Here is a 72,089-nt window from a genome sequence, read left to right as displayed (position 1 = left end):
AGCTTTCTAATAAATTCAGCATTGCACTATTTACCCCCTGTTGTTCATACAGAACGGATGCATAATTCTTAATTATTATTAATAAGTTGTTCCCTGGTGGTCTTCAACGGCAAACAATGCAACAATGAAAGGCACGTACAGGATATCAGACGTTTTAAAACACCGTACAATTACGATTATCACGATGGGAAACAATCAAACTTGTCGAGAGCTTTTAATACCCCGTTCTTTGTTGACGCTTCCTGCTGGTCACCCAGTCCCATTGCTGGGACACGTTTGCACAGAGCGCCACCCTTATCGCGGCCTATCTACCAAAGCCGGCCGAGCCCGGCGAGTGACAGCAGGAGCACGTACAGTGGAGGGCAGATAAAGGCGGTGCTGTTTAAATAAAGAACGGCGGCAGTAAAGTGGGCTCGGAGGAAGGCCGCATTCTACCTCTAGTACAATGGAATCATTCTTCAGACCTGGGGACAGAATAATATTGCCCTTCTGAAGCGGGTGGCACAGGAAAAGAGGGAGCCTCGAGGGAGTTACCCAAAACTCTCTGGCTTTATTTACAGCCGTCCGGTCACTGACGTACCGCTGGCACCCATGGGAGGGCTGCAGAATCAAAAGCGCTGCACGACAAAACACCCTGGCTTCGGATAATGGGCCTTGACTCTGGAATTCGTTTCTCAAGGCTGCCTCCACCGAGGAATTGTTGTGCTGCAACAGGAACCTTTGATGGATTTACGGCTATGTGACTTGTGTTAGCTTAAAGATTGATTTAGAGTTTTATCGAGGAGCACAATGGCTGAGCTGAAGATGTCCTTGCATGCTTGTGTTTGTGCTTCTGAATTCATTTTAACACAATAAATCTTGGTTTTTAGGGGTGAAGATGGCAGTTCAGGACTCTGACCAATGGATGGCGCTTATCCCTCAGAAAGTTGCAGACTTAGCACATCACTAGCTGAAAAGTAAGTACCTGTGTGATTAATTTCTTCCCGTAGAGGCGTAGGCGTAATACATATTAGTGTGCATGAGTGTGTGCCGTATGTGATTAACAGTTTACTGTAAGACCATCTGTGACTAATCAATTTGCACTAAATGTTGATGCACAAACGTACAGGAAGAGATAACCAGCAAATAAACAATGTATTTGTCATAATTTTCACCAGATCGTAACCTCCCTTTCTTGTTCCAAAATAGACAAACCTTATCTTTCAATCTTTCTAAGTCTCTCAGTTTTGTCTATTATGGAGATTGTATTTTTTTTTACCACCTCAGGTGTCTTGCTCTCTCCGAGCCAGAGGTGAAAATGAATGCTGTTGGTTCAGTAGGGGTGTGAAACTGTTTCTTCACACTGATAATGAATTCTGCCCCACAGTGATTAAAAGAGCTTCTGAATACCCAGATGATTTCTGCATGTGTTTTACACTCGGTTTCGATAATGAATGTGATAATCTAAGTAAGGCTGCCATCCTAAAGCTTTTTTCCCCCTAGAACAGGGTTCATAATATCTGAGTACTGCTGTATCTATCTACTTTTCTGCTCTACTTTTCATTTTAGCATCAGGTGATTCTAGGCTCTGATTTTGGATTATATTAAACCTTGAGGCAACATTTTACAATAAAGTTCTGTTCATCAGTGTTAATTATTAGGTAGTCTCACGTAGCCAGACCTTCAGACTGACGGCTGAAGGTCTGGAACTCATGGCAGCTTTCATTGGCCAAGCCCCGCCCATAAGACCTTTGATCGACATTTCAAACAACCAATCACAGTTCGTTTCGTTCAGCGTCACGTTTCGGGGTGTAGAAATGCCCCCACAACAACAGACTGGCGTGCAACAAGTCAGTCATTGAAATAACCAGCATTGAAAGATAACGAAGAAGAGGGAGAACAAGCAGTAAGTCAGTAATTTGTTCGCGAACGTCGCATATGTGTATAACAACAATGGCGTCTGCATAAGCACATTTTAGCAAAACGCCGAGTAAATCAGTCTGCGCTTTGTTTCCCGGCGGACCGAAAATAAACGTGACACTCGCGTCTACCGGAAATCCGGTCAAATTCAACTAATCAGATGACGACTTCGACATTCCTGAAGTGTTTCCAGTTAAGCGTACCATATGCATCAGACGTTTAGCCAACGTTCCGTGGGCGTGACTAATTATAAGGTATCACCTAGCATCAACAATTAAATGTATAGATCATACAAAAATGAAAAATTCGGTCATTAATTACTCACCCTCATGTCCTTCCAACCCCATAAGACCTCCGTTCATCTTCAGAAGACAAATTAAGATATTTTTGATGAAATCTGAGAGCTCTCTGGTCCTGCATAGACACGGAAGACAGACACAAATAAGAATTTGTTGAATGAAGTAGGGTGTGCGATATATGCGTAATTGTTTTTGTTAACGATGTGCGATTTGACATTTTCTAGTATTTAATAAAAAACAAACAAAACTCATCTACAGAGAGCATGCATCAATTGATAAAGTCTAGTATGTTAAACTAGTGCACTTGTGCATTTAGAGTGCCATCTCTCATTGCATGATTCAGTCTATTATAATGCATTTAGAATGATAACATAATTCACTAAAAATGTATATATTTATATCATAAGTTAATCAAATCACACAAAGAATGCCTTTTTTTTCTCCAAAAGTCAGCATGATTACAAATGTGAAAAGTTAAATAATAAAGAAGTTAATATTAAAGGAGTAGCTCATTTTCAGAATAATTTACAGATAATGTACTCATCCCCTTGTCATCCAAGATGTTCATGTCTTTCTTTCTCCAGTCATAAGGAAATTGTTTTTTGAAAAAAACATTTCAGGATTTCTCTCCATATAATGGACTTCTATGGTGCTCCGAGTTTAAACTTCCAAATTGCAGCTTCAAAGGGCTCTAAAACGATCACAGCCGAGGAAAGAAGGGCTTTATCTAGCAAAACGATCTTCTAAAAATGAACGATTTTCTGCAAAGATCAATTTTGTTGATACTGATCTCATTTGTATTTTTATGATAATTGACTGATTACATGTAAGAATTTCACTCAAAAGATGATGCACATTTTAAAAAAAATGGCTTTATAAAGGTAAAAATGCCCATAAAAGGTAAAAATCAATTTAAACATAGGCTATTGGAAAATAATAATTTATACCACTGCTGTGAACTGAGCACACAAAGTATGAAGAATATCAAAAAACTTTAGGAGTCAACTGTCCACGTGCTTAAAATATGCACAATAACACACTCAGCAAAATATTGTCTAATTATCGTTATCGATAAAATCCCAGAAAATATCTAAATATTATTTTTTGTCAATATCGCACACCCCAGATGTAGCAATAAAGCATGTTAGCCATATCAAATGTGAAAGAGGCAGACTATTCCTGGTAGTAACCAGGCTCTAGTTTTGTTTAGGGGCTGTTAATCACCTCCTGTATGTTTTTTTTAGCCATGCTTCCTTGAGGCAACATCATGCGCAGTTGATGTTTACTGTATGGCCGCAGTGCCGCTGCAGACCCGCTCCATGCATACAGTTCTGCAGTGACTATAGCGCAACATGTTATTAACATACCACTGCGCAACAAAAGCACTAATTATTATTCTTAGACTGCAGTTAATGAACCCAGCTGCAACCCATAGCACCTAACCCACCAAACCATCCACCACTATGACCAGCACCAATCTTCCCCTCAACGTTATGGGGCACATAATGGTCTGTGGAATTAGAGACAATATTGCGTTTGCACAGTTGGTTTAGTGTGTCACACTGTGTTTCTCTCCGGTCACCTTTTCCACTACAGCCCCCCGCCGCCGCTGCCGCCGCCCTCCGTAACCCCTCGCTCCATATACAGGCTGCACCTTCTGTGGAGCGTCTCAGGTTTTTGAGATCAGGTTACGTGTCATTAACAGTGTCTCTGTGGGCCAATTCAAGCAAGTAATTAGCAAGGGAACGTGCATTCCCATGGTGATGAGAGGCACAAGCCATCTCGCAAACACACTCGGGCCGGAGTCCTGCAGCTGAGGCCGAGCTCGAGTGTGTGCAAGCCTCACATAAAAACAATAGGAATTGAATTTTGAGGCATTTAAAATAGTCCCCCTGCAGGAGAGGGGGTGCTCAGCTGTTCCTTAGTAAATTGAGAGAGGGAAAGAGAGAGAGAGAGAGAGAGATCAAGGTTCAGTCGGCTTGTCAGGCCTGTGGCCCTGTAATCCCCAAAGACGACTGCCACTTTTGTCCACTTCTATAAATACCTCCTCAGGCGCCCCTTTTATCACTTTACCATCACCTTTCTCAACACATCAGAATCACAAACAGCCTCTTTCACCATCTCTGTATTATTTGCGCCTCTTGGTTTGTTGGTCCGAGTATGCCGTTCATCATTTTTGCGCAAAACGAAGAGCAGGACGCGGCAATTCTGTCTGGGTAACACATCCGGAGCCGAGAACAATAATAGCCCTGCCTGAAAATACAAGAGGCAAAATAACAGCAGTGGTTTCCATTACAAAGGCCTTGGATGGAAGAGAGGCCTGCTGCTTTGAAGGACTATTCAGGAGAGGCGAGTTCCACACAGATCAGGTTGCCTTAATTTAGGCCCTACCTGGAAAGGGAGGAGGGCCGAAGTCTCGTTTGATGTGACAGGCAATGGCCATTCTTGTCCCGCCCAAAGCCGCACACATCACACCTGCCCACATGGCATCATGTACGACCCCTTTATTTTTTAGCCTGACTTTCTGACTTGTGATGGTCACGGTGCATTCATTGCATTGCTGTAGTGGATGCAACTTCAGCATCACTTTTTCTATTTTGAGTAATATTCTAATTGTATATTTAGAATTTTTTTTTTACAAGTTTTTAATAGCGGAATGGAAAGGAAATACCAGGAGGACTATGGGTCAATGACTCTCTCGTTTTTAACTTATCTTTAACCTTTTCTATAATAAACATGTTATGATTAAGATTGGTACACTTACATTACAGCTATATATACTATGTAAGCCCGTTTCCGCCACTGAACAATAAAAAAATAAAAAAAGGGTAAATGTGACTTTTTATCTCACAATTCAGAATTTTTTCCCTTAGAATTGCGTGGTACAAACTTGCAATTCTGACATTTTTTCTCAGAAATGTGAGGTATACATTGCCGCTCAAGAGTTTGGGATCAGAAAGACTTATGTTTTTAAAGAAGTCTCTTACACTCATCAAAACGTGCATTTATTTGATCAAAAATACAGAAAAAAAAAACAGTAATACTGCAAAATGTTATTGCAATATAAAATAATGGTTTCTATTTCAATACATTAATATATATATATATTATTTTTTTATTATTATTATTATTTTTTTTTTTTTAGGATTCTTTTTTGAATAAAAAGTTAAATAGAGCAGCATTTATTTCAAAATATAATTATTTTCTAACTCAACTATCACTTTTTATCAATTTAACACAGCTGTGCTGAATAAAAGTAATAATTTCTTTTAAAAAAAATTAAAGAACAAAAAATTACTGACCCCAAAACTTTGAACACTATTGCTATTTTAAATAAATGCTGTTCTTTTAAACTTTTTATGCATCAAATAATCACAGGTTCCAAAAATATATTAAGCAACTGTTTCCAGCACTGATAATAAATCAGCATATTAGAATGATTTCTGAAGAATCATGTGACACTGAAGACTGGAGTAATGATGCTTAATAATTCAGCTTTGATCACAGAAATAAATTAGAATTTAAATGTATATTAAAACAGAAGGACGTTATACATCGCAATAATATTTGTTACATCGCAATAATATTTCACAATATAAAAAATTTTCTGTATTTTTGATCAAATAAACACAGCCTTGATGAGCATTAGAAACTACATTCAAAATCGTACTGATCCCAAACTTTTGACCAGCAGTGTAAACTTGCAAATGCAATGCTGACTTTTTTCACAGTTTTTTCACTTCTTTACTGTTGCTAACGGTGCGTTCACACTACAGCGTCAAATTTGCGCTCAGTGCCGCTGGCAACGCTACAACGCCACTGCTTTGGGGAGTGTCAAATTTAGAGCAGAGCACGCCTCTGAAAAACAATGTTTACACCCTGTTTCCGCTTCATTTGTCTTTTTTAATGGCGGTTCACAAAATAAACTGTAGCATATAATGAAAACATGCAAAGTACTTTTACTTTTCAATACTATGTGATTTCAGCTCAGTAATCCACCAGTTTCGGTAATACGCGTCATAGTTGCCTTGCCTACTTCTCACAGCGATTGGTTGTCGCCCAGCGTTTTGCGCTCGAGATTTGCATAAAGTTGAGGAATGCCCAACCTTTTGACGCTCTCAGCTGCTCTCAACGCTTTCTCCGCGCCGTTTCCAATCCCAAAATTCACCACGCGACCGTTTACGCGCAACTTCCATGTGAATGAATTGAAAGCGCTCGCTTCGCCCCGCTCGCTACGTGCCAGTGTGAACGCACCGTGACAAGCCATGCCGCTATAAAGCCACACATCATCTCACGCAGGTGACGAATACATTGCGGAGTAATGAGGAAACTGACAACGCGGCGACAGACAAGGATACTTTTGGAATGAAACAAAGTCTCCGCTTTCAAATTTTGGCATTTAAGAAATTAAAACAATAAATACCGTTTTGTGTCTCTTTAATGTGTCTTGACAGAAAGCTATAGCACCTCTTCCTCTTTACTACTTATAGTGTGAAATAAACATCAGAAGGTATCTTGTTTAAACTGCTGAAAGACGTCAATACACACCATTTTTCAAGTTCTCTCCGGTATGGTTTGTTTGTCAGACAAAAATGGCGGTTTCAGCATTATGATTGGTCAGATCGCCTGTCAATCAAACTCCCTGCAAATGGTCAGTTAAGAGAAAAAAAGATGTGAGTTCATATCTTGCACTTCTGACATTATAACACACAATTGCGAGTTATTAGATCAAAATTGTGAGATATGAACTAGCAATTCTGAGAACATATCAGTCCTTTTTCCCCCTAAGAATTGGACTTCATAACTCACAATTGCGATTTTATAGGCTATCCTACAATTCTGAGAAAAAAAGTCAGGATTGTGAGATATAAACTCAGAAATGTGATAAAAAAAAGTCTGAATTGCAAGATACAAACTCACAATTTCTCACAATTGCAACTATATGTCGCAATTCTGACTTTATAATTCACAATTGTAAGTTTATATTACAGTTTTGAGAAAAAAAGTCAGAATTGCGAGTTTGTGTTATGCAATTCTGAGAAAAAAAGAATTGAGATGTAAACTCACAATTGCGAGAAAAAAGTCAGAAGTGTGAGTTTGCATTATGCAGTTCTGAGAAAAAAAGTCTGAATTGCGAGATACAAACTCACATTTGAGAGAAAAGAGTCTGAATTGTAAGTTTTTGTCTCGCAATTGTGGCTTTATAACTTGCAATTGTGAGCTTATATCAAGCAATTCTGGGTTTATTTCTCACAATTGCGCAGGGCTTAAAAACGGAAAAAAAAATCCATTCGGTTCACTCCGAGCAGAATCGATATTATAACGTTTCTGTTCTTGCGTTCCTCATTAAACAATACGTTCCGAAAACGGTTTTCTAGAAAAAAATACCGGTTAATAAACGTTATTTTATTACACGCCGTGATAGATAGATAGATAGATAGATTAGATAGATAGATAGATAGATAGATAGATAGATAGATAGATAGATAGATAGATAGATAGATAGATAGATAGATAGATAGATAGATAGATAGATAGATAGATAGATAGATAGATAGATAGATAGATAGATAGATAGATAGATAGATAGAGTGAATTTAAATTTACATAATTATTCAGTAAACTGATATGTTATTGATAATATTATTCATATATATCATTGTGTCAATGTTTTATTCGTAATAACAACATGACAAACGTGACGAAATGCGTTCTGTAGAGCAGTTACAGAAGACTTTCATGTTAGGGCACCCGCGGTGTATGTACATAGAAATGGATGATTCTAAAATAATAAAAACATAACAGTTCACGGTCTGTATACACCTCTGAAAACATTGGTGTGTATTATAGTATTGAATTTCTGTCATGGATCCTAAATATTACACACTGCACCTTTAAACCCCTTTGAAACCGATATGAATACTAAAAATACATTTCTAAGAACTCTCCATGTTTTGAAAAGATTGTTTTCCTTTATAGTGGACACTCTTATATGTCATTGACCCATATGCAACTGACCTTCAAGACCACAATCTATACGGGATGTCGTGTCTGGCCTGACACCCTGTGAATGCTAACAGAAGGGTAGCAGGCACCTCAGTTAAGTGCATTCCCAGAAGTCTGACCTTTGTCATCTCCGGCAACAACAAATCCCAGCTTGACCCTTGCTGATAAACCGACTGTGCCTAGACTACAAGAGGAGACAGAGAGAAAGCTAGAAATATGAAAAGGAGTGTGTGAGGCTCCATGACCCTGTGTTCCGTGGAGCCAACAGTGGCCTGGCTTGTGTTGCAGCACCAAAGAGTGTAATTCAGAGTGAAGGGACGGTCCAAACCACAGCGATGCCCTGAGGTGCACACAGGGGTCCGGGATTAGCACTCTGTTGGGGCTCCCGAGCCAAAACGATGGTCTGATAAGATACAGTGGGTCTTGCAGGGGGCCTCACGTTGACTGAAAGGAAGACCGGGCGATCCAGTATCCGTTTTCCATTCAGCTTTAAGAGATAGACTGTGTAATGAGCCATGTCTCATCTTGAGTTATCTTGTGTTCTCAGACTGTCACTACTTCAGCTACTTATTTGGATACAGTGCACAGTTCAAAACAAGGGCAGTTCACACAAAAGCTCTGCCGCAGAACACAGGGCTATATTTACAATGCCTCGTATAAATAGCTTCTAAATCTTGTGGATGTTTAATCTCTTTTGGTATAAAGCATCTTACTTTGTGCTAGAAATAGAACTTGGGAAATAAGACATAAATGAGGGAAAAGATATAACTGAGTCATGAATCTGAGTTATAAGATGGATCTTTTTAGTAATTCAAAAACACAGAGTGAATTAAAGGATTAGTTTAATCCCAGAATAAAAATTTCCTGATAATTTACTCACCCCAATTTCATCAAAGATCTTCAAGTCTTTCTTCAATCCCACATTTTTGTTTTGCTTTTTTTTTTTTTTTTTGTACAGGGCGTTTGACTTTCTTTGCATGTTGTAAGGAAGGCCCCGAAGCAGGAGTAGAATCCATTTGCGGATGTTTATTAGAGCTGTAGACAGATAGCAAAAACGTAATACAGGCAATGAGGTCCAAACCAGTAAGCAGTCCAAATCAGCAAACATACAAAGGGACAATCCAAACAGAGAAGTCAGGAGGCAGGCAGAAGGTTCGTACACAAGTATCAGTCCAATCTGGCAAACTAGGCAAAGGGTAAATCCAAGAGACGTAAATGAAATTGAACAGGCAGAATCAAACACAGGCAGGCAGACAGGAATAGTGATCAGAAACGCTTGGTAAGGCAGATGAACTAGCAATACTTCGCAGTGTGTAAGCACATGGTCACAGCTTAAATGGTCACAAACAGGAAGTGAATGCAGAAGCAGCAGAGGGAGCATCAACAGTCAGTGAGAGAAAGGACTCCCCCTGCTGGCCTGGCGTTACAGATCCCCCCCTCTAGGAGCGACTCCTGGCACTCAAAACAAAAACACCAGTTCAATAAGTTCAGGAGGGTGGTAGAGCAGGGGGTGGGACGGCGGGCCAGGTCCATGCAAGGGAACAGGTTCTGAGTCAGGGCCTGGAACTTGGAGCAGAGGCAGACAGTGGAGCACTGGAGGACCTGGGTCGTGAAGTAGTGGCAGACAGTGGAAACCCGGAGGACCTGGGCCATGGAGCAATAGCAGACCTGGATTATCAGGCAGAGGTGGGCCTGGGCCGTGAAGCAATGGCAGGCTGTGGAGTAGTGGAAGCCATGGTGGGGCCGGCAGAACAGGAAGCCTTAGCGTTGCAGGCCGAGCAGGAAGCCTTGGCGGAGCAGGCAGAGCAGGAGCCCTCCAGGGTGGAGCAGGCAGCCGCGTCATGGACTGGGACCTGGGGAGAGCAGGGACAGAGGAGGCAGACAGAACAAAGAGAGAAGCAGAGAGTTCATTGGGGAACGCCGCCTCCATGGGAGGTTCTACAGCAGGTGCTGACACCTCTGGAGGCAATGGCGCAGCTTCTCGAAGCGGTGAGATCTCTGGAAGGCTGAGCGGAACCAGCGGAGACTCTGGAAGGCTGGGCGGAACCAGCGGAGACTCTTGACCTGCCTCGGACTGTAAAGCCGGGTCCTGGCTTGACTCAGAAAGTGCTGCTGCTTGACTTGACTCAGAAAGTGCTGCTGCTTGACTTGACCCAGGAAGTGAAGTTGTGTCTTGACTTGATTCAGGAAGTGAAGTTGTGTCTTGACTTGGTTCAGGAAGTGAAGTTGTGTCTTGACTTGGTTCAGGAAGTGAAGTTGTGTCTTGACTTGGTTCAGGAAGTGAAGTTGTGTCTTGACTTGGTTCAGGAAGTGAAGTTGTGTCTTGACTTGGTTCAGGATGTGAAGTTGTGTCTTGACTTGGTTCAGGATGTGAAGTTGTGTCTTGACTTGGTTCAGGAAGTGAAGTTGTGTCTTGACTTGGTTCAGGATGTGAAGTTGTGTCTTGACTTGGTTCAGGGTGTGAAGTTGTGTCTTGACTTGGTTCCGGAAGTGAAGTTGTGTCTTGACTTGGTTCAAGAAGTGAAGTTGTGTCTTGACTTGGTTCAAGAAGTGAAGTTGTGTCTTGACTTGGTTCTGGAAGTTCAGCTGTATCGTGACTTGGCTCTGGAAGTTCAGATGTAGCGTGACTTGGCTCTAGAATAACAGTAGTAACTTGGCTTGGCTCATGACGATTTGCTGTAACTTGATTTGGCTCATGAAGATCAACTGTGGCTTGGTTTAATATAGACAACCCAGTTGTAATTTTGCTTGACTCAGGAACAACATGGCTTGACTCAGGAACAACAGCTGCGACTTGGCTTGAATCATGGGGAACAACTGTGACTTGGCTTGACTCGTGGGGCTCAGAAAGTATAGCCCTAACTTGACTTGACACCGGAGGATCAGGCTTCACTTGACTTGATGTCAGGGGAACGGTTGTGACTTGACTTGGCTTCGGAAGGGTGGTTGTGACTGGGCTTAATGTTGGACGAGCAGCTGTGGTTTGGATTGGCTTAGAGTGAGCAGCTGTGACTTGACTTGTCTTTGAGGAAACCGTTATGACTTGACTTGGCTTTGGTGAAACAGCTATGACTTGACTTGGTTTTGGGGAAACAGCTGCAGCTTGGTTTGACTGTGCTGGAGCATCTGCGGCTTGATTTGACTTTACAGGAATAGCAGTTGTTAGGTGACTGGATATTGTAGGAACAGCATTTGTAATGCGACTTAACTTTGCAGGAACAGAAGCTGTGACGTGATTTGATTTTGCAGGAACGACAGCGGTGTCTGTGCTTGCCTCAGGATGCAAAGCTGTGTCTTTTATTGATTCAGGGAGTGTTACGGTGTCTTGATTCGGTTTGACTGAAACATCTGTGACTTGATTTGGTTCTGCTGAATTAGTTTTGATATGCTTGAACTTGGCCTTATTGGTACAGCTGTGGGTTGATTTTATTTGAGCAGATGTGGCTTGGCTTGACTTAGCAATTGAAGTTGTGTCTCGACTTGACTCAGGAAATGCAATTGTGATGTGATCTGCCCTTGTTGAAACGGTAGTTTTGATGTGATCTGACCTTGTGGGAACATCAGCTGGTGCAGGTTCAGGAGAAGCAGACATGACGTTAACAGGCTGTGGCCTAGCTGACGTGGTGTTAGCGGGCGCTGACTTGGCTGATGTGGTTTTTGGGAGACCAGCTGCACGTGCAGATATCAGTGGCGTATCTCTCACGCTGGATATTAGACTGGGTATGTTCATTGTGATGTTAACAGGAGCTGGCTTGGCAAGTCCTGAAGCAGCAGAATTGATGTGGAATGGTTCTAGCGTAACGGCCGTCTTGGGTGCAGACTCTGGCATGGCAGCCATCTTGGCGACAGGTTCTGGTGCGGCGGCCATTTTGTGAACAGGCGCTGGCGTGGCGACCATCTTGTGAGCAGACGCTGGCGTTGCGGCCATCTTGTGAACAGGCATCAAAGCAGCAGGCTTTGAGTAAGGAGGTTGTGGCTTGACAGATGTGACTTTAGCAGTTTGATGTGTGAGGGGTACTGTGGGATTGTGCGGCTTCTCATCCACAATCCCCACAGTAAAATTTGAGCCAGCCAGGAACAGAGCAAAGTCAATATATTGTTCAAGGGTTGAAGGGCCCTTGCTGTTAGGCATCAAATCACTGAAATCATCATTTAGTCCTTGACGAAATATGTCTTTTAGGGTAACATCATTAAAACTCACCAGATAACACAAATTACAGAAATCCTCCACATATTCTTCCATGGGCCTGTCTCCTTGGCGAAGAAGTAGGAGGGCAACTGCTGGGTTTTGATATCCCTTGAAGTGATCGTTTTGGTAATTGAACGTTGCTTGTAGGTTTGAAACGTCCGCTGGATTCATGGTAGGCGAAGTAGTCTGTAAGGAAGGCCCCGAAGCAGGAGTAGAATCCATTTGCGGATGTTTATTAGAGCTGTAGGCAGATAGCATAAACGTAATACAGGCAATGAGGTCCAAACCAGTAAGCAGTCCAAATCAGCAAACATACAAAGGGACAATCCAAACAGAGAAGTCAGGAGGCAGGCAGAAAGTTCGTACACAAGTATCAGTCCAATCTGGCAAACTAGGCAAAGGGTAAATCCAAGAGACGTAAACGAAATTGAACAGGCAGAATCAAACACAGGCAGGCAGACAGGAATAGTGATCAGAAACGCTTGGTAAGGCAGATGAACTAGCAATACTTCGCAGTGTGTAAGCACATGGTCACAGCTTAAATAGTCACAAACAGGAAGTGAATGCAGAAGCAGCAGAGGGAGCAGCAACAGTCAATGAGAGAAAGGACTCCCCCTGCTGGCCTGGCGTTACACATGTTCACAAAGCTAGTGTAAGACGAGACGATTTCTTTTTTTTAATTCTTCAGCTGTGATTGTGTAGAGCCCTTAGAGGCTGCATTAAAAATTTTATTTGGACCTTCAACCCTTTGATCCACCATTGAAGTCACCATTGAATCCTGGAATGTTTTCCTCAAAAACCTTAATTTTTTCGGCTGAAGAAAGAAAGACATGATCATCTTGGATGACATGGGGGTGAGTAAATTATCAGGACATTTTTATTCTGGAAGTTGACTAATCCTTTAATGACTCTTATGAGTTGGAACTCAAATGATTCAAAACCACAAGTTAGTGAAATCAATCTGACAAATCCAACCCACCTACTGAACTGAATGTTATCATTATTTTCAGTGCTGTGTAGGAGTGTGATATGAAGTCCATGATACAATATTTATTGCGATATTTTAAAAAAAAGACATGAAAAAAGAAAATTTTTGTACATTTTGAGGTTAAAATCTTCTATCTAATGCACTGAAAGTTAAAAATTAAGAGCTCCAACCCATGCTCCTAAGACTTAAGTCAGAAAAAAAGTCAGTGAATTGACTTGTATTGTCAATGAAGTGAATTGCACTGGGCTTTTCTAGGTATATTGTTTTTACTTTACACAGCAGCAGGGAAATTACAATGCTTCTTTCCTAATTTCTACACTTAAAAGAGATATTTTGAATTTGGACTGCAGTAACGTTACTCATTGAAACCGCTAGCTGTCAAAGTGAAAATAGACTTACAAAAATGCATCTCACTACAAATATAGTGAAATGCTGTAATCCTCTGCCACAAAAATAAAGCATAACTGGTGGCCGTTGCATTCCCAAAGACGCGCTAAACTCATAGCACATGCAATAAACGAGTTCACTGCATTCATTCACTGTGAACTGAGCCAATCTAAGGCACGAAAAACACAGGATCATGAGTTGATTGCCTGAACAAAGTGCGTGCTATTCTTTGAAACGTGCAGCGAAAACAGACTTGATAAAGGGATTAAACCATATTGTGCTTTCAGTTTTAGTTCGTTTGACAAACTGTGGCAAAGCATAATGGCCCAAAACACAACTTTGAAGACCTTTTATGTTAGAATATTTTAAAAAATATTGTTTCATATCGTCATATGACCATGATAAAATCACAATACAACGACACTGACAGCACTGGGGACGTAACAATATTTCCAATCAAAAAGAACAAAGTTGTGTATAAACGTTGTTGGTAATAAATGAAATGTTAATATCAATATTTATGCATACACATATTCAAATCCCATAAAAGGTCCCTTAAACTCTCTGTGAACCACTTCATTAATTCTGAAAGCCACGACTTCTTATCATAAACTGCAGCCTTGTTCAATCGGCTCATATCAATTGGCTGGGTGGAGAAAAAAGGGCTGCGTTTCCATTCCAGTCACACATTGTTTTGTCTGGCAATGTTTATTTAGATGTAAATCAGCCAGCAAAAGTGTTACATCCTGCCAGTGTATGGAGGGTGGGACTTCTGGCCCTCCAAGGAGGAAACTGGCTTGAAGAGATTGGGACCCTCGGAATGTCCGAGACGGAGTGCCATATTGCAGTCTGAGTGACATCACTCTTTCTCCCTGAGTTTAGCATCAAAGTCAAGGCATCCTGGGTGTTACACGGCTTCAGCTCCTCTCAACACCTCCTGCCCCGGGCCTGTATGGTGCTTTTGTGATTGCGCTGATTATTGTATTATTGTAAGCAACCACAATCACTGTACCACACAGTATTGCGTCCAAAGATGTTTGGAAAGGTGCACACCCCGGGGTCCATAAGGAACACGCTGAATTTCCTTGCCGCCTTATCGACTGACTTCCACCCAGCCTTCATCAAAAGATCTAATTTAGATCAAATTAGAACTTGTATTTTTCCAGTCAAACTCAGAAGATTGGAAGGGCGGGAAAGAGGAACCAAGGGGCGGAAACTGCTCGTGTGGGAGAGTTCTGAGAACTATGATTAGAGGTATGAGAAATATGATTGAAAGAACAGGGTGTGGAGTATATTGTGGATTGAACTGCCATCACATTAATCACTGTGGTTGTACAGAGAAACCCATGACCACATGAGAAATAAAACACTCGGGGCTTTGTTTTTGGTGTGTTTGTTTATAATATTTCTTTGATTTCTTACAAGAGAAAACAACAAGCTTATATTGCTGAAGATATGGGGAGAAGAGGAATGTCTAAGCAATGAAAATGCATTCAATGTTAATCGGTAACACTTGTCATTTGGTAACATTAGTTAATGTACAGTGGGGAAAATCATTATTTGATCCTATGCTGATTTTGCGCACTGACAAAGAATTGATCAGTCAATAATTTTATTGGTAGGCTTATTTGAACACTGAGAGACAGAATAACAACAAAAAAATCCAAAAGAAATTTTCAAAACAAATTGACAATTTATATACTTTTTAACCTCAAATGCTTGTCTTGTCTCATCTCTGCGCAGCACATGCAAAGTGTGTGTGATTCAGGTAAATACAGTTAGGGTAAATAACTGTAGGGTAAATAACAGGTAAATACAGTTAGGGTACGTCTAAAAACTCCCATCTCGTTTATGTCTTCAGTGTCAAAATCGTCTTATAATGCTGTTTTTTACTTTTTTTGTTGTAAAAGGAGTTTGAGTTTCTTTGTATGTTCACTTTGTAAACACTATGTTGGTACTTTTGCAGCGATCTAAGGCGATTTTGAAGTTAGGGAAGAAAACGAGATGGGAGTTTTTAGACGTACCCTAACTGTATTTACCTGAATCACACAGAGTTCGCATGAGCTGCGCAGAGATGAGACAAGACGAGCATTTGAGGTTAAAAAGTATATAAATTGTCAATTTGTTTAGAAAATAACCGATCGTTTCGCTAGATAAGACCCTTCCTCCTCGACTGGGATAGTTTAGAGCATTTTGAAGCTGCATTTAAACTGCATTTCGGAAGTTCAAACTTCGGGGCGCCATCCATATCCATTATAAAGAGAGAAATCCTGAAATGTTTTCCTCAAAAAAACATAATTTCTTTACGACTGAGGAAAGAAAGACATGAACATCTTGGATGACAAGGGGGTGAGTAGTACATTATCTGGGCGTTGTTGTTATGAAAGTGAACTAATCCTTTAAGAGAGTGCTCCTAATCTCAGCTTGTTACTTGTAATAAAGACAACTAGAAGACATCTTGCTGATTGATAGGGGAGCAAATACTTATTTCACTCATTTATATGCAAATCAATTTATAACTTTTTTGAAATGCATTTTTCTGGATTTTTTTTATTGTTGTTGTTCGGTCTCTGAAACTATAGACTGATCATTTCTTTGTCAGCGGGCAAATGTACAAAATCAGCAGGGGATCAAATAATTATTTTCTATTTTCTATAACTAACTACTATAATTATTAACTTACATGAACAAACAATGAACAACACATTTATTACACTATTTATTAATCTTTGATGATGTTAGTTAATAAAAATACAGTTCATTGTTAGTTTATGTTAGTTCTTAGTGCATCAACTAAAGTAACAAACACAACTTGTGATTTTAATAATGCATTGTAAATGCTGAAATTAATATTAAGATTAATAAATGCTGTATAAGTATTGTTCATTCTTAGTTCATGTTAACTAATGTACTTAACTAATGTTAACTAATCAGCCTTATTGTAAAGTGTTACCAATATATCTGATTCATGACAATTAATCAATTAAAGATGTGATAAGATGTATTTCACTCCAACTGCTTGTATTTTGGATTTTAAAAAAATGTTTAATTTAAAGCCATATAGATCCAGGAAAGTGGCAAATAATGTATAATTAAGGAACTGCAAGCTAATTTCACGTTCTTTATGTCTGTAACCTTGACCTGACAGTTATATAGGTCCCTGGGTGATTTCCTCAGTGTAATTAGCAATTCGCTCCACTTCTGCTGTCGCTGAAATCATTTCAAGCCAACAGTAGACGCATTCTCTGCCTGTTTATGAGAAACTGACTAGATGATGTCATTTCTATATGTGACCCTGGACCACAAAACCAGTCATAAGGTTAAATTTGACAAAACTGAGATTTATACATCATATGAAAGCTCAATAAATAAGCTTTCTATTGATGTATGGTTTGTTAGGATAGGACAATATTTGACTGAGATACATCTATTTGAAATCAGAAATCTGAGGATGCAAAAAAATCAAAAAGACTGAGAAAATCACCTTTAAAGTTGTCCAAATTAGGTTCTTAACAATGCATATTACAAATCAAAAATTACATTTTGATATGTTTACAGTAGGAATTTTACAAAAAATCTTCATGGAACATGAACTTTACTTAATTTCTTAATGATTTTTGGCATAAAAGAAAAATCTAAAATTTTGACCCATGCAATGTATTTTTGGCTATTGCTACAAATATACCCCAGCGACTTAAGACTGGTTTTGTGGTCCAGGGTCACATATGTAAGAGCTGTGATCACAGACATCTAAAGCAGACAAAAAAAATTTGTCACCCTGCATATAGAAAAAAAAAGACGGTGACAAACAAGCATCCTCCTCTCTCACCTCATCACTGATTCGAACATTTACATTATATCATTATTGCAAATGTATCATTTTGAGTCTACTTTCAATGTTCCACAGAGAGTCGGAAACAGTGTGTCATTACTTCAGGACTCAACCATTGAAGAAAAAGAAAGATAAGTAAAGATGTTTCAAGGAAGAGAGGTTAAGCTTCTTCATCTGGTTTTGATGAGGTTTTAGCAGACGAAAAAGGTCAGATAAGAAACCTGCACCCATCATGATACACACAGCTTACCTCTGTCGTTCTTAAGACATCCATGTCAAATGCAGTATTCTGTTTCCTCAAACTACATCAAAACCACATGTTTAGATGTTCCATTTTAGATTACTGATATATTAAGGCCATCAGATAAGATTTACTTTGCAATAGTAGATGTTTTAGTGTTTTTCAGGGGGTAAAAGACAAAAAGAAGGATGAAATACTATAGATATAAGATGAAAGACAGAAAGGCTGTGTCTAGAATGGAATACTGCTGCTATAAAAGTATGAAAGAATGTTATTGTCACAAGACCTCATTACTCCACGTAATTCATATATGTGATCTAGGACCACAAAACCAGTCTTAAGTAGCATAAACAGTGCCTTGCAAAAGTATTAATACCCCTTCATTTTTTTCACATTTTGTTTTGTTGCAGCATTATGTTAAACTGCTTTAAATTAGTTTTTCCCCCACATCAATTTACACTCCATAATAATGACAAAGCAAAAACCAGATTTGCAATTTAAAAAAAAAATAAAACACTGAAATAAGTACATTGCATAAGTATTCATACCCCTAACTCCGTACATAGTTGAAGCACCTTTACAGCCTCAAGTTTTTTGGGGTATAATGTGACAAGCTTTGCACATCTGCATTTGGCAATTATCTGCCATTCTTTGCCTCACCTTTTCACCTCTCAAGCTTTGTCAGGTGTCAGACATTTTCTAGAGTCCTAGTTGTTCCAATCGTCTTCCATTATGGACAATGGAGGCTACATGCGTCTGTGAACCTTCAGTTTTTTTCTGAACTCTTCCGTAGATCACTGCCTTAACGCAAGTCTGTCACTGAGCTCTACCGGCAGTTATCTTGACCTCAGCACTTGGTTTTTTCTCTGATATGCATTTTCAGCTTTTCTGGGAGGTGTGTGCCTTTCTAAATCACACTCATTCAAATGAATTTGCCACAGTTTAACTCCACTCGATGTGTAGTAACACCTAGAAGCAATATGAATGCTCCTGAGCTACATTTCGAGTGTCCCAGAAAAGGGTATGAATACTTATGCAACTTATGCAAAATACTTATTCTTTTCAGTTTTTTTTATTTTTAATAAATTTGCACAAATGTTAAAAACCAATTTTTTGCTTTGCCTTTATGGAATAGGGAGTGTAGATTGATGTGGGGAAAAAGTAATTTAAAGTAGTTTAACATAAGGCAGCAACATAACAAAATGTGAAAAAAATGAAGAGGTATGAATACTTTTGCAAGGCACTGTAGGTATATTTGTAGCAATAGCCAAAAATACATAGTTTGGGTCAAATTTATCGATTTTATGCCATAAAATCATTAGGATATTAAGCAAAGATCATGTTCCAAGAAGATATTTTGTACATTTCCTTCCGAAAATGTTTGATTAGTAATATGCATTGCTAAGAACTTAATTTGGGCAACTTTAAAGGTGATTTTCTCTGTATTTTCATTTTTTTGGACCATCAGATTCCAGATTTTCAAATAGCTGTATCTTGGCCAAATATTGTTCTATCCTAACAAACTACATCAATGGAAAGCTTATTCAGCTTTTAGATGATGTATAAACCTCAATTTCACAAAATTGACCCTTGTGGTCCAGGGTCACATTTATTCATCTTAATAATGCATTATTAAAATCACAAGTAGTATTTGTTAACATTAGATAATGCACTGTGAACTAACATGAACAAATAATGAACGACTGTATTTTTATTAACTATTGTAAAAATGACTGGTTTTATTATAATTGTCCTATCCTTACAAACCATACATCAATGGAAAGCCTATTTATTCAGATTTTAGATTATGTATAAATCCTAATTCCAATAAATGGACCCTTATGACTGGTTTTGTGGTCCAGGGTCACATACACTATACCGTTCAAAAGTTTGGGGTCAGTACATTTTTATTGTTTCTTTTTTTTAAAGAAATTAATTCTTTTATTCACCAAGGATGTATTAAGTTAATAATTAAAAGTGTATTAAAAGTTAATAATAAATAATTACATTGTTATAAAAATGTATATTTTGAATAAACGCTGTACTTTTTAAACTTGTTATTCATGAAAGAATCCAAAAAAAAAAAAAAAAAAAAATCACAGGTTCCAAAAAATATTTGGCAGCACAACTGTTAATATTATCCGACATTGATCATTCTAATAATAAGTCAGCATATTAGAATGATTTCTGAAGGATCATGTGACACTTAAGACTGGAGTAACAGCTGATAAAAATTCAGCTTTTAAAGTATGTTAAAATAAAAAAACATTATTTTATATTGTAAAGACATTTTGCAATATTACTGTTTTTTTTCTGTATTTTTAATCAAATAAATGCAGCCTTGATGAGCATAAGAGACTTCTTTAAAGACTATTACAAGTCTTACTGACCCCAAACTTTTGAACGGTAGTGTATAAAACTGATTAATATAAAGTTTTTAATTTTTAAATTCAATTTTGTGTTAAACAAATCCTATCATTTGACAGGAGAACATCATAAATGGGTAAAGAAATTGTTTTTACAGTTGTGACCCTGGACCACAAAACCAGTCATAAGGGTCAATATTTTGAAATTTAGATTTATACATCATCTAATAGCTAAATAAATAGGCTTTCCATTGATGTATGGTTTGTTAGGATAGGACAAATATTTGGCTGAGATACAACTATGAGGGTGCAAAAAAATAAAAACATTGAGAAAATCGCCTTTAAAGTTCTTAGCAATGCGTATAACTAATCAAAAGTTAAGTTTTGATATATTTATGGTAGGAAATTTATACAATATCTTCATGGAGCATGATCTTTACTTAATATCCAAATGAATTTTGGCATTAAATCGATCATTTTGACCCATACAATGTATTTTTGACTATTGCTACAAATGCTACTTAAGACTACTTAAGGTTTTGTGGTCCAGGGTCACAATTATACTACTACTACACCCTTCCATGTTAATTTCCCAAAAGCTAATATGATGTTTGAATACCTTCTTTGTCCTGTCGAGGAAGCTGAGGGGTCAAATGATAAGGCATTTTGGGCATTGTACGTTTCTTGAAAGATTTACATAGTGTTTAAGTATAGTTTTGGCGGTTTATTCAGCGAATCACGCGCTTCCTGAAGTTGGCGCTAAGTGTGAGGTAATGCATGCACGAGCCAAGCACACCTGCATTCGCGCGTCAGGCGCGCGCGCGGCAAAGGTGAAAGAGGAAGTGCTGACTGCTGAGGCGACAGAGTCCGTAGTTTAACCTTTTAGAAAAATAACTAAATGACTGAATGACATCATCCTCCTCCCGCAACTATCGCTGACAGGCAGTTTTCTGCACCGCATCGAACGAGCATTACCACAACGCAAAGACCAACAGCGTTCTTATTCTGCCCTTCGCAGGCTTCCGTAGACATTTCCCCCTATTCTCCAGTAGTCTGCGGCTCTGCCATCTGTGGTGAGAAGTACCCGTGGGCAGCTATATCAAAGCCATGGAGCAGATCAATAACATTCAGGTGGTTCCGTGCACCAGCTCGAACTATCTGAGACCGTTTAGGGTGCATTATAACCAGGTGAGTCGCTATAGTTTAATCGCACGTTATCTTCTGTCAGTGATGCGGTCACACCTCATCATTTTGCTGTCAGCAGCCCAACCCCCATTCATTCTGTCATTGCTTTTATCGACCAACATTGCGTCTAACGTTTCACTATGAGCTTAACATACATTGCGTCAGTCAGGATAACAAACGATGTATTTTAGAGAAAATGCTTATTTCGTGTATTGTCATCTTAGCTTGACTAGCAAGACGCTAGTATCAAGCTATAGACAGGAAAGCAGCCACTTTCCCTCGAGCACATGCTTTACATTACAAGCAGCACAGCTGGCTTAGGAAGGCTTTATTAAAAGCCTGATGCACACAATATTATACAGCTAGTACAGAGAGAAAACGCGATCTTGGACTAAACATAATGGAAACGTGCTAGCTGTGTCTATCTATCTATCTATCTATCTATCTATCTATCTATCTATCTATCTATCTATCTATCTGTCTGTCTGTCTGTCTGTCTGTCTGTGAAAACATTTATTTTAATGCCATACATATGTATGTATCTCTCTCTCTCTCTCTCTCTGTGTGTGTGTGTGTGTGTGTGTGTGTGTGTGTGTGTGTGTGTGTGTGTGTGTGTGTGTGTGTGTGTGTGTGAATATAAAATTACATAAATATAAAAATGTAAATATTTTATAATGTTTTGCTAATAAAGTTGATTGATATATATATATACAGAGAGAGAGCAAGGCACTCTCATCTGTTTTTTTTTTAATGTATTTATTATAAATTATAAAGGAAATATTTTTTAATGTAAATATATATATATATATATATATATATATATATATATATATATAACATTGAATAAAAATCTAAAAAAAATTCAAGCTATTTTATTAAGTGGCATCCTTCAACTCACTAGAATATATTTTTTGGCATAGCAGAATGTTGATAGCAAAACAGTCCTCTGTGGTAGCTGTGCAGACGGGTGGTGAACAGGTGTTTTGTATCATAGCTGTTACTCTCTATTTCTTTGTTGATTGTTGCATAGCTAGAATGCTATAGTATCATCCAATCAGGTTGGAACAATCTTTTTTTTCTGGAGAGAGAGTGATTTTTATCAGTCCTTTTTTTTGTTTTGTTTTTTACATTAGCTAGAAGCTAAACATTCAGAAACACTCACCATCACAACACATCAGTAAAAGAAATACAAAAACACTGTAGGACATCAATACAAGGTAATTTTTTTTGTGCATAAACTTTGTGACCCTGACCCTGAGTTTTATCTTTCTAACTTGTTTTGGCGTTGCATTTCTTTTTTTATTTCGGTAACACTTTGCAATAAGGTGTCATTTGTTAACATTAGTTCATGTATTAACTAACATGAACAAACAGCGAATTTGTTACACTTTTTGTTAATCCTTTTTAATGTTAAAAAAAAAATACAATTCATTGTTTGTTCATGTTAGTTCACAGAGCATTATCTAATGTTAACAAACACAACTGATTGAAATAATGCATTAGTGAATGCTGAAATTAACATTAATTAAGATGAATAAATGTGACCCTGGACTAAAAAACAGTCATAAGGATCAATTTTGTGAAATTGAGATTTATACATCATCTAAAAGCTTTCCATTAATGTGTGGTTTGTTAGGATAGGACAATATTTGGCTGAGATACAACTATTTAAAAATCTGGAATCTGAGGGTGCAAAAAAAAAATCAAAATATTGACAAAATCGCCATTAAAGTTGTCCAAATGATTACTAATCAAAAATTAAGTTTTGATACATTTACAATAGGAAATATACAAAGTATTATCATTGAACATGATCTTTGCCTAATATCCTAATGATTTTTGGCATAAAAAAAAGAAAAATCAATCAGTTTTGAGTTGTTAACTAATTAACTAATGAACCTTATTGTAAAGTGTTACCCTTATTTGAACAAAGTGATCGCAAAAAACCCTTGAAAACACATCTGTAGACCTTGCAATTATATTCATATAGCCTACGGGTATGGTTTAATCTTTTAACCTGTTGGCACTGACTTTTTTGGCTTTTATCCCCATCCTTTTCTGTGGAACTGTGGTAGCAAATATGTCAACACATCCATAGTGTTTTCCTGAGTTGACGTCATTTTTCCTGCTGTTGTATTGGCATGCATTTAAATCCTTTGTGTGTTTTTTTGCAGGGCACCTGTGGGTGTTTCCTATTTGATTGTTCTCTTCAAGCTGTGTGTTGCATTTTTCAGAGTATAGTAATACTTCCTCCTGCTATAGTTTGACAAGCAGACCCTGGGTCCACCTCATACACAAGGTGTCTTAGTCATCCACATCCGCTGCTCTGTGCGGGCATGGATGGAATGTGCGGAACTTTCTGTCCAGATTCTTTTGCAATTAGATTAAGTCTTGTAATATAAAAGTAAGGTAAAGCAGAACCAATTCATTGTGAGGCCCTGCTCAGCAGTTCATTTCATTTAGCATTAATTAATTCTAAGTTGGTGTGATACTGGCATATTTTCGTTATCTAAATCTGGTCTTCGTCTAGATTTTGAATTAACCCTTTTCCAGTCTCTGTTTTAAAAATAAAAATTCCAGAAGGAGGGTTTCAGGCAATGCCATAAAGATACAATTCAGGCTTCTCCAAAGAACCTTTCAAAGAACAATTCTAAAGAACCATTTAGATCTTATTGAAAGAACATTTTCATAATCTAATGATGTTTTTTTTCCATTACCATTACAACAATGATGGCAATAAAAAGACTTCACGTCTCAGCTTGTACTTGGACTCAGCTGAGCTGGTCTTGACATCAACACTGTTTACCACCCTGAAGTAATGTTGTACATGTTTTTCTGGTTAAATAATTTCTGTGCAAGTTTAACTTCTAAATAATAATTATAAAAATTATGTTTGTGTTAATGTTACGTAATATAATTTGCAGTAGATTAAGGTATCCATTTGACAATAGTTTTGACATGTTATTATTATTATTATTTTTTTAGTGTCAAAAAAATAAAACCAATTTGGATTCATTTCTATTTACAAGCACATGTGTATTCCTAAAATACATAGTGGAATTACTGAGGAGTACACTACCCTGGAAAAAAGGTAATATTTAGCAGGCTCTCATTTTTGGCATTTGCATTTAAAGGCTTTTATTTACAAAGTGTTGATTAAACACTTAATCTAGTCAGGATTCCACTATAAAAACTGATGCTATGGTGGGTCATAGTAATGCTAGCCATTTGAATAGAGGTGCTTTGTGCTGGAAATACTGCACAGGTCCATTAGAGTGAACAAAAAATGTTTGAGGCAGTCAGTTCATAGATATAATTTATGTTAATAATTAGAAAGTGTTGCCAGAATTGCAAGTGTATGAATTCAGGCTAGTAGAAAAGAATAATTAGGCCCTAATTGTCCCGCTTTTCCATTATGGATGATCGTAGGAGGTCTTAAATGCATTAAAAGTGAGCATTTTAAAGTGCAGGTCAGAAAATAGCAGGGACTTTTTCAGGTGCAACTGAATATAAGTGCAATCTATGCACCCACACCTCCAGCCTTTGCCTCTGTGAAGGAAGTTGAGTTTTTTCAGCACCAGCCGCATCACTGAGTCACAGCGCTTTGCCACCCACACAGCCCTGCTGCCATGTAGCAGTAGACGCTTGCTGCCAATCCATTCCGCCACCTGTACTTTCAAATATTGCCACCGCCCAGCACACATCTCACCTTGGCACCACCCCTTTTACTCAATTTTCAGTCTGTCAGAAAATGTTTTTGTACAGAAGACCACTTTCCATCCTGCAAAGTTCATTCTGTTAAACAAATTTGCTCTTTGACTTAAAAGGTTAGTTCACCCAAAAATGAAACTTCTGTCATTAATTACTCACCCTCATGTCGTTCCAAACCCGTGAGACCTTTTTTATCTTTGAATCACAAATTAAGATATTTTTATTAAATCCGAGGGCTTTCTGAGCCTGCATAGAGAATAATGCAACTGAAACATTCAAGGCCCAGAAAGGTAGTAAGGACATAAAATTGACATGTGACATAAGAGGTTCATCCGTAATTTTATGAAGCTACAAGAATACTTTTTTGGTGCAAAGAAAGCAAAAATGTAGGGTTGCCCCTAGGGCTGTGCAATAAATCGCATGCGATTGTCATGCGTATCTCATCAGTAAAGCCGGTTCTGTGATTAGTAGTAAATCTCTGTCACCTGCGTTCAGATGGCACGGTATTTAAAACACTGAGCCGTGGATCACTGAAAAGCTACGCAATATCGCGTTCAAAATCGAATGCGATTCATCCGCGATTTTGAACGCAATATTGCGTAGCTTTTCAGTGATCTACGGCTCAGTGTTTTAAATACCGCGCCATCTGAACGCAGGTGATGGAGATCTACTACTAATCACAGAACCGGCTTTACTGATGACAATCGCATGCGATTTATTGCACAGCCTGCCCCCTAATAGTCAACTAACCGCTAGTTGATGAGAAAAGGCTTGGTTAACCAAAATTTTATTAGTCGCTTAGTTGCAGAAAACAAAAAATTCTTCTCAAAGTGGCAAAGTCACGCAGTCCGTGACAGACAGATTATTAACGGCTGGTCTTTGTGGTAATATACAGTTGTACATCAGGCAGGACATCCAAATGCTCGCCTATCATTCATTGACCTAAAATATGGCTTTTCATCTGAATGTTAACCTAGAAAAATGTGCGCAATTGAAGTGTCTGTGCGGAGTGTGGAAGCTGAATAGTAGCACGCTCACTGCATGACAGATGAAGGCGTCGGTGCAGTCACTTGCACTTAAAATACTCCATCATTAAAGAATAACAAAGAAACATTGCGCTTTTGTAAATAAAGCAAACAGGATGCACTTTCTGCCGTTTCAGTTTCTGTGAACTTAAGTGCGAAACTCGAAAACTCTGTAAACTTGCATTACAGACATGCAAAAAATATCTGTAGAGAGTGAAATGTCTACTTTCAAATGAACCAATTTAAATGGAAAACAAATATTCTCAGATTATGTAATCTGTATGAAACATGCAGAAAGTGAAATGCAGAAATTGCAGAAATGACGAGTCAGTGTCGACGACTTGATCTCTTAAGATGAAAACAAAGAAAGCACTGGTTTATCAACAAATTATTAAAATGTTAATGCAGTCTCTTTACTGTTTTTCCCTAACTCATTCGTAATTATTATATCTGTCAGTGCACTTTTTTTACTTGCGCTTGAGCACTTATTAGGCTATGTAGGCAATTAAAGGCTCATTATAGGTTTATTACTAAACATGACTAATAGTCGACTAATGCTTAAAATGAACGACTACTACTCAACCAAAAAAAAATCTTTAGTCAAGGGCAGCCCTAAAAAATGATGACTTTTTTCAACAATTTCTTCTCTTCTGTGTTAGTCTTCAATGCACATTGAAGACACAGAAAAGAAGAAATTGTTGAATAAAGTCTTTATTTTTGTTTTCTTTGCATCCCAAAAAGTAGCTCTCGTAGAACCAATGATGTTACGTGAACTGTTTATATAATATAACAACGTCCTTAGCGGCATTACTGTATATGCAGGGCCTAAAAGCTTTCAGATTTCATCAAAAATATCTTAATTTGTGTTCTGAAGATGAACGAAGGCTTTACAGGTTTGGAACAACATAAGGTTGCGTATTTAATGACAGGATGTTCTTTTTTTAATTGAACTATCTCTCTCTAATATATTGATATCAGTGGTTCCATGAAGAAGCTAAAAGAGTAGTTTACAAGCAGAACAAAAATGTACAGATAATTTACTCACCCCCTTGTCATCCAAGATGTTTTTGTTTTTGTTTTGTTTTGTTTTATTTGAGGAAAACATTTCAGGATTTCTCTCCATATAGTGGACTTCTATGGTGCGGAGTTTGAACTTCCAAAATGCAGTTTAAATGCCATTTCAAAGGGCTCTAAACAATCCCAGCCAAGAAAGAAGGTTCTTATCTAGTAAAACGCTGGTTATTTAAAAAAAAAAAAAAAAAAAAAAACTCAAACGCTTGTCTTGTCTAGGTCTGCGTGAACTATGTATTCGTGTTCATGACAGTTGGGGTATGTAGGCGATGTAGGGTGATTTCAAAGTTGGAGGAGAAAATTTGGGGAGTTGGGGATACTTTCGGCATACTCTAACTGTCATGAACCGGAATACACAGAGTTCACACAGAGCTAGACAGGATGAGCGTTGAAGGTTAAAAAGTATATAAATTGTAATTTTTTTTTTGTAGAAGATAACAGATCGTTTCGCTAGATAAGACCCTTTCTTCCTCGTTTAGAGCCCTCTGAAGCTACATTTAAACTATATTTCGGAAGTTCAAACTCAGGGGCGCAATAGAAGTCCAATATCTGGAGAGAAATCCTAAAATGTTTTCCTCAGAAAACAATTTCTTTATGACTGAAGAAAGAAAGACATGGACATCTTGGATGACAAGGGGGTGAGTATATTGTCTGTAAATTTTTGTTCTGGAAGTGAACTACTCCTTTAACATCCATGTGACCTTTCTTTATAGTGGAAAAGAGTTCTTTAGATTATTCAAATGTTCTTTACACTAAGAAAATTGTTTTAGTTGTTTTTGAGTCAAAACAGAAGAGGGTTAAGTCCGAGACGAGATCAATACCAAAAGAGGGTCTAACCGAGTCTAAATGCTCCCGAGCCCATGACAAAACCAAAACCATGAAAATGTGATCTGGTCTCAAGTACTACGACACTGGTGCCAAAGGATTTTTCTACTGTCCCTTATACATAATCTGTTATGGCAGGTTCGTGTATCTCAGGTACATTAGTCATCCATTGCTCTTCCATTAGATCCGCCTCCAGCAGATTAAGACTTAATTAATTAGTAGAGTGGTTGGATAATGAAATTTAGCCTGAGCCGGTTTCCAGTGTTGTTCTCGTGCAGAGCCCAGAGTCACTCGGGTCCCGAGAACCAGCAGCTGAGCCAACATGGTCAACTGCTCCAGCTGCCAGGCTACTGCTTTAGCAGCAGGGGTCTTGGCTTGGAAAGGGGGTATCAAAGGAGAGTGTATTGGGGAGAGGAGGGGTGTTGGATTAAAGCAGGGGTTGGTGGGCAGACAACAGTGTGCACTGGGTGGGGAAGAACAGATGAGGAACAATAGGGGCAGGGACGCTGGAGTGAGCAGAAGGGTGAGGAGGCCATGGGAAACGTGTGGCGGCCATCGCCCCAGCACCAGGCCACTGGGCGCGCTCAATAGACACAGGAAATGGGATTTACGTGAGGCAGATGTGCGCAAGAGAGGTAATGAATGCATTAGAGCCCAATGAGCAAGAAAAAGGTGAGAGCGACCAATGTGCGCTTCCCATGAAAGCCGTTAACCCTAACCTCTGTGTAGACCACCTCTCTTTAGACAGCTTTGCAGAAACACTCTAAAACAATGAGAGCCCAAGCAGATGAAAAGTGAAAGAAAGGCTCTTGAGCCGTAAGTGCTCTTTGTCGCCCAAGGCTGGCCTGTCATCTTGCATTGCGTGGTAAGTGTGTCGCAGTGTAACTTACTACTTATCGACTGTTTCCAAACCCATAACACGACTGATGACAGGACACTGTCACTTTCCCAAGACTGCGGCCCTTATATCACCATTGACATCCTCTCTCTTACAGAGGTTGGTTTTGTATGGTGAGAATCTGGAAGCCACTGCACCCAAGAACATTTTCCCACTGCATGGCACAGCCACAATGGTTTGTGGCTAGAGGTTTGCAGCCGCGATTCAGGGCATTGTATTTATGTCCTGTATATCACTTCCCTGTGAGATTGTGGATTGTTCATAGGAACAATGATGTGTGGTGCTTTGAAAAGTTCATAAATCACTCGCATAGTAGAGGATATAATGTACGTTGCTGTCTTTACTTACATGTTGTTTTCTGATGCTCGATTTTCCCTAGTGAAAGCTATGGAAGCCTGTTTCCACCACTGAATAAAAAATAAAAAAGGTTATTGCGACTCACAATTCAGACATTTTTTTCTCAGAATTGCATAGTACAAACTTTCAATTCTGACTTTTTTCTCAGAATTGTGAGTTTATATCTCGCAGTTCTGACTATAACTTGCAATTGTGAGTTGAGCAATTGAAAGCAGAAATAAAGTTTCACTTCTGTGATATAAACATGCAATTGCGAGTTATAAAGTCAGAATTCGGAGATATCGAATATCGAATCGCAATTCTGAGAAATGAAGTCAGAATTGTGACATAAACTCATATATATATATACATAACTCAACATATCAGTTTTTTTTCTCCTCAGAGCTAGACTTTATAACTTGCAATTGCAAGTTTCAAGTAGTTCACTTTTGAAAAAAAGTCTAGTTTAGATGACGCAAAAAAAGGCAGAATTGCGAGATGTAAAATTGTCAAGTCTTTTGGCATAGTCTTTTTTTGTAATGTTTGAAGAAAAAAAGTAAAAATAAAAAATAAATCATATGCAGGGGGAAAAACAACATAAAACAGGAAATTACATTATAGAGAGGCTCTTTGCAGGTCTTAAAGTGATAGTTCACCCAAAAATGACAATTCTGTCATTAATTACTCCCCCTCATGTCATTCCAAACCCACAAGACCTTGTTCATCTTCAGAACATTAAGATATTTTTGATGAAATCCAAGCTCTCTGACCCTCCATATACAGCAAGCCTCCCACCACAGTCAAAGCACAGAAACGTAGTAAGGCTCTTAAAATATTGGATAATTTAACTTTTTTATGACAAGGCAGGTTAATTCCGGTTGTGAAACACTCCCCCAGAACTTAATAGTAATTACTAATAATTGGTGCTATTCGATTAATAAATACATTGAAAAATATATTATAATGTAATCATAATCTGAAAACTGTGTACTCACATTTGTTTTTGTATTTTTGGACGTATAAATTAAGTGTTTTTTTTTTCTGTTTTCTATTACACTATATTATGTTAAACTATATAAATCCAACATGAGTACATTTCTAAGATTTTAACCTTTTTTTCATTTTACTTTTTGTGAACATGCTTATTTTTCACTGACAGATTAAATTTTAAAAAGCCTGTCATATATCGTAAAAACCAAACAATTTTACCCTCCATCACCTGGCGGTGTAATCGAGGACCTTTATTTGCCTCGCCAACAGTAGGCATTTGTAATGTAATGGTTGCAGGAACTTGTAGCCCCAGGCTCAGAGACATGAGCGCTACTTAAGCCCAGCATGGGGCTTGAAGGGGGGCGGGGGTACATGGAGGGGGCAATTTGGGGAGGTAAGCTCACACCTGTGGGATGGAGGGGCAGAAGGAGAGTGGGGTCGATGAGGGGTGGAGGGTGCGGAGAAAGCAGATGGAGACACAGAGGTTGAGCTCCCTCTGTTCTCCCCTCTCTTTCATCCCTACCCCTGTGCTCTGAAGCGCAAGAGCTAGAAAAAGAAGCAGCGACACAAAGCCTTTTCAATTGGGTAAAACACTTCTGCATTTGCTCTTACTTTTTCAAAATGTAAGTTAAAAAGATGACAGGCGAAGATGAGCATAGAGAAAAAGAGGCTGGAGAAAAGAAACCCTTTATACAATCTTTAATGCTTTGTTTGTTTTTTGTAATAATTTATGGTCGTCCCAGTGAGCTGTGAGGGCAGTCAGCATGTGTCCATGTCAGAGGGAGGGGTTTTGTTGTTTACTCAAGTGTTTTGTTTTGGTGGGTTTGGTTACATTGTTTGTTTCGCTGTAGTGACGTCTTAGTGTTTACCTTTGAGATCTGAAGTATGGTTGAGGACTCAATTAACCTTTGTACCCTTTGCGTGCTGGTAGCGCATAATTGCTTTCCCAAAGACACGTAGTTTTCATTTTAAGCAGCAGTATATCGAATCATGTTTGGCTGATGCTCAGGTTCTAGAAGAAAATGAATGGGTAAGTGCAGTAAACAAGCACGTGATTTAAAAATAATGACTCCTTTTGCTCATTATCCCTTGTATTTCACACCAACACACCCTACCGGATCCAGACAGCATCTTTCTTACTATGAATATCAGCAGGGCTTGGCACATGATATCCTGGTGGGAATAATGCGTGCGGAGGGCTTTAAATCTTGGGAAGTTGAGCAGCACATGGTGGGAATTAAAGGCCTTGATTGTAAATGGCAGCGTGACGGCAATTGAATTCTCAGCAGCTGTCGGGGTCACAGCATTATAAACTGCAAGCTGATGATAATTAGACTTTAAGCATGCAAAAGAACAAGACCCGTCGCTCCTCCCTATTCAACTCATAAGCCTTTATTGCGAGTAGGACCGAGGGGGCACAATAATTTCAAGGCCCTGCATCTCCTTCCACTCCCTGTAATCTGTGTTGTAATCCATGTCGCTTGTGATTCCCAGGGTCCCAAAAGGCTTTTCTTGTTGACCTAGAGAGTGGCCCTGATAATGAGGGACTCCCACCATCTGCGTGCAAGACCGGGGACCCTAAACACGCTCTGCCACACAGAATAGACCTGTAGGGGGCAAACCATAAAAGCAGCAAGAACCTCACCAGGGCTTCTGGAGGCAATAAAATTGAATGATGGATTAAAAATATTTCTAGTTGACACTTGGGTTTTCTCTTCACTTTTGGCTATCACTTAGGATTGGTTCACTTCCAGAATAAAAATTTCCTGTTCATTTATTCACCTGCATGTTATCCAAGATGTTTTCTTTCAACACGTATTTCTTTCTTTAGTAGAAAAGAAATGAAGATTTTTGAGGAAAACATTCCAGGATTTTTCTCCATATAATGGACTTCAATGGGGATCAGTGGGGTTGAAGGTCCAAATTGCAGTTTCAATGCTGCTTCAAAGGGCTCTATACGATCCCAGCTGTGGAATAAGGGTCTTATCTACGGAAATGATTGGTCATTTTGTAAAAAAAATAAAATTATATGTGAAGTAGGCGGAAGTACCGACCCAGTGTTTACAAAGTTACTTTACAAAAAAAGTAAAACGATGTCAGGCGATTTCGAAGTTGGAAGAGAAACTAAGATACCCTACCTTTTTGAACCAGAGTACACAGACGATGAAATAACCACGTGTGACCTTTCCAGTAGGGCTGGGCGATTTGGCCTAAAATCAAAATCTCGATTAATTGAACATTTTAACCCGATTACGATTAATGAACGATTATTTTATTCATTAATAAAATTATATTTAATTATATTTAAATAATAATTTTTTTTTTTGCCCTCATAGTTCACTGACAAGTTTTGTACAGTAAATGTGTGCACATATTACAAGTGAGAGATTTTTGAATGAAGGGTGCACACACTATCTACTATCTATGATTATTTGTTAAACATCAGTCTTGAACAACTGAAATTAAAGCACACATTGCTTAAAACGAAAAGTCACATTTTTCTTAAATTAGTGAAAATAAATAACTTGCACTTTTGGAAACAAAATAAATTATTTATAAAATAATAATAAATATTAAAAGTAGAAAATAAGCAGTATCTCTTCTAAATAAAATTACTCTTGTATATCCTGTAAATACTTTTTACTGTATAAATACTGCTTAAGCTCTCCATCGACATGTCGGAGGAATAATGTAACGTAACGGGGTCACATGACTCCACACGCGGCAGTGTTTTTAAAGGGAAAGTAATTGAAATAATTGACCTGGAAAAATTTGATTGATTATAGGTTCTGAATGTCGATTTCGATTACTTTTCGATTAATCACCCAGCCCTACTTTCCAGCATGATTACATAATGCGTAGTAGATGTGCATCGCAGAGCTAGTGCAAGATGTGCATTTGTGGTTAAAAAGTATACTTTTTTTTTTTCTAGAAAATGACTGCTCGTTTCGCTATTCCTTTGCAATTGGGACCTTTAACACCTTGTTTTAATCCTATATGACCTTCTGTCTTTTTCATAGCACAAAAGGAGAAAAAACAAACAAACAAAAAAAAGTCCTGTTCACACTTGTCCGTATAATGGCAGTGAATACTGTCCAGCTTCAAGCTTTGAAGAAAATGATCGTTGATTCAAATTCTGGCTAGAATCCAGACAGATGTTGACTTAATGTTGTACGTTATGATGTACTTACTTGTACTATAACATGCTGTACCATAAAAACCAAGTGGTGCTGCCAAACATGTACCACATTTCTCTAGTGAAGTGAAGCCTATATCCCTCCACTAAACCAGAATTTCTTGTACCTCACAATCATTTATTCAGCTTAGTCATTTGACCTTAGGTTCACATACGTTATGAGCCAGGAGCCTTATCTCTTTATGTACCTGGATTGAACTCCAAGATATATAACATACTAGTATATGCTATTAAATGTTATATGCAAATATAAAAATTAGATTACTAATTGTTAGTTCATAGCTAATATGGTCGATAATTTTATGGTCGATAACCTCCTACAAAGTGGTTGATTTAAAAACAACTGTCTTTAATGTTTTTAACAGCCATACGTTTATTAATTCTTGAGTTTTTGAGGACGTTGTCTGGTTTTGCAGGATTCATACCTGCAGAGCAACTCTCTGAAATCTCTGATTTAGGGGTGGGCGATTTGGTAAAAATATCATATCACGATTTTTTCAAGAAATATCACGATTCACGATTTTATCACGATTCTTTGTCATGTTGGTTTTACTTTTTTACAAATGGTCTGAGTAGTACAGCCAAATTAATTTTTCTATTTTAAAACCAAAACCTTACAAGGTAACAAAATATAAAATAAAAAGAATGGCAGATATTTAAGCCAAAGTGGGCGAAGACAAAAAAATCTTTGTCATTATTTTCTTTGTTTTTAAAAAATAAGAACAAAGATAAGCTACATGTTACAAATACACATACTATACAAATAAAACAAACAGTGCTTTAATTTTCAGGTACAGTCGGTGTATTTATCAGTAGCATTCAAGAAATTTAATTAACAAATATAAAAATAAAACACTATATACATTATATACATAAATTATACATAGAAGCAACATTTAAAGCAACTGTATTGAAGTTCTTCAGTCAAGAGCAGTGAATGATTTTCCTTTGTGTTTTGTTTTATTAGCGTATCTTCACCCAAAAATGACAATTCTGTCATCATTTACTCACTCTCGCATTTTTTTAAGCATAAAACATGCTGAACATAAAACTTATTTTGAATAATGTGGGTAACCAAACAGTTGCTGGGTCCCCAGTTACTTCCATATATTTTATTTATTTATTTTAAGTCAGTGGGGACCAGCTACTGTTACCCACATTCTTCAAAATATCTTCTTTTGTGTTAAGCACAAGAAAAAAATAAATAGAGATTTAGGACATGTGAGTGACAACATTTTTGGGTGTACTGTCCCTTTAATGACAATCGACAGCATGTTTAGCTCTGTCGCAGAGCTGCACGCATCTATTCAGGCGCGCATCCGTTTTTCTCTTAACTGTTTACTTTCACTTTAGACAACCAACTGTGCTTATATGTAATCCTTGCGTGTTTTTGATAGTATACGCAAATTAAACGCCAAAGATAGCTCAGTTTAGTAATCAGGTGCTGTTTGACAGGCTTTTAGCGCACGTGCTTCAGGTTTACGCGCTCATGAAGCGCATGCCAGAACAGCGCGCGGACCAAATGGCGTTATTTTACCGGCAAGACTTTGAAGCACATTCAAATAATGTACTTTTGTGATCGCGAATATGAATAAGTGCAGTGTCCCGTGAGTGAATGTACAGTATATTAAGACGGAGGCACACTGTAGCACGATACTACGATATTTATTCAAAAGCAGATCGTGGAGACATTTTAATCGTCCACGATCAAAAATCGTCATATCGCACACCCCTACTCTGATTTCACTTCCTCTGTTTAGATTAGATTTTAGCAGAATACCAGAAAAGCAAAATCAAGAACGTATAGTCATAAATAAATTAAATTACTCTTCAGAGAGTTTTATTGCGAAATATTGTACTTTCCCATTCTAATGGCATATTCCTCCTGGTTGCCTGTGTGTTTACATTAAATGCATTTTCTCAACAGATGTTGGCATCTGTGTACCTGCCTCAATCTGTTGCTTGTATCTCACATGGTATGTAAAGCTTTGTGGTGTTTACATGCTATTTATTCAACTGCAAAGTTTATCTACAGATGAGATTGTGAGTGTTTGATTCACCACTTTGGAATCAAGGCCATTTCTAGTATCACTTACATACAGTGTGGTGGCATTCATTTTAGAAACTATTGAAATTGATATAGATTTTATAAATCAATTAGTCCAATTCAGATTTCTTCTTTCTTCTTTTGTAGACTCTTATTCACATCTCACACATGTGATCTCACTGTTTTTGTTAATGTTTTTACTTGAATTGAATTGAATCGATTTGTGAAATCGGTAGCCAGCCATTGAAATAGTGTCATCTAGTAGAAACAAGCCCTCATAAAACTGTTTGTGAAGATGCAGGATGTTGGCTCCATGTGACTAGTCACGTTTACCGTTGACCGTTGGCTGGTCCAACAGGCTTATCCCTAATGTTAAGTTTATCTCAGAAATACTTAGCATTCCCTATGACAGCACTAGCATTACAAAGAGGCTAAAATCCCTGCTTAATTTTTTTTATACATTAGGATATTATGCCAGTGATTCCGTAGACAATATTCCCGGTGTCTGTGGTATGGGAATGTGCATCGTCGTCTGTTGAGCAACAAACATCTTAAAGTCCCTACTCTTTGCTCTTGTGTCTTTTTCCAGCCCTGAAATATCTAATGCTCAATTTGAAGCACTTTCGCTTTTTGGGCTTGTCTTTGAGGTGCATGAACTTGCATAGCCTCTCCCTTTCTGTTCTCTCTCGAGTTGCTGATGGTTGGGTTAATACTGGTGTTCAGACAAACACTAAGGATTTGCGTTCATGGAATGTAAATGTTGAAGCTTCTCAGTAAACTGCGGGTCGCTTCTTCAGAAACTGTAGTTGGCATCATCCCTTATGACCCAAAGAAATGCTCAGTTAATAGTAGCGTAAAGACTTTCGTTTTACAATCAGAAACTCAGCATGTTACATCCCCCTACGCTCATTAACATACCCACTTTCGCCTCCACAAGTATGTACTCAAGTATACACTTGCCATGAAAAGGCACTTTTTATCCCCACTTGTCTGACCCTGCGGCAAAGATTGAAGAATTTAGCACCTACACAAAAATGTTTGGATCCCTGTGACGTGATTAGGGAAGCGGGTACACACCTCTTTCCTGACCCAGGTGTTTTTACAACACTTTTTGAAAGGTGAACGCCATTTCTTCCGCAGTGCATCAGTCCAAAGTTTTCAAATATTGTTTTAATATTAAAGGATTAGTTCACTTCCAGTACAAAAATTTCCTAGAAATGTACTCACCCTTGTGTCATCCAAGATGTTCATGTCTTTCTTCAGTCGAAAAAAAAAAAAGGTTAAGGAAAACATTTCAGGATTTTTCTCCATATAGTGGACTTAAATAGAAGCCAACGGGTTGAAGGTCCAAATTATAGTTTCAGTACAGCTTCAAAAGGCTCTATTCAATCCCAGCCGAGGAATAACGATTAGCCTTTTCCTTAATTTTTTTTTATAGTTTTTACCCACAAATGCTCATTTTGCACTAGCTTGACTTCACACATTACGTAATCACCTTGGAAAGGTCACACAAGCAACCGTGCAAAGAAAGTCAAACGCCCTTTACAAAAAAAGGGTAAAACAATGATTTATGAATTTAGTTTTTCACCCTACCCTACCATTTTGAATTGGAGTATATAGACAAAGAACTAACCACGCATGACCTTTCCAACGTGACTGCGTAATGTGTGAAGTCAAGCTAGTGCAAGATGAGCATTTGTGGTTAAATATATATACATTCTTCTTTTATTTATTTTTTTAGAAAATGACTAATGGTTTCGATACACTCTTAAAAATAAAGGTGCTTCATGATGCCATAGAAAAACGCTTTTTGTCGAAATGGTTCCATAATAAGCCCTTTAACTTCTGAAGAACCTTTCTGTTTCACAAAAGGTTCTTTGTGGCAAAAGATTATAAAAAGGTAAGCAAGAGATGGTTCTTTAAAGAAACTTTGACTGAATGGTTCTTTGTGAAACCAAAAAGGCTTTTTCTATGGCATCGCGGTGAAGAACCTTTATTTTTAAGAGTGTAGATCGTGTAGAGCCCTTTAAAGCTGAATTGAAATTGCAATTTGGACCTTCAACCCATTGATCCCCATTGAAAATCCTGGAAGGTTTTGCTCAGATATTTCGACTAGATATCTTGCTTGCAAATGAATCAGTAAAATAATTAAACCATATCACAGATCAGTCTAAATGATTCATTATAGCACATCTCAATTACTTTTTTAAATTATTTTTTTAATCTTTAAACATAATCACAAGTGACTAGAAATTCATTAGTGAAAAGGATGCAATCTGACTGACACTGACATTTCTTGTCACGGAGTAGCAGATGCTTGAGTATGAAGATGAAGGGCCCTTTCAAGCATTTAACTAACTGCTCTCAGATTAATGGTGCAGCTCTGACACCATACCGAGCTACAAGTCTGAAGTTTGTTCCGCTCTCTCAGTCTTCCCTCCAAAACAGCCACGTTTTGGAGCCAAAAGATACAGGTCATTAGCACGAAAAGCGGCATTGCCCAAAGCAAACATGACCCCGTCGGATCCACTGACCGTGCTTGGTATGCAGGTTCACTTTCCACACTCTCGTTTTACACTGGTGCCTCAGGTAACCGATGACTGTTTCCATTAATGGAGCTTTGCTTCTTATTAACAGATCAGACCTGCAACCATGATTAGGTAGGTCACGCTTAAGCTGTTCAACTGGAAAAAGGTGCTGCATTTTTTAAATAGCACAGTGTCTGTTCATTGAGAGGTGTAATGAAGCCTTTGATGATTTCTGGCTTTGTGCTTGTGACCGTACATCGAGTTTACACAACAACCAGGCAGACAGCGCTTAGATATTGAATAAGGAGCATATTAAAGAGAGAGTTCACACAAAAATTAAAATTCTGTCATTAATTAAACTCTGTAAGAGCTTTGTTCATCTTAGGAACACAAATTAAGATATCGAGAGTTTCGAGAGTTTTGCCTCAGTTTTCTGACCTTGCATAGACAGCAACACAACTGACATGTTCAAGACCCAGAAAGGTAGTAAGGACATTGTTAAAATAGTTTCTATTTTATGTCAGTCGCAAAACTAACACAGAAGAGAAGAAATTGTTAAACAAAGTCTTCATTTTTGGGTTTTTTTGTGCACAAAAAGCATTCTTGTGGCATAATAAAATTATGGTTGAACCACTGATGTCACATGGACTATTTTAAAGATGTTCTTACAACATTTCTGGGTCTTGAACGTGTCAGTTGTGCTACTGTCTATTTAGAGTCAGAGAGCTTTTAAGTAATTTGTGTTCTGAAGATGAACGAAGGTCTTATGGGTTTTCATTTTTTGAGTGAACTGTCTCTTTAAAAACTGTCAATTTCACATCACGTAGGGTTAACTAGGCCACAGTGAAATTCTGCATGAAAGTAAACTACAACAACATATGATTTTAAAATCTGACCCTGGAGTCATAAGTATATTGCACAGGTATATTTGTAGCAATAGCCAAAAATGCATTGTATAGGTCAAAATTATTGATTTTTCTTTTAGGCCAAAAATCATTAGGATATTAAGTAAAGATCATGTTCCATTAAGATATTTTGTAACTTTCCTACCATAAATATATCAAAGCTTATTTTTGGATTAGTAATATGCATTGTATATTAACTTTAAAGGTGATTTTCTCCATTTAGATGTTTTTTGCACCCTTAGATTTCAGATTTTCAAATAGTTTGAATCTTGGCAAAATATTGCCCTATCATAACAAACCATAAATCAATAGAAAGCTTATTTATTCAGCTTTCAGATCTTAATTTTGTATTTCCATATGCATACATTTCATCTGTTCAATTATTTAATAAAAACCGCTTTGTGTATAATGAACAAGTCTTACGATTCTGCCTGTTATCATGATCCTTTAGCTGTTGAAGGATCTTATAACAGCCCTATAAGATGCCGCTTATGCTGAGCTATGCTTAATTTTTCAAAGTTCGAGTGATGTGCTAATTCACCCTTTATGGCGAATGAATAGTTACTGTGGGTGTAAGCATAAAGAGAGGCCATGAAAAGAAAATTACTCATTTCCAAAATCTACTCCTTATTATAAAGGCTGTAGGCTACTTGTTCACAACTATGACACATGATCTAGTATGTGTTGAGACAAATATCGGCGGTAAAGTCCCGGAGTTAAGCATATTGTGAATATCATCTGAGTTGTTCTGTTTGGGAAAATATGATACAGGATCTGCAGAGAACACAACATCTTACAGGACGCATAATATTAGATCACCAATGTTCAGTCAGTTTTCATCCCAAATTACAAGCTGAATGTACGGTATAAAGAAAAGACAATATGTTTTACAAGTCATAGATTAAACATGAGGTGATGCCCGTTCAAATAAAGTACAAGCCACACATTAGACCCGGTCCCCCATCGTCTTGAGCAACACCAACAACCTTTTTCAGAAACATGTTCGTTCTTGTGAAATTCATGTCTCACAAAATCCCTGTCTTCAGGCACTGTGGTGATCAAAAGTGCTAGAGGTTTATATAAAAGGGTGAGTGAGACACTTAGTACTGTAATGCACTGTACACAAAACATAAGCCTGGGCTGTTACTACTAACCTTTTAAGAGCTACACACCCTATCCCATTATTGCTGTGGTGTTTTGACAACTCAAATACACAAACCTACTTGTCTAGCTTGAGTCCAATAGTTGAGGTTTAAGATTAAATGGCATCTCATTAACCCTGGTATATTTTATTAAATTACCATGAGATCTTCAATGTCAACATGTTCTTTGTTATAGCAGTCAGCATGTGTTTTTTCTTTGGCTTAAAACTACGACATCAGTGATTATTAGTATAATTATTATTATTGAACAACTTTTTATCTTTTTCACAAAACTGCATGCATGAGAGATCTGTAGCTAATTGCTTTTTATATAATTTTGGGATGGATGACATATCTGGTTGCCTAGCAACTACTCTTGCAATTACATTTGCACTGTTCAAAACAAAAATCTAATTCAAACTTTTACATGATTGAAGTTACATCATGAAAAGAAATCAGGGTTTTAAATTTTATTTGCAACCTTCAAAAATCATCTCATGAGCCAGTTTTCCAATGTACCAAATACTTTGAACATGGATTTTAAAAGTTTACAATAGTTAGACTCCTTAAAGGCAATGATTAAGGCTGGAAAGAGCACTCTAAAGTCTTGAATATTCAGCTTGTCTGTGTTTGTTTGTTTTACATATGTACCTGAATTATATGATATGATATGATATATGATATGATATTTTAATTATTTTTATTTTTTGCAGAATGGAACAAAGAAGTCCTGGGACTTTATGCAAACCCATGATAGGTGAGGATGTCTTACTGATTTTTAAAACTGTATAATTTTTAGAAGTAAATCCTCTCTGATTATTTTGAATATGGTTCACTTGGTTACTGTCTTTGACTGTATCTCTTTCCTTTTGGAGAACCTAATTGGTACATTCTGTCTTTTGAGAAATGAATATTGGTTTTCCTGTTAGTCTGTCTAACCATATTCTCAGAAAGATGTCCACTGAATTTTATTTTAACATATGTGACCCAAAAAAATAATTATGTTGGGAAAAATCAGTTGGAATGAGCAAATTTTCAAAAATTAGTTATTTTTATTTTCATATTATACATTAACATACTTTCAAAATGATGTATGATTTGTTGGAATCGGGCAAAAAATGACAGCTACAACTGTTTGAATGTGAGTCAGCAGAGTTGATTTTGAGAAAAATCGAGTTAAAGTTTCTCCAAAGCAAAATCACCAAGCAGCATTGCATATTTTCCTCCAATTTTTTTCTTAGTATTAATTAATATAGCTATGTTTTATGTTTTATTAACATTGTTAAAAATAAGAACAAAGATGCAAATAAACAGTAGTTTAATCAAGAGCAGCAAGTGATTCCGTCATTTAATGTTTGATTAACATTGAGACAGTGTGATCATTTTTGTTTTTATCAGCATGGATTTAAAAGTCATATTTCACTGTTTTGGACTCATGTCATTAAGAATTCGATGTGAATATACAGTGGTGTGAAAAAGTGTTGGCCCCCTTCCTGATTTTTTTTATTGTTTTGCATGTTTGTCACACTTTAATGTTTCAGATCATCAAGCAAATTTAAATATTAATCAAAGATAACAAGTAAATACAACATGCAGTTTTTAAATGAAGGGTTTTTTTTATGAAGGGAAAAATTACCCCAAGAGCGCAGCGACGGCTCATCCAAGAGGTCACAAAAGACCCCACAACAACATATAAAGAACTGCAGGCCTCGCTTGCCTCAGTTAAGGTCAGTGTTCAGAGTTCCAAGACGAAAACCGCTGCTGAGCAAAAAGAACATAAAGGCTCGTCTCAGTTTTGCCAGAACACATCTTGATGATCCCCAAGACTTTTGGGAAAATACTCTGTGGACTGACGAGACAAAAGTTGAACATTTTGGAAGGTGTGTGTCCCATTACATCTGGCGTAAAAGTAACACAGCATTTCAGAAAAAGAACATCATACCAACAGTAAAATCTGGTGGTGGTAGTGTGATGGTCTGGGGCTGTTTTGCTGCTTCTGGACCTGGAAGACTTGCTGTGATAAATGGAACCATGAATTCTGCTGCCTACCAAAAAATCCTGAAGGACAATGTCTGACCATCTGTTCGTGACCTCAAGCTGAAGACTTTGTGAAGCTAAATGAAGACTTTGGAGTGGCCTAGTCAAAATCCTGACCTGAATCCTATTGAGATGCTGTGGCATGATCTTAAAAAGGCAGTTCATGCTCAAAAACCCTCCAATGTGGCTGAATTACAACAATTCTGACAAGATGAGTGGGCCAAAATTCCTGCACAGCGCTGTAACAGATTTATTACAAATTATTGCAAACGCTTGATTGCAGTTGTTGCTGCTAAGGGTAGCCCAACCAGTTATTAAGTTAAGGGGGCAAACACTTTTTCACACAGGGCCATGTGGGTTTGGATTTTGTTTTCCCTTCATGATAAAAAAAACTTCATTCAAAAACTGCATGTTTTGTTTACTTGTGTTATTTTTTTATTAATATTTAAATTTGTTTGATGATCTGAAAGTGTGACAAACATGCAAAAAAAAGGGGCCAACACCTTCACACCACTGTATGCAAAGATGGAAAGCTGCGCTTTGCAACAATAGACATATGATTGGTCTATTGTTTAATTACTTTAAATATTCTAGAATGTTCTAGAATTTAATTAAACATTCTAGAATGTTTAATTACTATTTGGAGCATTGGGATCGCTAGACAAGGGCTTAATGAACTAATTTTTGTGAAATCCCAAATTCAACCAAAACTGACTTTTTTTTCACTTCTTTTGCCTGTAGCTCAAAATTGCACTGTGCGCATTCTGACTCATTTTGCCAGCAGTGGTCACGCATTACTTCAAGGTGACTGTAAACCTGCAAGGATTAGAAGCTTTTAGAGTTGCAACAATAGGAAGTTGTCCCCTGCCCCAAAAGTCTTTGTGTGCACATCTTGATCTCTCTTCAGTTCTGTTTTCAGTCGGTTCAGGTAGGCGTTTGCAACCCTCCACCTGTCTTCAGTGCACTCGCTGATCCCTGACCAGGTTTGAAGTGTCCAAAAGAGAGGCAGAAGCAGTTAAACTTCAGATCTGTTTCCCACACAACCCCTTCCCACCGACCCAAAGCGGTTTTTGGGTCATTACACCCCTAAGAGCAGCCTCTTTGTACCTCTCCAGTTGTCAGCTGCTGCCCTGAGATCACGGCTGACCTTTCATACAGGGTTCATTAAAGCTATCTGTGAGGATTGAGTACCTCTGTGGACCGTGTGTCAATATTGCCAGACGCTTTTATTTTCTCATGGAGATGTATGGAGATTCAATCACGCTTAGCAAGAAGAACAAAGCGGCTAGAAATGCTCTGGCCAATAATATAGAAAGAGTTACAGCACATACCTATATTAGGTTTCTAAAGGGTCTTTGTTCTTCGATGAGAAGAGTCTGGACCATGTCTGTGAGAAAATGGTCTATGAACCAAAACATATTCTAACCATTCACAACATGACATGTCATTTTTCTGACCTCAGTACAATGTGAAAATGACAAAGCAAGGAGAGAAAATGTCAATCAGAATGGCTATGTGGATCTGGATTTTGGACCCCCAGCACAACTCGAACGACAACGGGAAGAACTAAAACTCAAATGAAAAGATTGTCACAGTATCAAACAACAGTGTCAAACCTGTTCTGGACAAGGTGCATGAACAAGACTGAGTGAAGCTGAGTTGGCTTCAGGCTGAACGTCTGATTTATAAGGCACACAAAATTGGGAAAACTTCTCAAAAAAAAAAAAAAAAGTCTCATCGGATTGATTTAATTATACAGGATTTCCGGAAGATGCGTTTGTCGCGTTCTTCAACATTCCGCTCTGGAAACAAAGATGCTGTGATGCCAAACCTTCTCATGGAAGAAGTCGTCATGTTCACTACTGTGGTGATGAGCACATATCAGGATCAACTAAACACTTGGTTTTCAAAAGCATGTGAAATATAATAAGCTTGTGGCATATAATCTTTAAGTTATGTCCAAGAGTTTTTTGTTATTGTGTGGACATTTCCATGCCACCAAACATGACACGGCACAAAGTGAAACATGATTGGTTGCTTTACCTGTCAGTAATGTGGCAGTTCAAAGTGCCTGAGGTTCCCAAACCTTCTGCCATCAGTCTGAAGGTCTGGCTATGCCAAACTAGTATCATTATACATCCATTCTTGATGCTGTCAAATTTGAAAACTTATGTGAGTGTTTGTAGTTTTATTTTGTACTCCATGTTACTGACAAACACTACCATTCAATGGTTTGAGGTTAGTAAGAATTTTTTAAGAAATTAATGTTTTTGTTCAGCAAGGACACATTAAATTGATCAAAAGTGACTGCATTTCCATTACAGATTTGCACAAAACGTTTGCAATATTTTATGAATGTTGATAAAAAAAAAAACTATTGCGAAATGAGGCCGTTTACATTAACCAATGTTATGTGACTAAACTTTTTTACTGAAACTAATTCTTCTTTTCTTCTCGTGACAATATTTTTAATCGAAGGAGACATAGGCTTCTATCCTTAGCGACATGGTCATAAAGAATGACCATGGGATATTTTACATACACCAGATGACTTGTAAATGCGAGAAAACTGTTTCCATTGCTGTTTGCGAAATATATGAGAGTTTTTGCAAAAATTAGGTGTTTCCATTGGGCGTATTTTCGATTCGCAATGTCAATTTAGGCAATTTAAAATGTAATGGAAATTCAGCCAGTAAAGACATGTATGATGTTACAAAAGATATGTCTCAAATAAATGCTGTTTTGAACCTTTTATCTAAAAATCCTGAAGAAAAAGAAATCAGTTTTCCCAAAAGCAGTACAGTTGTTTTCAACATTGATAATAAAATAGCTGCATTTCCATTACAGATTTGCACAACTTTTTTGTGATATTTTATTAAAGTGAATAAAAAAACGATTGCGAAATGACGCCGTTTCCATTAACTGATGTTATACGACTAAAACTTAATTCTTTTTTTCCCTTTTGCAACGTTTATCGCAGTCACCGTACTAGCCGTTATTTTTAATCTAAGGAGACGTAGCCGTTTATCTTTAGCGACATGGTCATAAAGTATGACAATGTGATATTTTACGTGCACCAGATGACCTGTAAATGTGAAATAACTGTTTCCATTGCTGTTTTGCAAAATATGAATTTTTAGATCTGCCTGAAAAAAACCCTAATGTGAGCGTAAACATTTTCTTGCAATATATGGGAGTTTTTTTTCAAAACTGGCATGTTTCCATTGGTGATTTTCAGTTTGAGCAATTTGAAAGGTAATAGAAATGCATCCAGTAAAAACATTTATGATGCTGTTTTGAATTTTTCATCTAAAAATCCTGAAAAAAAAAAAAATCCGTTTTCCCAAAAGCAGTACAGTTGTTTTCAACATTGATAATAAAATAGCTGCGTTTCCATTGACCGATGTTATGCGACTAAAAATTCATTCTTTTTTCCCTCTCGCGACATATATTGCAGGCATAGTACTAGCTATTATTTTTAATCGAAGGAGACGTAGGCATCTATCTTTAGCGACATGGTAGGGGAAAAAAAAACAGTTTTCATTGCTGTTTTGCAAAACATTCATTTTTTCAAATTGCTTGAAAATCCACCTCATGCAAGTGTAAAAGCTTTCTTGCGATAAATGGGAGTTTTTGCAAAAAAATTTCCATTGGGCGTATTTTCAATTTGCAATTTTAATTTATTAAGGTAATGGAAATGCAGCAAGTAAAGATATTTATGATACTGAGTTACAAAAGATATGTTTCAAATAAATGCTGTTTTGAACTTTTCATCTAAAAATCTGGAAGAAAAATAAATCAGTCTTCCCAAAAGCAGTACAATTGTTTTCAACATTGATAATCAGAAGAAATGTTTCTTGAGCATCAAATCATTGTATTATAATTATTTCTGAAGGATCATGTGACACTGAAGACTGGTGTAATAGCTTTTTTCAAGTAGAAAAGTTATTGTTCAAATTGTAATATTTTACAATATTACTGTTTTTACTATATTTTGATCAAATTAATGCAGTCTTGGTGAGCATAAACATCTTTTTAAAAAACGAAAAACTTACCAACTTCAAACTTTGTTTGAATGAATGTGCATGCACTTGTTAAAAAATGATGCCACCATTTGTCCTATTCATTGTTTTGTTGCACTGTTTGGTGGATTGATGAATGAGGTGATCTGCAGTTGAAAGGTAAAGCCATTAAAAGCAGCATCTGTTCAGGTCATTAGTGCCAATAATGACTGTCTATTGAGAACTCTGCTGGTGTTTTCGAGGTAACGAGTTGGTGGCCGTTGTCTTTTGTGAGGACTTTCAAGAGAGTGTTTATGGTTGTCTGTGAATGTGATGTGATGTGCATCAGCGTATGGGGTGTGAGTAATACCTAAAATCTCCAGCACCAGTCCTCTGCTTCCTTTCCTGCTGCTCCCGTTGCATCGCATTCTGCAGTGAGAGCCAAACACCCCTAATGGACAGCATGCTTAACAGTGTGTGACACGTCCTTCGTGACTTCGACAGTATTTTCAGGGTGGAGAGGTGAAGCGGCGAAAAGCGCGCCATTCAGACATGCCTCAGCTCGCCGGGGCACTGGCCTGTCAGCTGCGCAGTTTTCAAGGATTGACCCAGACTGCACTCTTCACTCGGGACAGTCCACAGCTCATCAACAGTGAAGAAAAAGGGAGGGTCTTTACTGATAGACATTGGATGTGTGGCTCAAAAACTACTTCCCGTCGGGACCCTTTTTAATCAAGGTTCAAACCATCAGATCATTTTGTCTCTAGATGAAGATTGAAGACGTCTTTGAAGAATTGAAAAAGCTCTAATGTTTTTGGTCAGTCATTTTTGCCCTAAGAAATTGAAATTTTTTTTTTTTGGCTGCTTTGTCCAAATATTTAGTTTCTAAGTTTTGGTGCATAGCTAAATTATTAGTGTTTTTAAAGACTAACTGTAATCAACAAAGGTTATCTAAGTGTAAAAAATTGGAAAATGAGCATGAACAGCCATCCAGAATTGATAAGTCAATGCCTTAATGTGCATCCCTTTGCTAAGACTCTTTTATTTCTGTGTAGCCATGTAAAAACAACAATGCTTATGTGTGAATGCATATTGTGGGTAAGATTCAAGAGTGTGTGAAGGTTTATATTCATGCAGTGTGGTAATCTCTGGCACGCATTCACCATGGGAAAGGCAGGGCAGGGCTTCCTGCCTCTACAGACATATCCGCTTTCCCCACTCAAAGAGCCGTCTCTCTCCATTGCCATCGAAACAATCACACTAATACAAGTATTATAGCATAGAATAATCTGAGGCCTGTGACAATCAACAAATCGTGCACTCTAAAGGTGCGGTCACATTTACCACAATTTGCCGAATTTTCCAGGGCGAAATCCAGTCATTTCAATAGGGCGCCGTCAAACAATTGGAAATTTCGTTTGAAGGCGAAAGATTTGCCCAAACAGATTTTCACAGCTGGTTCAAGTTGCCCACGCATTTGCTGTGTTGACCAAATGAAGTTGCTTGTTTTGAAAGTGACTTCTGTGGAAGCTGTGATTCATACATTTGCCTTACATTTTGTTATAATTTCATTAAATACAGATTTGCAGAAATTTAGCATTACGGTGAGAGTCCAAACAGCTGTTAAAAACATCACAGTAATCCACAAGTAACCTATACAACTCCAGTCCATCAATTACAGTGTTAAGGAGAAAAGCTTTGTGTTTATAAAAAATGAATCTATCATTAAGACGGCTAAACTATGAGTCCTATATCCATAATATTGCTTTCTCCAGAAAAAACATTGTCAGGAAAGAAATATGCATAAGTTAAGCACCTTTTACAACTGAAAAACAGTTCTAAACAGTTATTTTATTGTGAGAGGACAGGACTTTTTCCATATTATGGATTTTGGCTGGAAGTGATGCTTTAACGTTAAAGTGCCTTAATGTTTGATTTATTTCTTCCAGACACACTCTTTTTGCAGGTTTACAATCACACTAATTCAGTCCCCCAAAAAAGTTTTCAATGCATGAAAAGACAGGGTAATGTTGAGAGACTCAATGGGTAATCGGTTCAACGCTGCAGCTGGAATTGCTTGCCAGTTCAGTGCTGAACAGGGTTACAGTTGAGGTCAAAAGTTTACATCCCCCTTTCGGAATCTGCGAAATGTTAATTATTTTAACCAAAATAAGAGGGATCATACAAAATGCATATTATTGGTTTTTTAGTACTGATCTGAATAAGATATTTCACATAAGAGGTATTTACACATAGTCCCCAAGAGAAAATAATAATTTAATTGATAAAAATTACCCTGTTCAAAAGTTTACATCCCCTTGATTCTTAATACTGTATTCTTGCTTGAATGGTCCACAGCTGTGTTTTTTGTTTGTTTGTTTGTTTGTTTTTTGTTTAGTGATAGTTGTTCATGAGTCCTGAACAGTTAAGCTGCCTGCTGTTCTTCAGAAAAATCCTTTGGTTCAAAAATTCTTTGGTTTTCCAGCATTTTTGTGTATTTGAACCCTTTCCAACGATGACTGTATGATTTTGAGATCCATCTTTTCACACTGAGGACACTGAGGACAACTATTACAGAAGGTTCAAACACTCACTGATGCTCCAGAAGGAAAAACCATGCATTAAAAGCCGAGGGTGAAAACTTTTGAACAGAAGGGAGATGTACATTTTTCTTATTTTGCCTAAAAATCTTTTTTTTTTTCATTACTCTGAGTACTGCCCTTCAGAGGCTACAGAAGATACTTACATATTTTCCAGAAGACAAAATAAGTTTATTTACCCTGACCTTCAAATTCAGAAAGTTTTCACCCCCGACTCTTAATGCATCGTGTTTCCTTCTGGAGCATCAGTGAGCGTTTGAACCTTCTGTAATAGTTGCATATGAGTCCCTCAGTTGTCCTCAGTGTGAAAAGATGGATCTAACAATGAGACAGTCATTGTTAGAAGGGGTTCAATACACAAAAATGCTGGAAATCCAGAGAATTTGTGGGACATAAAGACTTTCCTGAAGAACAGCAGCCAGTTAAACTGTTCAGGACAAACAAGGGACTCATAAACAACTATCACTAAACAAAAAAAAAAAAAAAAACAGCTGTGGATCATTCAGGTAACAACACAGTATTAAGAATCAAAGGGATGTAAAATTTTGAACGGGGTCATTTTTGTAAATTCAGCTATTATTTTCGCTTGTGGACCATATATAAACATCTTTAATGTGAGATATCTTATTCATGTCAGTACTAAATAAACAATAACATGCATTTTGTGTGATCCCTCTTATTTTGGTTAAATTTACATTTTGCAGATTCTGAAAGAGGGATGTAAAGTTTTGATCTCAAATGCACACCTACTATTTTGATCCATCTCTTGACTAAATAAACTTGACTTTAAGCTTATTATCAATGATTTGTCTATTTAAAATCTCCCATAAATGCTCAAGACAGAGTGGGGGAAGATGTTGCTTGTATAAGTGTGAACATGCTGTACAGAAACACTTTGTCCTCTGACCTCATGCCATGCTGAGCCATTAGCTTGCTTTCAGTCCACTGAGGCCTGGCTATCCCAGTATGCTTCACTGGATAAATCCTGTTATACAGAGATCCTTAAGACACAGGGATTTATTCTCTTCTTCTTAGGGCATTATGTTCAGTCTCAAACCGAGATAAAGTGAAAAGCCAAGACCACATCCAAGGTGTTAATCCTGGGTGATTTGTTGGGGCTTGATGGAGCAAGGGTGTCCATGTGCCTCTCTCTCTCGCACGCATGCTCACGTTCACTTTTTGTCTTTATGACTAAGCCTAGATGAGTTGTTGGATCAGTTGTGTTGTTGCTCTGGCACGACTGGATGCATTACAAGGAAGCAAAGATATCCATTGTTGAGTACTGATCAAACTGGAACCGCTTCTCTAAATGCCAACTTAACTTTTAAATGCATTGCTCTTCCCTCTTTCCTCTCTCTAGTGTCTCTGTGCTGATTTTCAACACCACCTCACACTGTTTTATCCTGGTCAAGCAGTTCCGCCCAGGTAACGCCCTGCAGTCCTTGTTAATTCCTGATGTTTTTTCCACACTTGAGTCTTTGATTTTGATGGATTTTTAGATTTTTCAGTCTCTTCTGATCGTCAAACCTGCATTTTTTGATCCAAAGTACAGCAAAAACAGTAATATTTTTTTTACTATTTAAAATAACTTTTCTATTTGAATATATTTTTAAAATATAATTTATACCTGTTATTTCAAAGCAGAATTTTTTGCATCATTACTCCAGTCACATGATCCTTCAGAAATCATTCTAATATGCTGATTTGCATCTCAAAAAAAAAAAAAAAAAAAAAAAACATTTATGTTGAAAACGGATATAATTTTTTTTTTCAGGTTTCTTTGATGAATAGAAAGTTAAGAAAAACAGCAGTTGTCTGAAATATAAATCTTTTTTAACATTACAAAAGTCTTTATCATCACTTTTGGTCAATTTAAAGCATCCTGGCTAAATAAAAGTATCAATTTCTATAATAAAGTTATACTGACTCCAAGCTTTTAAATTAGTATACAGTAGTCAACATTTGAAGTGGATCAAAACCTTTCATCAAAGTTGTCCTAAAACCAAAACAAAACCTGTTCTTGTCTTAGTACAACTGTGATAAAAAATAGTTTGATCCACTTCAAATGTTGAGTACTATATAATATTACAAAAGCTTTTTATTTCAGATAAATGCTGATCTTTGGATATTTCTATTCATCAAAGAATCCTGAAAAAATGTACTCAACTGTTTTAAATATTGATAATAGTAATAAAAAATTTTATTGAACAGAAAATCACGCTATTAAAATGTTTTCTGAAGGATCGTGTGACACTGAGTGTTATGCAGAAAATTCAGCTTTGAAATCACAGGAATAAATTACATTTTAAAATATGTTCTAATAGAAAGCAGTTATTTTAAATAGTAAACATTTCAAAATTGTACTGTTTTTGCTGTAATTTGAATTGAATAAATGCAGGCTTGGTGAGCAGACAAGACTTTTTAAAAAAATATTTAAAAGCTTACTGTTCAAAAACTTTTGACTGGTAGTATATTTCCTTAAAAAGACATTAAAAAAGGTTAAGGCTGTAAGGTTTTTCAATTAGATGTTAGAGTTGTGACTCCCTTTTACTTAATGACTTGATAATAGCATTTTAGTAAATTCCAATCCTTGCCATTCTACTTAAAACAAATCCACCACCAGTAATGAAATTCTGCTTCTCCTTCCATTGCTGCATGTTCATTCAAATTGCTTTTAAATTTAAAAACCGTTATTAATTTAATCGTGCATTTTGCACAGCCTCATTAGAAAAGCCCACAAAAAACATACATTTCTAGGAAATCTTCTGTGTGAGGCATTTTACACCTAAAATAACATTTCCTGTTTCTTTCATATCTATCTGAGTTGTCCTTCTAAACTAATCTCCCCTCATCCTACACAACCCAGGCATCTGTGTGGGAAAGTTTCATTCAAATCTTCCCAAAAATGTTATTTTAATGTTATTCTCACTGTGGATTTGTAGCATGATATACAACAGCTTGATACAATACAGTGATTTCACAAAAACTCACATTCAAGCATTCTCTCACATACTTCATTAATACTGTATCTTGTTACAAAGTGACGTACAACACCCAGATCCATCTGTTATCTTTGCTTGAAAGAGATGATGAAATATCTTTTGTTCAGCTGCAGATTTGTAAAAAACATCTGATACGCAACAGATATCAGGTGCCGTTTTATAACTGCTATTAGAGAGCATTGCTATGCTGAAATGTTTGCTTGAGAATAACTTTTTGGTTTTTTTTCCTGGTAAAGTAAACGGTTTAGAACCTTGACACATCCACTCAGGTAATTTCTCTCAAATGTGTTAAACTTTCTATGACTTTTCAAGCTTTTTTTATTTTGGTCTAGTGACCTTGTGTTATTATATAGTCATTTCTAAATGAAACATTCAATGTTTAGAGAAAACCACAAAGGCATATATTGACAATTCAATGTAGAAAGCCCTAAAAGACTCTGACAGCCTCTAAAACAATAACACAATCTCATAATGGAACATTTTTCATGTCGATGGTCGTCGTGCAAACAGAGCATTTTTCAGTGCTCTTTGTGAAGCTTTGGCCCCGCGCTACACTGTTACACTATTGTTCTATACATGCTCGCCAGGGACGGTGCCCTGCTTCTTAGAATGGAAGGAAAGCCTTGCATTGAAAGAGAGACGTCTTTCTACAGGTTTTTTTTTTCTTTTCTGTAGTCTTCAAACAATGCTTGAAATGAAAAGGCAGGCCTTGTGCAGGGAAACATAAGAACAAGTCTTCTCAAGGATGGCTTTTCTTTAAGTGAGCTCTCAGTCAGTCCCAAATGTACAGTACATTCGTCTGAAGGGCGTAGTACTTAAAGATCTGGGTGTAGATATCTGGAAGGTTGTAGGTTCAAACCCATGTGTGGTGAACCATGAGTTTAGCTCAGGGTTATTAGTGTTAACTTAAAGGAGAAGTTCACTTCCAGAAAAAAAATTTACACAAAAAATTTTTTTTTTTTTTTTTTTTTTTTTTTTCTTCAGTCGATTAGAAACTATGTTTCTTGAGGAAAGCATTTCAGGAATTACTTCCAAATAGTGGACTTCAATGGTGCCCCCAAGTTTGAATTTACAAAATGCAGTTTAAATGCAGCTTTAAAGGATTAGTTTCACTTTCAGAACAAAAATACACAGATAATGTACTCATCCCCTTGTCATCCAAGATGTTCATGTCTTTCTTTCTTCAGTCGTAAAGAAATAGTTTTTTGAGGAAAACATTTGAGGGTTTCTCTCTATATAATGGATATGTATGGTGCCCCCAAGTTTGAACTTCCAAAATGCAGTTCAAATGGCTCTAAATGATCCCAGCTGAGGAAGAAGGGTCATCCCTAGTGAAACGATTGGATATTTTCTAAACAAATTGACTATTTAACCTCAAATGCTGGTCTTGTCGTGTCTCTGCGAATGGTGATCTGGGTCAATATGGTTAGGGTATGTCAAAAACCATCTCGTTTTCTTTCGCTGTTTTACCTTTTTTTTTTTTTTTTTTTGAAACGGGTGTTTGATCTTCTTTGTATGTTCACTTTGTAAACACTTGGTACTTTTGCAGTGATGTAGGATGATTTTGAAGTTGGGGAAGAAAATGATATTTTTTTTTGACATACCCTAACTGTATTAACCCGGGTCATACAGACTATGTATGCGCTTTGCAAAGACAAGCATTTGAGGTTAAAAAGAATATAAATTGTCAGTTTGTTTTTATAAATAACCGATCGTTTCGCTAGATATGCCCCTTCTACCTCAGCTGGGATTTAGAGCCCTTTGAAGCTGCATTTAAGCTGCATTTTGGAAGTTCAAGCTTGGGGGCACCATACATATTCATTATATGGAGAGAAATCCTTAAATGTTTTCCTCAAAAAACATAATTTGGATGACAAGGGGTGAGAACATTATCTGTAAATTTTTGTTCTGAAAGTGAACTACTCCTTTAAATGGCTCTAAACGATTCCAGCCGAGGAAGATGAGTCTTATCTAGCAAAACCATCTGTCATTTTCTAAATAAATTGACAATTTATATGCTTTTTAACCTCAAATGCTCGTCTTGTCTAAGCCTGCGCAAACTCTAATGTTTTTTCCGGTTCGATAGAGTTAGTGTATGTCGAAAACTCCCATCTTGTTTTCTACTTCAATGTCGAAATGGCCCATCATTTTGCTAGATAAGACCGTTCTTCCTCGGCTGGGATCATTTAGAGCCATTTAAAAATGCATTTAAACTGCATTTTGGAAGTTCAAACTTGGGGGCACCATTGAAGTCCACTATATGGAGATAATTCCTGAATAATTTTTTATTTCCTCTTATCGAATGAAGAAAGAAAGACATAAATATCTTGGATGACAAGGGAGTAAATTATCTGTTCATTTTTGTTCTGGATGTGAACTTCTTTAAAGCTAAGACCATATAAAAGTCATTAACTAAATTAAAATATAACGTATTTAACTTAAATTGTATAAAAGTTTTCCTCACTTTTTTTTTTTCAAACGTTATGAAACCAATATGAATACAAACATTTATTTCTACATTTCTAAAAGCTTTTTTCTTTATTTTGTGCGCCCTTATTGACCCCTCTGCAACTTGTTCTCAAATACATACTTGAACCTACATGATGTTTGAGAACCTCATCAATCAAAGTGCTTGTGTACTCCGATGTTTCCTCATCTATCTTTATGTTTGGAAGCACTCCTGAATGATGAGTGACATGTCTTATTTCTCCACAGCTGTATACATGAGCGAATGGGAGCGGAGCAAACCGAAACCACTGCAGCCTGCGGAGGAAGAATCAGCAGAAGCCGCACCAGCAGAACCTAAAGTCCTGGAAGAGGACAAAGCAGGAGAGACCAGCGAAGATACATCAAGCCACCAACCTCCCGCTTCGGCCGGTGTGACCTACGAGCTGTGCGCAGGATTGGTGGATAAACCCAACCTCTCTCTGGAAGAGATTGCCAGGCAGGAAGTGCTGGAAGAGTGCGGCTATGACGTGCCAGTCACCAAGCTGAGAAAGATCACATCATACAGGTGAGAACCCATCAGAAATTTCTGATCTTATGGTAAGTTCATAGGCACAATTCATAGAAAGTTAGTTAGCAGTCACTCCAAAGCATTTACATATTGTCCCATGTGATGCAGAGTCAAAATCTATTATCAATATGATTTTTAATTTTAAAGAGGTTTTCTATGCTTTTGATCAAAAATACAGAAAAAAAATAATATTGTGAAATATTATTACGTATTATTATTATTATTATTATGTAAAATTCTATATTAATATACATTAAAATTAAATTTATATCTGAATTTTCAAAATCATTACTTCAGTTTTCAGTGTCACATGATCCTTCAGAAATCATTCTAATATGTTGATTTATTTTCAGTGCTGGAAATAGATGTGCTGCTTAATTTTTTTTCCAACCTCTGATACATTTTTTCAGGATTCTTTGATCAATAAAAGGTTCAAAAGAACAGCATTTATTTAAAATATTATAGATTTCAAAAAAAAATTTTTTTTAAAGAAATTAATACTTTTATTCACCAAGGATGTGTTAAATTAATAAAAAGTGATAGCATAGATTTACATTGTTAGAAAATATTTATTTTTGAATAAATGCTGTTCTTTTTAACTTGTTATTCATCAAAGAATCCTGAAAAAAATATTTGGCAGCACAACAGTTTCTAACATTGATAATTCTAATGATAAATCCGCATATTAGAATGATTTCCAAAGGATCATGTGACACTTAAGACCTTTGATGAAAATTCAGCTTTGCATCACAGTAATAAATTATATTTTAATGCATATTCAAATAAAAAACACTATTTTATATTGTAATAACAGTTTGCAATGTTACTGTTTTTTTCTGTATTTCTGGTCATTACAAGTCTTACTGATCCCAAACTTTTGAGCGGTAGTGTAGCTAGGTAGTTACATTGTAGTAAAGGGATAGTTCACCCAAAAATGAAAATTCTGTCTTTAATTATTCACCCTCATTTCGATCGAAACCTGTAAGACCTTTGTTCATCTTTGGAATACAAATTATGAGAGCTTTCATCAAAAATAGCAATGCAACTGACACGTTCAAGGCCCTGAAAGGTCGTAAGGACATAAAAATATTCAATGTGATATCATTGGATCAACTGTAATGATAAGAAGCTATGAGAAATAATGACAATTTCTTCTCTGTGTCAGTCTCCACCACAAGTTCATTTGAGTCAAAGACTGACACTGAAGACAAGAATTTGTTAAATAAAACTTTCTCTTTTTTTTTTTCTTTGTGCACAGAAAGTATTCTCGTAGTTTCATAAATTTACAGTTGAACCACTGATGTCACACATGCTAACGTGTTAGTTACCTTGCTGTCTATGCATGGTCAGAAAGCTCTCGGATTTCATCAAAAATATCTTAAATTGTGTTCCGAATATGAATGAAGTTCTTACAGATTTGGTCCGACATGAGGGTGAGTAATTAATAACAGCATTTAAATTTTTGGGTGAGCTATCCCTTTAAGAAATGTCATCAAATTAAATTTCAGTGTGTTTGGTTAAAGGTTATTTCTTGCAAATGGTGTCAAATGTCATGTAGCTTGTGTCAATGGGTATAAAACACTGAAAGCTGCCGCTTGTGCTAATAATGGATGTGGGAAAGCTATTCTGGAAATTTAGCAGCTTTCAAGTGTGAAAGTGCCTAATAATAACACAAGCAGTCTTGTCAGTGATACACTGATAATGAAACAAGTCATGAGGTTTATACAGGCTTGTTTATTTTCTTTATTTCTGGAATACTTGATTCTGATGCAGTCAGATATTTTTGTAGTGACCCAGTCATTATCACAAAATAAACCTGTTCAGGATGATACAAGACCCTTCAACAGGTTTATTTTGCATTTAGTGATCTACTGACTATATATGTATTATTTACCTATTTTAAGAAAAAAAATATTTACGTTTATTATACTTCTATTACTATGATATGAGTAAACAGTTTTTTAATACTTTTATTCAGCAAGGAGGCTTTTCATTGTAATCAGTTGAAAAGTGAAAGTAAAGATATTTATAATGTTACAAAAGATTTTTATTTAAAAAAATGCTGTTCTTTTACTATTTGAATTTCCTCCTTTTTTATTTTGAGAAAATTACATGTTCCACAAAAATATTAAGCAGAAAAAACATTTTCAACGTTCAGCAAATCAGTATTTTACAGGGATGTAATGATATCAAAATTGTACGATACCATAATATCTTGATATTAAGTCCATGATACAAAATTTATTGCCATATTTAAAAAAACAAAAATTATTAACTTGGGGGGGAAAAAAATATAAATTTTGTACATTTTAAAGTTAAATTCTTCTGATGCACTTTAAGAGTTCAAAATTAAAAGCTCCAACCCATGTTCTTAATTAAGAAAACTAAAGTCAGTAAATTGACCTGTACCTGAACTTTAAAGGGGACTCAACCCTCTTTTTATTTGTGATATACTTTGTCAGACTAAATAACATTCACACTGGTGTTTTAGGAAACCAAACGAATTAGAATAAATTAATAAAAAAATAACAACAATTTTATATTATTATTATTCTTATGACGTTAATGGCAGTAGAGCTTTTATTTTAACTCCAGCTTCAGTGAAAACAAGTTTACAAAAATGCATCTCGCTACAAATCTAGTGAAATGCTGTTATCATCTGCCGCAAAAATAGATTAGAACTGGTGGCTGTTGCGTTTCTAAACTCACAGCACATGCTATAAACAAGTTCACTGCATTCACTGTGAACTGAGCCGTTCTGAGGCGCGGAAAACACCGGATCACGAACTAATCGCCTGAACGAAGTGCATGCTTTGCTTTGAAACGCACAACAAAAACAGACTTGATGATTTTGATTTAAGCCATATTGTGCTTTCGGTTTTAGTTAGTTTGACAGATGCAGTGTTGTTTTTGACAACCATCTTAGATTTAGTCTTAGTCTTAGTCTTTTGGACTAAAATGCTTCTTAGTTTTAGTCAAATTTTAGTCACTTCTATATGTGATAGTTTTAGTCCAATTTTAGTCGACGAAAAGTCAAAAAGGTTTTAGTCTAGTTTTAGTCGACGAAAAGTCAAAAAGGTTTTAGTCTAGTTTTAGTCAAAAAAAGGGAAAAAAGTAGTCTTTTAACAAATTAATGTAGGTCAGTAAGTATTTTGCTGTTGGGTAGTGTCACTTATAAGTTCTGAAAATAGCAGATCTATAGTTCAACACAATGTGAGCTTCCGGATCGACTATTTTCACCAATAATTACAATAATGAAGGAATATTTTAGAACACAAAAGACAAACAAGGATGGAATGCTAAAACGGCTTGCCATACTAGTATAGCAAAGAGTATTTAATGCTAAAACGGCTTGCCATAGCGTCAGATACTTTTTAAGTTTTAATTGGCATGCACAATAAGCGGAAATGTCATGCATTTTAAACGTCTGACGGACCACCCACTAACATTTTCGTCTATTCTCGTCTCGTCAACGAAAACTCACACACGTCTCGTCATGTTTTAGTCATCAACGAGCCATTTTTATCTCGTCATCGTCTCGTTATCGTCATGAAAAAAAGTGGCGTCAACGAAATGATTTCGTCATCGTCATCGTTGACGAAAACAACACTGGACAGATGCTGTGCTAAAGCACAATGGTCCAAAATGCAACTTAAAAAAACCTTTTATATTAGAATAAGAAGTTTAAATATATTTATTTATACCTATCGTTTCATTTCGTCATGTAACCATGATGATATCAAGATAAAACCTTTAAAATAAAAACCTTATTTGAAATTGTAATAATATTTCACAATATTGCTGTTTTTATTGTATGTTTGATCAAATAAATGAGACTTAAAGACTAAAAGAGACTTCTTTCAAAAAACATTTTTTTGACTGGTATATGGAGTGTGTGATAGAGGCATGTCATGTCTAGTAATATGCACTTTGTCATGATTGACAAACATGTTTTATCTCAACTGTTTTTTGTTTCCCAATTTAATATTTAACCTTCTTCTCCATCATTATTAGCCCTAAACCCCCAGAGTAAAGAACCTCAGATAAAGCATCCAGGGGATAAACGTGTCCCAATCTCCTCTGTAAAGGAAGAAGAAACAGTGCTGCATTATTCTCTTATCAGTCTTCATTGACGAGACTGTTGTAAACCCCTGCCGCCTCACACCTGCCAGAGTCACACACCTGCCTGTATGTGTGTGAGTCTGCAACATCTGCCTGTTGCTGTTAATTGTGACCTGTGCCACAGCCATCTCTGATTAGCTAAAATACCACACAGAGTCACAAACCATCCTCCTCCCAAATGCACAGACGCAGCTGCCGACTGCACCGTCATGAACACCTGTGGACCTCACGCTGCACCTGCTGCTTTATGGGCTGGGTAGGGACATGGAGGAATGCAGAGAGAGGATGACCTACTTCTGTTAGATTGTGTTACACAGCGAAACTGTCATAATAAATAAGACAACGTGGTTAAAGGGAACCCTGGGTATTAAAGGAGAAGGTCACTTTCAGAACAAACATTTACAGATAATGTACTCACCCCCTTGTCATCCAAGATGTTTTTTGAGGATCCATATAGTGGACCTCAATGGTGCCCACTTCCAAAATGCAGTTTAAATGCAGCTTCAAATGGCTCTAAATGATCCAAGCTGAGGAAGAAGGGTCTTATCTAGTGAAACGATTGGTTATTTTCTAAAAAAAAAATTTTAAAAAATGACAATTTATATACTTTTTAATCTTAAATGCTCATCTTGTCTAGCTCTGCGTGAACTCTGTGTATTCCGGTTCAATACAGTTAGGGTGTGTCAAAAAACTCCCATCTCATTTTCTCCTCCAACTTCAAAATCATCCTACATCGCCGAAGAAGTACCGATCCAATGTTTACAAAGTGAACGTGCAAAAAAAAAATCAAACGCCCTTTACAAAAAAAAGGTAAAACAGTTATGTACGATGATTTTGAAGTTGGTGGAGAAAATGAGATGGGAGTTTTTCGCTAGATAAGACCCTTCTCCCATGGCTTGGATCGTTTAGACCCCTTCATTTTGGAAGTTCAAACTCGGGGCACCATAGAAGTCCACTATATGGAGAAAATTCCTGAATTGTTTTCCTCAAAAAACATAATTTCTTTACGACTGAAGAAAGAAAGACATGGACATCTTGGATGACAACGGGGTGAGCTGAAGCTAAAGCTGAAGACATCTTATTTTTTGCTAAATATTACTGTCAAATAAAGTTGTTGTTAGAGTGTATTCCTTGCTTAAAATGTTACTGGAATGTAACCTTGACAAATAACGTTTAAGTTAAATGAATGCAAATGTTAAATACACTGTTATTAGCTTCCATTTCTGACTTGAAATGTAACCTTGACAAACAGCTTTTGTTTGCAACATACTTTCTGCTAAAAATGTTACTTTAAAAATACTGCACCATTGTTGTCAAATTGTACTCCTGATTTGAAAACTGAAATGTAATCTTGGCAAACAGCACTTCTGTCCCAATTCAGTTCGATAGGAACAGTACTGTACTCGTGTGTTTATTACCAACCTATAAACTGGCTGACCAGATGGCAGCAAGTGTACTAACAGCCATTAAAAGCACTTACTCATGAAAAAATAAAAAAATTAAATCCCATCCATTAACTAATGATTCCAAACAACAACAAAAAAGGATTTATTTATAGATGAGGAAATATCAACCACTCAAGCAGCTCCCTAGCTATATTGTGAAACAAATAGGTTAGGCAGTGGCACAGAGGTTTACTATGATAGTTTACAGTAGTAGCATCTGGTAAGCGCCGCTGTGACTGAGGCGTTACCTCACCTGAGACTCTGTCATGGAGACGTCACCATAGAGATCTCCCTGACACCCTCAGATCATTAGAGATGGGAAGCTTCCGAAAGCCCCTTCTTGTCCTAGTATTTTATAGTCTGAAACAGATTTTTCGAAATGAGCTCATGAAATATGGAAGAAAATTACAAGGCCGTGATAACTGCGCACCATCGAAGTGATGGATGATGGCCCGAGGAGGTAAAAATGGAACAAGCCCCAGCAATCAGTTTCTAGGATGAGTTTAAACTAACCACAATGGGTGCCTTGCAAAAAAAAAATACATCTGAGCAGACGAATTTCAAGAGAATCTCCAGGACTCCTCTGTGTCTGTCACCAATGAAGAATGGGGTCTATGCTGACACCCACTCATGAAGAATAGAGACAAGATATGACAAATGAACAATTCTGAAGCCCTCCTGAGGCTCTTAAGGGGCCAGAAGATACGGTCTTCCTTCTATTATAGGAGTAGTTCACTTCCAGAACAAAAATGTACAGATAATGTACTCACCCCAATGTCATCCAAAATGTTCATGTCTGTCTTTCTTCAGTCGTAAAGAAATTATATTTTTTGAGGAAAACATTTCAGGATTTCTCTCCATATAGTGGACTTCTATGGTGCCCCTGAGTTTGAACTTCCAAAATGCAGTTTAAATGCAGCTTCAAAGGCTCTAAATGATCCCAGCCAAGGAAAAGGGTCTTATCTAGCGAAACAATCGGTTATTTTCTAAAAAATAAAAATTACAATTGACCTCAAACGTCAGTTACAGTTAGGATATGTCGAAAAACTACCATCTGGTTTTCTCCTTCAACTTCAAAATTGTCCTACATCGCTGTTTTACCTTTTTTTTGTAAAGGGCGTTTGACCTCCTTTGCATGTTTACTTTGTAAACACTGGGTTGGTACTTCTGCAGCGATTTAGGATGATTTTGAAGTTGGAGGAGAAAATGAGATGAGAGTTTTTCAACATACCCTAACGGTCTTAAACCGGAAAAGAGTTCATGCAGACCTAGACAAGACAAGCGTTTGAGGTTAAAAAGTATATAAATTGTAATTTTTTTTTTAGAAAATAACAGATCGTTTCGCTAGATAAGACACTTATTTCTCGGCTGGGATCGTTTAGAGGCCCTTTGAAGCTGCATTTAAACTGCATTTTGGAAGTTCAAACTCGGGGCACCATAGAAGTCCATTATATTATATTTTCCTCAAAAAACATAATTTGATGACTTTAGCTTGCTACAAATGTGTCAAGGTTACAGTTTAAATCAGGATTAAAATCTAACTACAATTGTATTTAGCCTTAACATTTAGCAACAATTCGTCTTCTTTAGCTCAAATCGTGCTAAAAATGTAGTAAGCTGTTTGTCAAGGTTGCAGTTCGATAAATAAAAAATAAAATCTAACAGTTATATTGAACATTACCATTTATTTCAAATGTTCAAATGTTTCTTCTTTAGCCTAAATATTGCAAAACAAACATTCATACTTAATAGCTGTAGTGTGCTATGAAGGCAAACTGAGGCATCTCCAGGTTTCTGTGTTCTCGTGTTGCTCTTTTTGGCTTGTCATTATCGAGCGTCCTGAGTCTTTTGTGCTCTCCTCCCCCGCAGGTCAGGAGTCGGAGTGACCGGATCGAAGCAAACCATGTTCTACGCGGAGGTGTCCGAGGAGAACCGCGTCGGAGAGGGAGGAGGTAAACCCCAAGAGGGCGAACTGATCGAGGTGGTCAAAGTTCCCCTTCACGAAGCCATGACCTTCGCCTTCGACGAAAGCATCCCGAAAACGATGGGCGTCATTTTTAGCTTCATCTGGTTCCACAGCAACATGTCGCCGAAGTACAAGATCTCCACCAACGTGTAACGTGACGGTTCCAAGCCATCCAGACATACAAGTCGTTGCGTACATTTTTATATATAGTCATCAAAATGGTCACTAACTGTTAATTATTTTGCTATTTCTTACACTTTGATCTGTTCGTTGTGGTTCTAGCTATTGTCTTATTTCAAACTGAAGCAGCACTCGTGTGCCAGAGATTCATTGTGAGTTTGTTTTGTGTAACTGAATGCTTTGTTTTTAACATGCCAGGAATTTCAGCCAGCCATTTGAAATCACACCACGGCCCTTAAAGACCTTGTAATGCTGATCTGTTCCACTCTGATTTGAGAGGGTAAGATCTGAAAGACCGAGTTGATGCCATCAGTGAGAGAATCTCACACCCGGATCATTCGTGATTGAAGCTGTACTTTGTGCTCAGAAAGTGAGACCTCTAGCCATACTCCCGACAATTTTCCAGTCAGGCCGTTTAGAAGAGTGACCTTCATTTTTGAATATAAATAAGCAAGTAAATAATCATAATAATTAAAGGGATAGCTCACCCAAAAATGGAAATTCTGTCATTAATTACTCACCCTCATGTCGTTCCGAACTCGTAAAACCTTTGTTCATCTTTGGAATACAAATAAGTTGATTTTAATGAAATCTGAGAGCTTTTTATAAAGCTTTTTTTAGCTTCATAAAATTAAGGTTGAATCTCTGTTGTCACATGGACTATTTGTGACCCTGGACCACAAAACCAGTCTTAAGTCGCTGGGGGTATGTTTGTAGCAATAGCCAAAAATACATTGTATGGGTCAAAATTTTTGATTTTTCTTTTATGCCAAAAATCATTAGGAAATTAAGTAAAGATCATGTTCCATGATGATTCCTTGTAAAATTCCTACTGTAAATATATCAAAATGTAATTTTTGATTAGTAATATGCATTGTTAAGAACCTAATTTGGACAACTTTAAAGGTGATTTTCTCAGTATTTTGATTTTTTTGCACCCTCAGATTCCTGATTTTCAAATAGATGTATCTCGACCAAATATTGTCCTATCCTAACAAACCATACATCAATAGAAAGCTTATTTATTGAATATCCATATGATGTATACATCTCAGTTTTGTAAAATTTAACCTTATGACTGGTTTTGTGGTCCAGGGTCACATTTTACTAATGTCCTTAATTACAGGGTTCATACTTGTATTTGACTTTTTCAAATTTAAGGCTTGGAAAACCCTTGAAAATATTAAATATTCCTGAAGAGGTACTTGAAAAATGCTCGAATTATTAGAACACAATGTATCGGAGTCATTTACGCTGGAACCGCTCCGATTGATTCAAACGTGTGCTTGATCATTGATTTCAAGCAATTTACTAGCAAAAATCTGATCAAATTAAAAGAGCCATTCATTTTCGAATTCCGCCATTGCTTGTAATGATTATAAAAAGCACATAGTGATGGGTTTGATTGAGCCTTTTGAAACTCTGAATCAGTTAAACCATTGCGTCGCTAAACGATTCACTCTTTCGAAGCGCTTCAATTGGATCGAGTATTGCAAATGATTTGATTCAGATCAGAATGAGTTTGTGACTCATTTCTCAAATTAAATGATTCAAATCAAATGATCCAATCTAAGTCACAATTTTGCAGTCAGCGCTCTGAGTCCTGATTTGAAATGATACAGTTCTCAGAGTGTGGGCCGTAAATAATTTGATTTTGAACATCGGACCGGGTTCGCAAATCTGTTCCTTTAGATTGGATCTTTGGAGAGCCGCCTGCAAATCATTTGATTTAGATCGGGACTTCAGTGTGGGTTCACAAATCATTTGTTTAAGATCAGGAATTTGGACCAATGTAACTTTTTTTTTTTTTTTTTTTTTTTTTTAAACAGTAGAAAATATCAAAACATTAATAGGGCCCTATGAAATCTGTTTTATTTTTTTTTTTCAAAATTCCATTTTTTTCTGTTTTAATTTTTCTCAACTCTTTTGAATTAAATTGTATTATTCAAAGAGCGTCTAATTAATTAAAATCATGAATCTTAAACAGTTTTGCATCAGTTTATTGAAAGTTTAACAAAAATGACATCACCAAAAATTTCTCACCATGTTTTATTGTTATCAAACACTGTGTTTTAGCATGTCTAATTATTTGAATGCATATTTAATTTATTCACATTTATTCTTTAAAAACAAAATTCCCCTCAGAAATTCTGTGTTGTGTATTTAAAATTTTCTGGTTATCAAATGAAGGCATAAAACATTAACGTAATTCCATTTATGTATGTTTAACTTTATTTTTTTGGCAAACAATTTTACTATTAAAATTAAAACATGGAAGAAATTTTGTGTGATTATACCCTAAAAATATAGTTTGTTTCATCTTAGTAGTAGTAGTAGCAGTAGAAGTAGGTTATGTAAACTTTCAGAAAGTTTAGCAACAATAATGTACAGTATGTGGAAAATAATGTTTTTGAACCTCAAACTGCATTACAGAAAATACACCAAATAATGCTCTTTTTAGCAATATCATATGACCCCCTTTAAGTGTAATGAACTACTTTTGATTAATTCATCAAACAAATTCTGTGACATTCCGTTTTATTCAGTAAATTCCGTTTTTATGACTGGATTCCGTGATTCCGTATGCGTTTTCCGCGTCACGGAAGTCATAGGCCCTACATTAAGGCAGTGCAGTTATAAAAACAAAACAAAGAAAAAAGAAAGTATACGCACAAAGGCAGTGTTGTATACTTTACTAGTAATATTGTTTTAACCATTTTGTTTGTATGTTTTAAATGATCTATTTTTTTTTATAAATAGAAGACATTTTTTGATAAGTGAGATCTCTGATTGAAGTCCTTGAAAATCAAAAAAGTCGTGCTTGAAAAGAACATGTCAGTTGTGTTGCTGTCTATGCAGGGTCAGAAAGCTCTTGGATTTCATCAAAAATATCTTCATTTGTCTTGCGAAGATGAACAAAGGCCTTACGGGTTTAAAATATGTAGGTGAGTAATTAATGACAAAATTTTCATTTTTGTTTGAACTATTTCTTTAATGTGAATTATGTGAACAACACACAGGCAGCTACACAAATGAGAGAACTTAAGAGCCACCTCTTATTAAACAATCACTGACAAAGAAAAAACAATTACGCTCTTGCATATATCTCAGGTCCAAAGCTGACTTTGGGACATTCAGGGTTAGTGATGATGCTGAAAAATACTGAGATGTTTTTTGTATTGCCGCTTAACGTTAAGTTGATACTCTGAGTGTGTGTTTTGCACAGAATTGATTTATGAAATATCTACTACGAAAACCTAGTGTGAGTACAGTGCTAGTGCTACAGGTTTAAAGCTGCTTTGCCATAATCATAATCGTAACATCGTTCTGAATTCTTTCAGAACTTCTGGAATAGGATGTATACAGTATGGGGTGCATGAGCTTGCCTGCTGAAGTCAAAATAGAAATATTTTCAAATATAGTGTCAGAGGACTGGTTCCTCTTAAAGTCACAGCAACAAAACAACAAAACGTAGTGGCTTTCTGAAATCCCTTGAATAGGATACTTGAAAATCATTTGTATTACGGTTGCGGTTTACTGTATGAATATATAGGGTGATGACTGTAGATGCTTGAATATAATCAATATGCCCTCAACTTTCTCCAGGATACCTCCAACATGAAAGAGGCTGCTTGCGACGTTTTATTAAGGTGAGCTGAAGCTTTCTGAATCAGATTGTCGCTCTGTTGTAGTTCAGTTCAGATTCTCGTATGCACAAAGCATTCTCTAGATGATCAATTAAATAATCAATCAGTCGATGGTTTTTCCTATATCTTGTTGGCTTAATAATTTTGTGAAAGATACTGAAGTGCACAAACATTTGTTAATACTATCTTTGTTCTTGTCATCACTACAATGTTAAATAATATTGTCAGCTGATTGGAGCATTTCCCTTTGTCCTATCACTGTACTCTGTAGTCTATATTCTATTGTGATATAGTGTTTTAACTTTATCGGTACATATGCTCAATGTGCAAATTCACAAACTCCCACAATCGTGTAATCAGTCCAAACGAGTGGGGAAAGACAAACAGGTTTTAGTTTGGTCCACAACTGGAGTGTTTTTTAACTTCGAACGCTCCTTTTAAAGTATGCAAATGAGACATTTAAGAATTATGCATTTGTTTTGGAAGCATTATTTCATATCGCAATGCCTCAGATATCATTTCCTCATTTTCTTAAATTTCTTCTGATGAAATAAACTTGTTTGAGAGTGTTTTGTACGTTTATCTCAGGATAGGGCTTGATTTCTTTTCAAAAATGAATAAATTGTTGATTTCTTGTCATGTGCCACTGTTACTAATGCTTGATTTTCAGACTCAGTATTTCAAGAGAGGTGTTCACTACTGTATTTATATCTCTTCTTTTTGATCTCACAACATTTGTTTACTGATTGTTTTCATTTAGGGCACCTCGAATGAATATTTATATCTATATATATATATTTCAGATATGTAATATATATATATACAATTAGGTATCTTTTGACATTTGAAAATCTATATATTTCGAAAATGAAATATTGCATGTGCACTCTGTATTACATTGATCTGCATTCAGTTTAAATGAATAAAAAGGTTACTGCCTTAGGTCACAGAGTCTCTGCTTGTGTCAATTTCAGTCTGCATCCATTTAAAATTAATTATTTATATGCAAAATTGAAAAGTGGTGTAATGACTAATAAATAACATGGCCTTATATTTGCTGAATGAACTTGTTTCTTACTAATTTTGGGGTGCTGATTTCAAAAAATAGTGCATGTTTTGCTCTAGCATGTTACACTTTTTCACAAAATGCATTTTTAAGGATTTTTTCCTTCGACAACCATTTTTAATATGGCTCAAACTACTCAGTTCGGTTTGTATCATGGTTTTAGAGTCACAGTTTCGACACGGTTTAGTATTTGCTATGTTTCAGGAAATTATACTGTCAAATAAAAACAAAGAAAATAAATAATCTAACTAAAAGCAGCAGCACAAATGAATACAACAGAGTAAAGATAAAAATAAAATAAACAGTGCTTTACAGGTTTTTTAGGTAGGTTTAACATTTATTAAAGCTGATTTATGCCACTGAATAAAATAATTAAAAAGGTAATTGCGTCTTTTTATTGCGAATTAAGATCTTGCAATTCTGAGAAGTAAAGTCAGAAATGTGTGATGTATTCAGTCATACATATGGGAAGCCAAACGTGCCAAAAGTTAGACGAAACAGCGTGAAAAAAGGCATCCGAAGGTTGGAAACCCATCACGTTCAGATCTCAGGTCTCAGGCAGCGTGCAAATATTGACTTCTCTTTCAAGTCTTGTGCTTGAATGGACAAATTCACGCAAAAATGATGTCAACAGGCCTGTCTTGGTGAATATCCTAGTGCAGGGCTATTCAATTGGCGGCCCGCCAATCATCTTCGTCCGGCCCGAGGGAGCAGCAGGTGGCTTGAATGGTTTTTGCACTAATTAGTTTGTCCACTAGACGGCGGGCCAGCCAAAAAAGAAAAGCTAGAGAGCCAAGAACAACAGCAATCTACCGGAGATCGCAACATCAATAGACGGCAGATTTGACAAGCACTTGTAGGGCTCCAGACATCGACCAAATGGTCGCATTTTTTCTGCCGGTGCGACTAAATTTTGTGAGCGGTCGCAATGGCGCGACCACCGCGTTATTCAACTCATACGGGCTGCTATTTCTGTTTCATATGAGAAACATTAAACGGCAAACAAAGCGAAAGAGAAACCAAAGCGCGCCACGTTTGAGCTGCGCAGCGCGGACCGTTTATCAGCTCCGACCGCAACACAAACTTGTGCAAGCACAGAACAGCCTCGGGAACCAAAGTTGATTTCGCGACACTGTTACTGCACAGTGCTGCGAGATCCAGTGAAAAGTGTTTGATTTCGCCCAGAATGAATTTAAGGTTGCTGAAAGATCAGTGAGAATCATTCAAATTCTGCTCAGAATTCTGTTATTATCAGCGCTATTGTAGGTCAAACAACCAGAAGTCACACCAACTTAAGCAAAGTCGAATGTTATTACAGTATTAATTTCAGGGTTTGTTCAACCTTTTGAGAGAGAAATTCAAGCACTTTTCAATTACTTTCTATCATTTTGCAAAACCATTTTAAACACTTTAAAGCTCTTTTGATCCAATTTGAATGATATTTTGATGGACAAAATATACTGGTAAATATACTGTGGTAAACAAACACTAATGTAAAATTAAAAACATAAAATAACGATTATAACAATTATATGGAAATAATAATCTGTATATTTTATGCATATACAATTTGTAGTTTATGTAAAGATTGTTTTAAAGTGCCCCTATTATGCCATTTTAAAGGTAGTTAATATTGTTGTAATAGTCTCTTAAAACAGGTTTACATGTATGCAAGTTCAAAAAACACTTTAGTTTTCTCCAAAATTAGATTTATTTTTACCCCGTTTCTAAATGATTCGTAAACGACTCGTGTGAAGCAGTTCAAAGAATCAGTCTCTCTAAACCCCTCCTTTCAGTGAGCCCTCACCGCTGTGATTGGTCAGATGCTGCAGTCCTTTTGGATTGGTCTACTGCTACAGCGCAAAACGAAACGCCCATTGGCATAACTGAATGACAGCTGCGGAGACCTGTTAATGCATAGAAAAGATAGCCTCGATTTTACCCTATCAATTCGAGCCGGAGTCTGACGATGAAACTGTTGAAGTGTCACAGTCACATCGACAAGAAACTGTATTGCAAGCACGACTGGAGCAGGACGTTTCTCAGTGGGTGTAATATGTTAACTGTGGAAAGTGCTTGCAATTTGCTTTTGTAAGCGAACCGGACACACCTCTACGTTGTGAACTTCAACACTGTACAATCCATAACACTGCGTTAAGCCATCGTTTATCATTATCATTACTTAAACTAATAAGGCAGACAGACAGTCAAGCTGCATCAATCACAAGACTTTTTAGACTACATTACACTCACAGCTGAACAACAGAACTACAGAAACGCAAGTTCGCCGGTTACCAAGACATGTGCGGGGTTGTTACACACCATAACGTACACAAAGACGTATTTTGAACGATCGCTAGAAAATACAATTATTAATCATACTTACAGGTAGAAGTTCAGAGGAGCAAGCCGGTCCAAATAAACTGGGCACTGATCCATTTTTTAAAACCAAGCGTTTGGTGAATCTCGCGTTGTAACGTTACTCCCCGAGATTGGAAAAGCAGTCATCAGTAAAATGACGCGAACACAACACAAGATTGGCATTAGACTGCTGAGGCGTTGAAAAAATTAATGTTAACCACTCATTATTGATAGTTTCTCACAGGCTGTCACAGCACAGGGCGTCTTCTTGACATGATGTAATCCAAATGGTAGGCCTGCTGTTTGTGGGCGGGCAAGTTTGTTCGCGAAATTGAACGTGGGCGGACATTACGCAAATGTGTAGCTCGTGACGTGTGGCCGTTACAGAAAAAAGATTCGAATTGCTGACGACTCGTTTAGGCGAATGTGAGCCGACTCTTTTTTTTGTTAGACAAAAACTTTATTTATAGTGCACTGTCGGCGTCACAACTTTGCAGATAGTTTATGTTCACATACAGCTACATGACACACTACATGAAATATCATATTTGAAAAGGCATAATAGGGGCACTTTAAAATCACCTAAATTAAAAGCTGTTATATATTTCAGAGCCTATTAAATGTTGAGCTTTCAATTCTACTGTAATGTTGAATGGACATAATATGTAAAACTGAGAGAAAATTCATTTAATAGAGACACCAGTAGCAATATTGATATCAATACTTCATTAATAATAGGCTACTTGGTAAAAAGATGCTATTAAACACATATTTAAAAATAAAACTAATGTTTCTACCTTAATTTGGAGATTCATTGTGAAATTATGACAGTATAAATATATAAATATGCGATTATTCATGATTAATTACAAAAAAATGTGTGATTTTTTTTATTTTTTTATTGATTGACAGACAGCACCTTAACCTTTTATAGATGTTGGTGTTGGTAATATTAGTTCATTAATTTTACTGAATATGCATTTCAATTTAATTGTACAGGCCCCCTAGAAAAAAATCGGGACGGCCCCCATCCCCTTGGCCCGCTTCAAATTTCCAGTTCGATAATCCGGCCCTCAAATGGATCTAATTGAATAGCCCTGTCCTAGTGGATACAGTCAGCTAAATGTAAAGTATCAGTGTACTGGATAAACTAATGTTTACGAGGGTCATTTCCACTAGATGAAATGAATCGCATTCGATTTTGAACACGATATTGCGTAGCTTTTCAGTGATCTACGGCTCAGTGTTTTAAATACCGCGCCATCTGAACGCAGGTGATGGAGATCTACTACTAATCACAGAACCGGCTTTACTGATGAGATACGCACGACAATCGCATGCGATATATTGCACAGCCCACCACTGAATTAAAATTTTTTTTAAAAAGTAATTGTGACTTTTTATCTCGCAATTGACTTTTTTTTTCTCGCAATTGCGAGTTTAGATCAGAAAACGCATGACTTTTTTCTCACAATTGTGAGATACAAACTAGTTTCTGCCTCTGAATAAAAGATTTAGAAAGGTAATTGTGACTTTTTATCTCACAATTCTGACTCTTTTTTTTCACAATTGAGATATAACTCAATTCTGAGAAGTAAAGTCAGAAATGTGCAATGTATTCAGTCATACATATGGGAGGCCAAACACACCAAAAGTTAGACGAAACAGCGTGAAAAAGTCATCCGAAGGTTGGAAACCCACCACGTTCAGATCTCAGGTCTCAGGCAGCATGCAAAAATTGACTTCTCTTTCAAGTCTTGTGCTTGAATGGACAAATTCACGCAAAAATGATGTCAACAGGCCTGTCTTGGTGAATATCCTAGCAGATACAGTCAGCTAAACGTAAAGTGTCAGTGTATTGGATAAACTAACGTTTACGAGGGTCATTTCCACCATTGAATTAAACATTTTAAAAAAGCTAATTGACTTTTTATACAATCTCGCAATTCTGACTTTTTTTCTCAGAATTGTGAGATACAAACTAGTCTCTGCCACTAAATACATTTTTTTTAAAAAAGGTAATTGCAACTTTTTATCTCAGAATGAGATATAAACTCATTTCTGCCACTGAATAAAAAAATTTTAAAATGGTAATTGCTGCTTTTTGTACAATCTCGCAATTCTGACTTTTTTCTCAGAATTGCATGAGACAAACTTGCAATTCTGACTTTTCTCAGAATTGCGTGATACAAACCCCTTTCCGCCACTGAATAAAAAAATAATAGAGATCATACAAAATGCATGTTATTTTTTATTTAGTACTACTGTCCTGAGTAAGATATTTTACATAAAAGATGTTTACATACAGTCCACAAGACAAAAAATATTCAAATTACTCCCTTCAAAAGTTTGGGAACCCTTGGTTCTTAATACTGTGTTGTTACCTGGATGATCTACAACTGTTTATATATATATATATATATATATATATATATATATATATATATATATATATATATAGAAAAAATCCTCCAGGTCCTGCAGATTCTTCAGTTTTCCAGCATCTTTTGCAGATTTGAACCTTTTCCAGCACTGACTGATTTCGAGATCCATCTTTTTCACACTGAGGACAACTGAGGG

At 36.8% G+C, this 72,089-nt stretch overlaps 1 protein-coding gene across 1 annotated transcript; it reads left to right on the top strand.

Moving 5' to 3' along the window:
* Window positions 1–21,109: 21,109 nt before the first annotated feature.
* nudt14 (nudix (nucleoside diphosphate linked moiety X)-type motif 14) lies at window positions 21,110–67,024 on the top strand. The gene is made up of 5 exons (XM_073853166.1): window positions 21,110–21,395; window positions 40,780–40,823; window positions 50,065–50,129; window positions 54,422–54,719; window positions 62,159–67,024. The coding sequence occupies exons 1-5, from the start codon at window positions 21,315–21,317 to the stop codon at window positions 62,406–62,408; spliced, it is 738 nt and encodes a 245-aa protein (XP_073709267.1). The 5' UTR covers window positions 21,110–21,314; the 3' UTR covers window positions 62,409–67,024.
* The last annotated feature ends 5,065 nt before the right edge of the window (window positions 67,025–72,089 follow it).

Source organism: Garra rufa, chromosome 13 (genome assembly GCF_049309525.1).
Source record: "Garra rufa chromosome 13, GarRuf1.0, whole genome shotgun sequence".
NCBI lineage: Eukaryota > Metazoa > Chordata > Actinopteri > Cypriniformes > Cyprinidae > Garra > Garra rufa.
This window is presented reverse-complemented; position numbering and strand designations above follow the sequence as displayed.

What these genes read in the sequence shown, in the direction of transcription:
- nudt14 (XM_073853166.1), top strand. Translation starts at nt 21,315, where the DNA reads ATGGAGCAGATCAATAACATTCAGGTGGTTCCGTGCACCAGCTCGAAC. An exon ending in GGTCAAGCAGTTCCGCCCAG is followed by an intron (nt 50,130 to 54,421) that starts GTAACGCCCTGC and finishes ATTTCTCCACAG; the next exon opens with CTGTATACATGAGCGAATGG. An exon ending in AGAAAGATCACATCATACAG is followed by an intron (nt 54,720 to 62,158) that starts GTGAGAACCCAT and finishes CCTCCCCCGCAG; the next exon opens with GTCAGGAGTCGGAGTGACCG.